The following is a 72,089-nucleotide window of genomic DNA, read 5'->3' on the forward strand; positions in this document are numbered from 1 at the left end:
AAAAATTCTCTTCATTTCTCATGAGAGGAGGTATTTTGAATTCTAGAATTTGCTTGTTGCCTAGGTCAGCCACCATTCTGTCTGTCAGAGTTGACTGTTCTCCCAAACAAGGAGGACAGCGCTTACAACTTGTTTCCCATGGAGCTTGTGAGTGCTGCTGAGAAGCTGTCTAGATACCAGGATTCAGCCACCTTCAGGGTCCTTGAGCTCCTCCAATGCCTCATGCCACATCCAAGCACTGATTTTACAATACATACTGCTTATAGTATTATATATTATTATGCAAATCTGTTAGCCCAGATGAGGCTGGTGTACTTGTCAGCATATGCATAAGGATGGCTGTATAATCCTTTGTGAAACTTTTCCTTTATCACATTAAAATAAGGATAAAACGCTCCTCTTAACATCAGGATTGCACAGCCATCCTGATGTGAATTTTCAGAGTACGTACATCAGCCCCATCTGGTCCGAGATCTGATTAATAGTATTTTTACAGTTTGCTTTGTGAAACCTGGTCATATAACTGCTTGAACGTGTGAGTGCTGTTCTGTAAGAGGACGGACACCGAGACAGCTTGAGATACTGCGGAGGAGCCTTCCAGCAGGTGGTGTAAAGTTTGGAAAGTGGAAGCCCAGCGTAAATGTTTTTGCCAGTCATCTATCTGTGGTGAAGCTGTTCCCCTATTTAAGAGTATTTGTAGTTATGAAGCATGTTGGCGTCTCGGAGACTCTGTGACCAGTAAGCTTGTTGCCTCTTTTCAGTAACATTATCCTAAACTGTCACCAGTATGTGCCTGAATTACTTCTGCCGTCCTTTAGTGGTGACACCAGATACCAGTCTGCCACCAATGTCATTGTATCCTAAAGAAATGTCCTAAAGCATTCCCACCCCATAATCACACTGTGCCTTACAGGCATTTAGTGTTCATAGAGAAGGTCGTCTACTCTGGAGCAATGGACATCATGAAGCTTCACTAGAAGAGCATCTATCCCTTCTGTAGTAAGCCCAATTATTCTATGCATTACAGCTATTTAGTTACACAGCAAATATGTAATTCTACATTGAAAGCTCAGGCCAGAAGTGGCATGCTGGGTCATTTAATAAGGGTCTGTGTTATTGAAGCAAATTGTTTCCATTAAAATTGTACTAAGTATTATTTTTAAGTCAAAGTAAAATGTATAATACAAAAGCGTCAACATGATCTTTATCAAACATTCACTGTGAAAAATAATAATGTGACATAAGAAAAAAATATGAAGAACTTCCAATATACATCTAAGACAAAATGTATAATCTAGAATATAGTGAATAAGCGAATACTATTGAGAAGCGAATATCAAGTATAAGCAAATAATCCTCATTAGGGTTTAGCAAAAAGTTACAAAAACATGCTAATATGCCGAGACACTAGCAATGACTAATCTAGAATTCAGCAGAAAGAACAATCTGTGTGCACCAAATATGGAATTAAATTACAAATAACTCCAGTCCATATATTGATAATACAATTTATCACAGGAAAATAGTTATATGTGAAAAAAGTATGTAGTATAGTGTAAAAAATATAACCCACCAATATTATTACTATTGGCAAATAAAATCCTTGTGTCCGGTCTAGGAGGGCTGTATTTCCCTATTTACACTAATAAAAAGCGCGATCATTGCCTTGTCATTTCCTATAGTATTAACACCAGAATGAGTATCCACAGCGGCATCTCAAGTTCAGACTTACACTATTTTTGATGGACTAGAAGCCAAGGGCATGTTCACATGTTGCATTTTTGCCGTATTTTCAAAAGTTATTTCCGCACGTTCTTTGCATGAAAAAACGCAGTGTTTTAATGTACTAGCAAAGTCAATGAGATTTATGGAATCTCATGTACATTCTGCTTATTTTTTCCTTGCAGATTTGAAGAAGTTTCATATCTTCTGCATGTCAATTCTTGAAGCGTTTTTGCACATATTTTAGGCAGCATTTTACCCGCCAACACTCTAGTATTTCTTTTCCTCTACAAATAATAACCGTGTGCACATCCCCTAAATGCTGCAAAACAGCGTCAGAAGGAAAATGGTGGCAAAGAGCGTTCTGCAAAACAGCAAACTCACACATGTGGGTTTTCTAAGAAGCCATTATAGTAACTAGAAATTATTCTTTAGAAACCTATAGTTGTCATTACGTGTAAATATTACTATCGAGATTGCTGCAAAGTATATTCAAGTCTTAACCTGAAAATGTGAAAAAGATCTGGATATTTGAGTCTTTCTATAGGAAAAAAGGCAGCAGAAAAGCTAAAATAAACCTCTATCTGTGAGCTTGGCCTAATACTATGTGATATGATGAGAATAAAATAGAAAAACACCAATATCTGATAACTCATATATATGACTGCTTATGGTCAATTCCTATCACATGACCAGTGAGCACATTGGAATGTTGCCGGTTGGCAGTTGGAGAGTTGCGGTTGGCTTGCATGCGGATGAGGAGGAGCTGCCTTCAGCAAAGCGACATTATGGAGATTAAAGAGGAGGACTTTAGGATGAGAGGGAAGAAAAGGAGAAGAAATGTTTTGGACTCATCGGATGATGAGAAGCCGTCCATCAAGAAGAGCCATAGGAGAGGAGAGAAGAGAAATGGCTCAGAGTTGGAGATCGTCTCTCAGAAGATTGATCACCAAGGCCAGAAAGAAGAACAGGAATGTCATCAGGAGGTCCTAGCTAGAAGAAGTGGAGCCAAGAGGAGAAGACAAATCTTTGGCTCATCACATGAAAGCTCTTCAATCAAGAAAGAAGAAGAAGGGCAGAAGACCACCAAGGGCACAGGTAATACTATACATCAGCTTACCACAGGGAGCACCATGACATGTAGCTTCTCATGCCCACACTTACAGATCAGGGCAATGTTGTCACTTTACACAAGTTACACATCTTTTAAATCTGACAGGTGGAGGATGTGATACATGAGCAAGATCTGAAGCTGGAGGGTTGTAGAACTGTTCCCCAGTCCATTTATATATATGTATATATTCAGTACTTTGTTAAACCCCTACATGATCAGGCCATTTTTCCCCATTCTTGCCAAGGCACATTTTTTTCTTATTTTCATACATATGGTTTAAAAAACTGTAAAAAATTGTAATGTTTGGATATTTAAATATTTTTTTGTGAAACATCGAGTCTAAATTTTACAATATTTTAATATTATTTTATTTTTTTTCTGGTAATATCTGTAGTAAATAAAGGATTTCTGTGCTTGTGTTATTTTTATATATTAGTTACATGGTTTTTTGTTAGGGATGGGGCTTGTAAATGCAATTTGGATAGTCATTGTTTTTTTATTTATTTTTTCCTGGTTTTTTTGCTCTTTATTTCAATGATTTTACACAGGTGTTGTCTTAACTTTTGAAACATTTGATTTTTTTCTTGCTTGAATGGATAAAAAAAATTGCAATATGGTTTCATTAAAATAAAATTGAGTCGTTTGCCTCCTATAGTCTTTGTGTTGCGCTGTCTATTGCTGGCTGCAGAATTAGTTAATGAGGTTGACCATTTTATCTTTACTTTAACAGATGTGTTGGGGACATGATTTTGTGGCATTTACTATGATATACTGTAGGTATGTCAGATTCTCCTCCTGCTCTTGTTACTGCAGCTTTCCTTACAGACTGCCCAGCTCTCTAGTCTATAATATGGCTGCTGGTGGAGGAGCAGTGACCAGACCTGTCCGTCAGTCTACTTCACTATAAAAGCATCTTTCTCATGGGAGGTTCTCAATAGGACAAGGCTGATGGAGTGGTCTGGTTACATGCTCCTCCATCAGTGACCATTGTATGGACTGGAGAGCTGTGCAGTATGTGAGGAAAGCTGAACTAACAAGTGCAGGAGGAGAACCTGCCATACTTATATAATAGTAATTGTTAATAAACCTGTGTCCCAAACACATCTGCTGGTATATTGATCCTAGTTACAGGGGACATTCAACCTACTGCCTATATAGCAGGGTTGACTGGGTCTCCTAGGACCCAGAAGCTCTTGCTCTGGAGCAGGAAGCGCTATCTGCGCTTACCATACTGAATACACAGCACTTGTTCAGAGCTGTGTACACAGTAATTGAAAAGGCAGAGACGGTAATAAATCCTCTCTACCTTCTCTATAGGGAGTATCCAAAAAGAAAAGAGTCGGCCCCTATAAATGCTCTTCCATAACTATATAACCCAAAAAGAGAAAAATGGAAACAGGAACAAATCCAATAAAAGTTACATTTTTATTGCAAAAATGTAAGTAAAATCAGACATAATCAAAAGAGATAAAAAATCCAAGGGAAAGAGGTGACAACAAAGTGCCACGGAACCACAGGAATAAACCAATGTAAGGCAAGAGACAATATATCTACTGTATATATATGTATATATATATATATGTATATATACAGTGCTGGCCAAAAGTATTGGCACCCCTGCAATTCTGTCAGATAATACTCAGTTTCTTCCTGAAAATGATTGCAATCACAAATTCTTTGGTATTATTCTCTTCATTTAATTTGCTTGCAAGGAAAAACACAAAAGAGAATGAAGCAAAAATCAAATCATTGATCATTTTACACAAAACTCCAAAAAAGGGCCGGACAAAAGTATTGGCACCCTCAGCCTAATACTTGGTTGCACAACCTTTAGCCAAAATAACTGCGAACAACCGCTTCTGGTAACCATCAATGAGTTTCTTACAATGCTCTGCTGGAATTGTAGACCATTCTTCTTTGGCAAACTGCTCCAGGTCCCTAATATTTGAAGGGTGTCTTCTCCAAACTGCCATTTTGAGATCTCTCCACAGGTGTTCTATGGGATTCAGGTCTGGACTCATTGCTGGCCACCATAGAAGTCTCCAGTGTTTTCTCTCAAACCATTTTATAGTGCTTTTGGAAGTGTGTTTTGGGTCACTGTCCTGCTGGAAGACACATGACCTCTGAGGGAGACCCAGCTTTCTCACACTGGGCCCTACATTATGCTGCAAAATTTGTTGGTAGTCTTCAGACTTCATAATGCCATGCACACGGTCAAGCAGTCCAGTGCCAGAGGCAGCAAAGCGACCCCAAAACATCAGGGAACCTCCGCCATGTTTGACTGTAGGGACAGTGTTCTTTTCTTTGAATGCCTCTTTTTTTTTCCTGTACACTCTATGTTGATGGTTTTTCCCAAAAAGCTCTACTTTTGTCTCATCTGACCAGAGAACATTCTTCCAAAACGTTTTAGGCTTTCTCAGGTAAGTTTTGGCAAACTCCAGCCTGGCTTTTTTATGTCTCGGGGTAAGAAGCGGGGTCTTCCTGGGTATCCTACCATACAGTCCTTTTTCATTCAGATGTCGACGGATAGTACGGGTTGACACTGTTGCACCCTCGGACTGTAGGGCAGCTTGAACTTGTTTGGATGTTAGTCGAGGTTCTTTATCCACCATCCGCACAATCTTGCGTTGAAATCTCTCGTCAATTTTTCTTTTCCGTCCACATCTAGGGAAGTTAGCCACAGTGCCATGGGTTTTAAACTTCTTGATGACACTATGCACGGAAGACACAGGAACATTCAGGTCTTTGGAGATGGACTTGTAGCCTTGAGATTGCTCATGCTTCCTCACAATTTGGTTTCTCAAGTCCTCAGACAGTTCTTTGGTCTTCTTTCTTTTCTCCATGCTCAATGTGGTACACACAAGGACACAGGACAGAGGTTGAGTCAACTTTAATCCATGTTAACTGGCTGCAAGTGTGATTTAGTTATTGCCAACACCTGTTAGGTGCCACAGGTAAGTTACAGGTGCTGTTAATTACACGAATTAGAGAAGCATCACATGATTTTTCAAAGGGTGCCAATACTTTTGTCCACCCCCTTTTTTAGGTTTGGTGTGGAATTATATACAATTTGGCTTTAGGACAATTCTTTTTGTGTTTTTTTCATTGAAGACAAATTAAATGAAGAGAATAATACCAAAGAATTTGTGATTGCAATCATTTTCAGGAAGAAACTGAGTATTATCTGACAGAATTGCAGGGGTGCCAATACTTTTGGCCAGCACTGTATATATATATATATATATATATATATATATATATATATATATATATATAGGGTGGGCCATTTATATGGATACACCTAAGTGATATCAACTTCCTGTTTGTGGCCCATTAGTATATGGGAGGGGGAAAACTTTTCCAGATGGGTGGTGACCATAGCGGCCATTTAGAAGTCGGCCATTTTGGGTCCAACTTTATTTTTTTCAATGGGAAGAGGGTAATGTGAAACATCAAACTTATTGAGAACTTCATAAGAAAAACAATAGTGTGCTTGGTTTTAACGTAACTTTATTCTTTCATGAGTTTTTTACAAGTTTATGATCACTTATAAAATGTGTTCAAAGTGCTGCCCATTGTGTTGGATTGTCAATGCAACCCTTTTCTCCCACTCTTGACACACTGACAGCAATGCCGCAGAAGAAATGCTAGCACAGGCTTCCAGTATCCATTGTTTCAGTTGCTGCACATCTCGTATCTTTATGGTATGGTGTGGTATATGGAGTACAAAGATAGTGGGGCCATTCTTCATCAATGGAAACCTCAATGCCACTGGATATCTGAAACTGCTACATGTTGATCTGTTGCCCTCTTTATGCACTGAAGATGGCACGTTCCCTGAGTTTTTCCAACAAGATGGTGCACGATCACATTATGGGTGTCAGGTCCGAGCATTCCTACATGAACTGTTTCCTGGAAAGTGGATTGGTCGTCGTGGGCTAGTTGAATGGCCACCAAGGTCTCCCGATCTGACCCCCTTAGACTTTTATCTTTGGGGTCATCTGAAGGCAATTGTCTATGCTGTGAAGATATGAGATGTGCAACATCTGAAACAACGGATACTGGAAGCCTGTGCTAGCATTTCTTCTGCGTTGTTGCTATCAGTGTGTCAAGAGTTGGAGAAGAGGGTTGCATTGACAATCCAACACAATGGGCAGCACTTTGAACACATTTTATAAGTGGTCATAAACTTGTAAAAAACTCATGAAAGAATAAAGTTACGTTAAAACCAAGCACACCATTGTTTTTCTTATGAAATTGTCAATAAGTTTGATGTGTCACATGACCCTCTTCCCATTGAAAAAAATAAAGTTAGATTCAAAATGGCCGACTTCAAAATGGCCACCATGGTCACCATCCATCTGGAAACGTTTTCCCCCTCCCATATACTAATGTGCCACAAACAGGAAGTTGATGTCACCAACCATTCCCATTTAATTTAGGTGAATCCATATAAATGGCCCACCCTGTGTATACATTTATGTATATATATATATATATATATATATATATATATACAGTATATATATATATATATATATATATATATATATATATATATAGAAAGAAAGAATATCAAGAGGCAGCACTCCAAAAATATTATAGAAAAATGGACTTTAATGAGCCCAAAGGCAACGTTTCGGTTCACAGAACCTTTCTCAAGCAGAGTTCAAGTGCATATAGTGCAATATATATAGTTACAAACAGTGATTCCATAATTATAATTAATTGATACAAAACCATGATTACATAAGAAAAGTGCAGTAGTGCATATCACAAAATATTATTCAGTTACATACATAGTGATAAAATTTTAGACAGATATATTATTATCATCAATTACAGTATCCATAACTCTCATAAAGTGATAAGTGCTTTGATTAGTATTTATCAGTGCCAGGTGTACATTATAAATCATAATATATTTGAGGTTGCGACTCACACTGCAGCAATCATGCATGACCACGTTTCTTACTTCCTCCACGCTGTCCTCGGCGTCTCAAAATCCCATCTGCGCATGTCTCCCAGGAAATCCCCATTATCTCGTCACATGATCGGGGCAAACCTGGTCCGCCCGCTTCGTGACGTCACCGGGCATGCGCATTACACTTCTAATGCTACGATCGCCATCTTTTAAATTGGCAAGCCCCACCAAAAGCTTTTCTTCAAATGTAAACAACGTATGTGCTTTAATGATTTCTCTTATCCCCTATTTATAATAAAAGCGCACTATTTCTCATTATTAGGGACAATATTCTGTTAGCAGTTTCCCAATATATTTGCATTGCAATGACAGTATTCAAATAGTGATTCCTGTGTCCATAAGGCTATGTGCCCACGATGCAGAAATGAAGCAGAAAATTTCTGCAGCATTTCTGCATCTCCCTGGCAGAAAAAACGCATGCAGATTGTACTTGCAGATTGTGCATGCGTTTTTCCTGCAGAATACATGCGGATCCACATGCGGATTCACATGCGTTTCCGCATGCAGATTGACAAGCGCTTTCCAGGCGATTAGCATCACTTGGAAAGTGCTTGACAACTAGGTCACACTGTATAAATCCATGCAAACAGCAAACAGCATGGATTTATATAGTGTGAACCGTAAAAATTAAAACAAATAAAGCTATACTCACCCCCGAGGCCCCGGTGTGGTTGCAGCGCTGCTTCCTGGCTGGTTCCCGGCTGCCAGCATATCGCGAGACAGAGCGGTGAAGGGCCTGCGGTCACATGACTGTGACGTCACCGCAGGTCCTCAAGCGATGCCGGCATTCAGAGAGAAGACGCCGGACAGGTGAATATAACTTTATTTGTTATTTTATTCTTTTTTTACAGGTACAATGGTACCCAGGTCTGGAGGAGAGTCTCCTCTCCTCCAGAACTGGGTACCATCCGCACATAGAGACGCATAGAATCCGCTTGTACAAATGTACAGTCGCGGTTTCTATGCATTTCAATGCAAGTCAATGGCGGGAGTTCCGCTGCGCTTCCGCAAAATTAAATGACATGCTGCGGATTTTTGTACGCAGCATAAACGCTGCGCAAAAATCCGCAGCATGTGCATAGAACATGCGGAATCCCCTTGGGGACCATGGGGGGCGGATTACCTAGCGTTTAACAAGCGTTTATGCTGCGGAAATTCCGCAGCATAAACGCTTGAAAAACGCTACGTGGGCACTCAGCCTCAATGAACTGAGGGATACTATTTATTACATAACCCAAACACCCTTCCATGGAATTCCCTATTCCTAGGTTCATCCATGGAGTGAGATTAATAGGTCAGAGGAGGAACCCTCAACAGGTCTCCACCTCCTTCCCAATCTCAGGTGTTTAATTGGGAATACATTACAATCCAATTCCCTCCATAAGTAGGAATACCATTTCATAATGTAAAAATATATATCTATAACTTTTTATATATATATATATATATATATATATATATATACATACAGTTAAGTGTCTATAAAGAAGGAATAATCAACAAGTGTTATTAAGGCATGATTCGTCCCAAGGGAGGCAGAGAAAAATCAATAAATACGTTCAATTGATTCATTAACATACTTACTGCATCCCATGCACAAAGGTTAATGATACATTAAATTAGGGATAAGACATAGAGCAACTGGAAAAGAATGTATCAGAGTCCAGATCACAAGTAAAGCATATAAAGTACGAGTGCACAGCAGGAACTAGTTATACAGTACAAGTTGCTAATATCCAAATAAGGAGAAGAATCATGCCTATGACACAGATGTCACAACATAAGTATATCTTCTAGTGAGAGTAATACACAGTGACACATATAGAAAGTTATGGTCCCACATAAAATGAGAGTACAGCCTAGTTACAACCTGTAGATGGCATGAAAGCAGCCCTGACGCGCGTTTCAACTCCTGCTTCTCCAGGGGGCGATTGTGTATGGGTGACAGGCAGGGGGTATATATATCCAAAGTATTTTGGCACGTGTAGCGGGGGTACAGCGGCGCTTCCAGTGGCGGAAGCCAGCGCCGGAAGCCAGGGAGTCAGTGTCCAACGCAGCAGGTGCCCGCCTCCCGCTAACACGTCAGTAAGGAGGGCCCGAAGTGCCGCGTCATAGGGACACGTATTCATGGCAACCAGGTGCTTCTTGCCGGCTGGCAGAATGTGCACAATCATCAGGATGCCAAGAGATGCAGACATACTTAGAGGGAGAGAAAGAAATTGCGGAGAACATTACCGGCCCATACCTGGTGTAAGTTAATCATGACTTTCTATGTATATATATATACTAGCTATTGAAGCCGTTCTATGCCCAGGTGGCGAGCATTTTTATTGGTATATGGTCTCCCATGCTGGTATGTGTGGTATGTGCTGCCCCCCTCCTGGTATTTGTGCTGCCCCCATCCTGTCCGCACCATCCTATCCTGGCATGCATGGCACTCCTCATCCCTATCCTGGTATGCATGGCCCCTCATCCGAATCCCGGTATGCGTGGCACCCCTCATCCCCAATCCCGGCATGCGTGGCACCCCTCATTCCCAATCCCGGTATGCGTGGCAACCCTCATCCCCAATCTCGGTATGCGTGGCACCCCTCATCCCCAATCCCGGTATGCGTGACACCCCTCATCCCCAATCCCGGTATGCGTGGCACCCCTCATCCCCAATCCCGGTATGCGTGGCTCCCCTCATCCCCAATCCTGGTATGCGTGATACCCCTCACCCCACAATCCTGGTATATGCATGGTCCCCTCACCCCACAATCCTGATATGTGTGGCCCCCTCATCCATTTCACACTGTACACACATACAAAAAAAAATAAAGAGTTATACTCACCTTTGTTCTCTGTGCTCCAGCGCTGCTGCGTCCTCTTCTGCCGGAGGCCGGGGGAGGAGAGCAGCGCCGGGGCACTGCGCTGTCCGGCGCCATTTTGCTGAAGACACACTGTAAATGTGTCTTCAGTAAAATGGCAAAGGATAGCGCTATGTGCACGCGCCGATCCGACGCCTCACTCCTGCCCCCGGTCTCCGGCCAGAAGAGAGGTGCCGTGGCAACGCTCCTCCCGGTCAGGTAAGTATGCAAGTATGGCGCCGGAGAACGCGGTATGCGTTCAGTGTCTACGCATACCGCGATCTCCGGCGCCATACACCTCCTCTTACCTGTAATGGCTGGATGCATGATTCTGTCTGAAGCCAGACTGTGCGTCGCGCATGCGCAGTCTATCGAGGCTTCAGACAGAGGGATGCATCCCCGGTTATATTATATATATATATATATATATATATATATACAGGGTGGTCCGAAAGTAGGTGGACAGAAAGTGTAATAAGGTTATGAAGGGGGAGATTTATCAAACATGGTGTAAAGTAAAACTGGCTCAGTTGCCCTTAGCAACCTATCAGATTCCACTTTTCATACCTCACAGACTCTTTGAAAAAAAAAGTCTATTTTCAACAAGTTGGGGCCCCTCCACATTATTCAAGAGTAATCCGCGAGTATCCTGATGAAACATTTCCTAATAAATGGATTGGCCGAAGAGGCCCACTTGATTGGCCGGTACGTTCACCAGACTTGACCCCAATGGATTTTTTCTTTTGGGGAGTACTCAAGGACAAAGTTTATAGTCGAAAACCAAAAAGTGTCAGTGACTTGAAAAATGACATAAGAGATGCACTTCAAGAAATTAATACCCAAAGAGACTTGTGCAAAAAAATTTGTTGAAGCGCAAGAGGCGACTTCAAAGCTGTGCAAATTGTAATGGAAAACAGTTTGAGCCCCTGCATTGATAACATTTAAGGGCTTTTGTGTTATTGTTCAGAATAAAATGTAATTGTCAATGTTATGCTTGTGTTAGTAAATATAATTTTATATATAAATCAAAATAAATGTTATTATTTTCTGTCCACCTACTTTTGGACCACTATATATATATATATATATATATATATATATATATATATAAATACACAAAGATACAAAGATGTAGATAAAAGAGGGAAAATAATATATGAAAACACACAATCAGGAAAATATAGACATCATATTGTGAGAATTATGTACAACATATGTGTATAAAGTATAATGTCCACCAAGTAATACCCAAAGTATCATTATTAAATATAAAGGAGTATATATAGAGAGAGTCATGAGACAATATAATATAATATGTACTCAATATGGTACAGAGAATATGGGAATACCATGAGTATCAACAGAACAAAGTTATAAATTGTGCATAAATGTGCAAAACTAATGGTGGTAAAAAAGAGGGGAGGGAAGGGAAAGGGAAAAGGAAGAAAAAATGAAGATGTGACAAGTGAATGAAAACATGGAAACAATAATAAACAGAGAGTGCACGAATTGTGTGAATATTTTTTATTATTATTTCGTGACCAAGCCCATGTGGTGCAGATGTCGGATGCATCCAATGGCAACCAGAATCACAGCAACATGAAAAACCACATATGTTACGTGAAAGTGTTACACTAGTGAGTAGTGATGAGCGAGCACGTTCGTTACTCGAGATTTATGAGCATGCTCGGGTGTTTTCCGAGCATCTTCAGTGTACTTGAATATCATGTTTGAGTCACTGTGTGTGCATGATTTGCGACTGTTTGACAGCTTTAACACATGTGAGGAATGCCTGTTTGTTAGGCTTTCCTCACATGTATTAAAGCTGTCAGTCGCAAATCATGCACACACAATAACTCAAACATAACACCTCAGCACGCTGAAGATACTGGGCGAGCACCCGATCATGCTCGCCGAAAGGGTTAACAAACCACGCTCGCCCATCACTACTAGTGAGACCAATCACAGGTAAAATAAATATAATAAATAACAATAGTATGAAGAGATAGTTAATGTCACAATACAAATGTATGTGTGCCCTTCACATACGAGTGAGCATAGACATGTGTTATATAGTAACATAGCTACTGACATCAGTATAATGGAAAATGTACAATAAAAAAATCAGAAAATTATAAGCCACAATGGGCAAGAGGAATCGAAAAAATAAAATAAAAAATATACAAGTGATAGGAATACTGACGTGTCAGTGTGACACAGGAAGTGCATCTTAAAGTGCCCTTTTTTTGCATCCAAAATCACAGATTTAAAGCAACAATAAACAAAGAGTAAAAGCCGATGAATAACAATAGTGAGTAAAATGTTTTATAAAAAATGCTTATAGCGGATGGAATCAATTAGTGGCACACCGCACAGGAAATAGACAGGTCCGAAAAAGAGAGAGCAGCAGGGCGGGATGCTGCTGAAAGGTGAGTACATATCCATAAAAAGGGAGACGCGTGGAGCGCTGGCCCGCAAGGACGATCAGGCACCCGGTCCCCGAGGGGGGCAGAAAAAGGGAGGGAGGGAAGGGAGAAGAAGATCCTCCAAGTGAGTGGTGGTCCAGCATCTGTCTCACAGTAGAGTGTACAAAAATACTGGATACCCTGCATGTAAATAAAAAAGTGAGAAGTTATAAACAGCATAAAACATAAGTAAAACCTAAACACAATAGCACATTACAAGAAAGGGACAAAACTGAGGACCTCGTTGAGGCCTTTGGGGCATATGCAATCAATTTTCATAATCCACCAACGGTCTTTCTCCAATCCCCCCCCCCCAGTCAATTAATATCCTGTCAATACCCCGAATTTGGAGGAGGCTAGCATCACACCCATGTTTTAACTTGAAATGCCTTGGGATAGGCTTCAATACAGTATCGGCAAGAGATTCTGATGCATTCTTAATATCTTGCACGTGCTCCCTCACACGCACTCTCAGTTGGCGAAAAGTAAGACCCACATAGATGAGGCCACATGGACACAAGGCGTGGTTGATTACGCCTTCTGTATTGCAAGATGTATGCTGTGTGATTTGAAACTCCTTATGACCATCACTTGATGGGAAGGATGTACACCGCACCAGATTTACACAGGCCGCACAGTTCTTGCATGGATAGAAGCCCCATCTGGGGCCTTTTGAGCTGAAGGCTTTCTCTGGTCCCGGATCTTTATGGTAACTATGTACCAGCAAGTCCCTCAGGTTCATCGCCCTTCTATAGGTGGTGGAAGGGACTGGTGTAGTACATTTGGAAAGGACTAGGTCTTGCTTCAAAATGGGCCAATATTTCCCCAATGCATTTCTAACATCTATCACAGTAATTGAAAAGCCAGAGATGGTAATAAATCCTCTCTACCTTCTCTATAGGGAGTCCGACTGTGACTGCCGGTAGGCTCCCGGCTGAGGTAACTGCACAATCTGGTGCAGGTGTTATACAATGTAGTGTTGTTTTAGAACAGACCTGCACAACAAACAGCTCATGTACCGCATGCAGCCCACCAAAGTTTTGCTGCAGCCCATGGAGCCGTCCAGGATATGGAGCTCCCATCTTCTTATATTCAAATGTTTCAGACGCAAACATATTTGAACACTGTCATCGGGACTAGGGTAAAACAGCGCTCGTCAGTCCCAGCCTCGACATGCTGCTGCTCGGCACGCTGCTGACGTCATCACACTATTGTCGGCACCCAAACACCTCAGAGGAGAAGAGATGGCGCAGCCAATAGTAAGTCAAGGAGCCAAAGATTAAATTAATTATATCATTGTGGATGAGGAAGGAAGGGGCTAATGTTACAGTGAGGGCACATAATGAGGGTGACAATTGTCAAAGGGGGCACAATTGTGGTGGGGGGTCCTTCATTCAATCGGGCAATGTACAGGGGAATATTTTGGAGAGGGACAGTATGTGGGCATACAGTGGGTACAGAAAGTATTCAGACCCCTTTAAATTTTTCACTCTTTGTTTCATTGCAGCCATTTGGTAAATTCTAAAAAGTTCATTTTTTTTCTCATTAACGTACACTCTGCATCCCATCTTGACTGAAAAAAAACAGAAATGTAGAAATTTTTGCAAATTTATTAAAAAAAACCCCTGAAATATCACATGGTCATAAGAATTCAGACCCTTGGCTCAGTATTGAGTAGAAGCACCCTTTCTATTTCAAGTGTTTATTTCTGTTAATGTTGATGACTATGGCTTACAGCCAATGAAAACACAAAAGTCATTGTCTCAGTAAATTAGAATAATTAACAAAAAACACCTCCAAAGGCTTCCTAAGCATTTAAAAAGTCCCTTAGTCTGTTTCAGTAGGCTCCACAATCATGGGGAAGACTTCTGACTTGACAGATGTCCAGAAGGCAGTCATTGACACACCCCACAAGGTCCCAGAGTTCCAATTTTCATTTGGAAATCAAGGTCCCAGAGTCTGGAGGAAGAGTGGAGAGGCCACAATCCAAGCTGCTTGAGGTCTAGTGTGAAGTTTCCACAATCAGTGATGGTTTGGGGAGTCATGTCATCTGCTGGTGTAGGTCCATTGTGTTTTTTCCAGGCCAAAGTCAGCGCAGCCGTCTACCAGGAAATTTTAGAGCACTTCATGCTTCCCTCTGCTAACAAGCTTTTTGGAGATGGAAATTTCATTCTCCAGCAGGACTTGGCACCTGTCCACACTGCCAAAAGTACCAATACCTGGTTTAAAACCAACAGTATCACTGTGCTTGATTGGCCAGTAAACTCGCCTGACCTTAACCCCATAGAGAATCTATGGGGTATTGTCAAGAGAAAGATGAGAGACACCAGACCCAACAATGCAGACGAGCTGAAGGCTGCTATCAAAGCAACCTGGGCTTCCATAACACCTCAGCAGTGCCACAGGCTGATCGCCTCCATGCCACATTGCCGCATTGATGCAGTAATTGATGCACGAGGAGCCCGACCAAGTATTGAGTGCATTTACTGAACATACATTTCAGTAGGCCAACATTTCAGATTTTAAAAACATTTTTCAAGCTGTTGTTATAAAGTATTCTAATTTACTGAGATAATGACGCTTGTGTTTTCATTGGCTGTTAGCCATAATCATCTACATTAACAGAAATAAACACTTGAAATAGATCACTCTGCTTGTAATGACTCTATATAATATGTGAGTTTCACTTTTTGTATTGAATAACTGAAATAAATAAACTTTTTGATAATATTCTAATTTAGTGAGATGCATGTGTATGTAGCCTCTATTTCTTTAGTGTGGTAAGTACCATTTTGAGGGTATGTACCATTATTATTCATTGTAGCAAAATGGGAAACAGAAAATCCACTACTGTTGTTGCAGATTCATGGTTTTGCATAGCATTTGCTCTCCTGCACTGATTATGGGGGCAGAAACCTCAGGGTGAAGATCTTTTATCTTGCACCATTTATACTCAAAAAACACATTTCCAACAAATGCATATAAAATTCCCCTCCTTGCTATTTTTTTTTCTTAAAGATTACAAATAGTTTATTAAATAGTAATATGTTGCAATAATCTCATTTATTTTAATGCAGTTATAGTACTTCACATATAACATTTATTTATATTCTCTCATATACAATAAATATCCATACGCTTCAATCATCTGTTTAAGAAAAACAAAATGGAACAAATATTAACCCTTCCATATTATTCCATCATCCCTCCTCCCTTGAATCAAAACAAACCCCACCTGCACCCCCAAACTGAAGGGGAGGATACAAGGAAAACCCTTCACCCCATAACTAGCATTGCTCTACACCTGTCCATTCTTCCCAGATATGCTCATAAACAGTTGTCTGATTTTTATTATCGTAGACCACTTTCTCTTTTTTCGCTTATCAATTAATTTAATTCAGGTTGTTCTTTTACCTTCCATTTCCTCATAACTGCAAACAGAGTTTGAGACAAAATACGTATTAATAAGATCTTATTACTACTTCTTTTAAGACTCAAATATCTACATCTAATAAAGAATTTTTAGGGTCATTTTATAAATGCACTTAAACATTATTTAATACACTATTGAATTACCATACAATATCTTACTATTTGTTTTCTTAAATTCTGTGTCAGTGGCTAATCTAAGGGTTTTTGAGATGTAAATAGAGAGATATTCTCCCTTACAATTGATTATGGAAGATTCATTTATTTAAGGCAGGTTAGTTGGAGGGTGGGTGGATGTCTGGTTGAGGAGTTCTCTAAGAACTCGTTCACACTGCTGTATGACATAGTAGAGTGCTCTCTGATGTTTTATCAGACAGCACTCAGCCCAATATTATACTATGGGGCAGTGCAGATCTGAAATGTTTTTGCTCATGACGATTCGGCATGGGAAAACAATTGCAGCACGCTGAGAGTGGCTCAGCAAATCGGATCACATGCACCCATACAAGTCTATGGGTGCGTGTAAAACCTTGGCCCAGACTTGGATTTCATCCCAGTGCAGTTTGATTTATGCAGACACAGACGATGGAAAAGTTGGAGAAACGAAGTTCTCCATCTTCTCCGCACCTGTAATATGATTGTCTCAAACAAGAGAAACGGATCCCAGTAAACTGACACTCGGCTCAAACTCTGGTCAGAGCTTGAGCCTAGTGTCATTAGCATAAATGATCCAATTCTCTCACATGAGAGAATCAACACTTGTGTGACCCGGCCTAACGTGTAGTTGGGGAGCTAAGAGTGGGAGATTGTTTGAAGGGGTGAAGTGGAAGGTGGAGTGGGGGAGGTATCAGAAGAGGAGGGATATTTTAACTTAATTATTATTTTAATATGGTGAAAGTTATCTAATTTAATGTTAGAAGGGTTTAAGATAAGTTGAAATGGTATTTCTTTGCTTGGATGAGAAGAGATCTGATGTCTCTGATATGTCTTCAAAAGACACATTCAGATAGTGATTCAAGAAAGTAGCTAAAAGTGGGTTGTCAAGTACATGTATATCATGCTGTACATAATATCTACTCACGAGGGTCTTTATCCTTGTTCAAAGGGGTGTAAATATAAGTATGTATTACACAGGGTAGAAGTAAGATATATATATATAAATATATATATATATATATATATATATATATATATATAAACTGTTGAAATGTAAAATTAACAACATAAGGTTAGAAATTGCAAACACCTGTATTCCTCTCCCATATAAATCTGAGCTTCACTATGAAGAAAGTGAAAACTTGCAATATCCGATTTTGATTGTAGGAGATTTTAATACTGTAATTGACTTTACCTGTAATAGAAAATCATGTAGACGTGCGTCAAAGTCTAGTGATACAACATCTTTTCCAATCCTCTGGAAGAATTTTTTGGGGAAGAGGCTTATTAATCCCAAGGATTATCAGGATTCATGTTACTCTAAGACTTAGCAATCCTGATTCCCTATTGATATGGTTTTTGGCAATGGAGAAATTTTGTATAAACTCCTTTAAGGGGGTTGATACTCACTCAGCAGCTTTTACGGGGATCTCCCTGGGCAACCCAGGCTTGCACCGACTTTGGAAGGGAGTGGATGAACCTGTCCATGATGACCTTTTCCACCATCTGTACTGGGGAGGAAGATTGAGGTTACAACCACTTTGAACCAAGTGTAGGAGGTCGAACATTTGGGACCTGGGAGGTTTGTCACTGCAATAGGCCCAGTGGTGCACCCGTTGCACCCTAACAGTCAGAGTCACTCCCAAGCGCGCCAAAATTTCTGTTTTTAATTTGGCGCACTCCTTTGCGTCCTGCAGGGCCAAACAAGTCATAATGGGCTTTCTGAGGCTGGCCCATTAAATATGGCACCAGCACCTCCGCCCACTGCTCTGGAGGCAATCTCTCCCGCTCCGCCACCCTCCCAAAGAACGTTAGGACCTCGACGTCATCACCCGGAGTAATCTTTTGCAATGCTCTTCTTACCGTCTTCCTGACGTGTGAATCATTACCTGGAGTTGAGGGAGGGACGGCCTCTCTGCTGCGAACTTTCCCCGCTAGAAGTTCCATCTGCCGTTGTTGCTGCTGAATCTGCTGCATCAGAAGTTTATTAGTCTCTTGCTGCATCTGTTGCTGCTCCCGGTGCTGCTGTTGCAGGCTCTGCTGGCTCTGCAAGTGCTGCCGGTGCTGCTGTTGTTGGCTTTGCAGCAGGTGTTTGAGTGGCTCTTTCATGGTGCCGGACATCTCTGGCTGGCTGGCGGCCTTTACCCAGGACATCCATCGATCTCTGTGGCAGGTACACGTTTTCCTGGAATCTTGCCCACATTCTCCACTAATTGTAACTGGGTTGGTACTCACTCAGCCACTTTTAAGATAGTCACAGGAGTCAGTTTCTTTAAAAATGTCCAAGGTGGGTTTATTCGGACTTCATAAACTGCACTCTCCAGGTAAATTAAACATTTTCTCGGTAATTATTTTGATTCTAGGCTACATATATACCGGGACACGAGGATATGTACTTTAAATGGCCCTGATGAAGCCACCGTGTGTGGCGACACGCACTGGGCACTGAGGTCCCATTTGCACCTTCCCATTTACAGGCTGATTTGATTGAGTATTTGCTTTCTATGATCATATTGTTTAATTGGCTCTACTATTATTTTTTGCTGGGGCAGCACGGGTGGCCACAATTGAGTGTATGTGATGGAGTGGTTATGGAGTAGTCATCTCCAGTGTGAGGTGAAAGGGTCTATTGGCAATCGCCAGTTTACAATTATACTGTTCTATAGACCTATTACCCTGTATACAGGGACACCATATTGATTTTCACACAGATACCTGTTGTTGCACTTTATATACATATTGTTTTTTGTGTATTCTCTATTTATATAAAATACTTTGGGCTTGTGCAATATTGACCATCATAGATATTCTATACAGCCTGTTAGAGTTCATCTATTTGACTGCACTTTATTGTATTTTCTGTCATTATAATATGGGAAGGTCTCTAAAGTAGTGGGTTCCTCAAGCAGTGGATTCCTCCACTATTTTTAATGGTGTTTTAAAATAATTTTTTTTGTGCGTATTCTTATATATGTGTCAGGAGATACTGTAATAAATTGATGTAATTTATATTCAAATATTCCGTGATTATTTCTTCAGGTGATCACCGCTTAGGTGCATGTCTTCTTTTCTTTTTGAAATTCGTATGATGTTGTATGACATGTGGCAGGTAGATCCCAGTTATTAGATGGTGCCCTCCTAAAGTAGTAGGTGCATGGGGTTATGTCCCAGCTTTTTGTCCTTTTTATGGGCACAAGACATGGATTTCCTAATCCAAGCTGCTCTTTGCCCTACTTATTGACCATATATAAGGCTATGTGCCCACGATGCAGAAATGCTCAGGATTTTTTCCTGAGCGTTTCTGCATCTCCCTGGCAGAAAAAAACGCATGCGGATTGTACATGTGGATTGTACATGCGGATTGTACATGCGGATTGTACATGCGGATTGTACATGCGGATTGTACATGCGGATTGTACATGTGGATTGTACATGCGGATTGTACATGCGGATTGTACATGTGGATTGTACATGCGGATTGTACATGCGGATTGTACATGCGGATTGTACATGCGGATTGTACATGCGGATTGTACATGCGTTTTCCTGCCAGGGACATGCGGAAATGGAGCTTTATTCACTGACATTTCCGCATGCGGATTGACAAGCGCTTTCCAAGCGATTAGCATCACTTGGAAAGTGCTTGTGACAACTAGGTCACACTATATAAATTCATGCAAATTGCATGGATTTATATAGTGTGACCCGAGAGAGTGGTAAAAATAAAAAAATAAATGTATACTTACCCTCCGATGGCCCCCGGTGTCCTGCTTTACACTCCGTTCTCCCTTGCCGGCAACAGTGAATTGAAAGACCTGCCGACGTCAGCATCGCGTGACCCGTCACATGACTCTGACGTCAGCGCAGGTCCTTCAATTCATTGCAAAGTGCCGGGAAGCAAGTAGGAGCGCAGCGCGGGCCGACAGAAGGTAAGTAGACAGTTATTTTTTATTTTATTCTTTTTTTACAGATTTTTTAATGGTACCTGGGTGTGGAGGAGACTCTCCTCTCATCTACACCCGGGTACCATCTGCACATTGGAACGCGTGGATTACGCATCTACATATACAGTGATGCGTAATCCATGTGATCTAAAGCAAGTCAATGGCGGCGAAGACGCAGCACTTCTGCAAAATAATTGGTAGCGCTGCGTTTTTTTCCGCAGCGGAAATTTTCGCAGCATGTGCACAGCACATGCGGATTATCATTGGGGAACATTGCTGCCCTTCTACCATGCGTTTTTAATGCGTTTCAGCAGCTATAAAAACGCTGCGGAAACGCATTAAAAACGCATTGTGGGCACACAGCCTAAGGTTGTAAAGGAATAAGGGGTTCTCAGTTTTGGACTCAGGAGGAAATATTAGCGATGTACACAGGTGATTTGTTATTATTTTAATAAATGTAAAGGAAGATCTAAGGACAGATATTACATTGGTGAATGGATTTGGTATTTTTTCTGGATTGAAGATTAATTGGAATAAGTCAGATATCATTATTGGACAAGAATTTCCAAATTACAGATGGTGATATACTTATTATCCAAGAGGGCAACAGTTTGAAATATTTGGCATTAAATATATCACATAAGATGGTGGACTATATAGAAGTGAATGTCATACCGGTGTTGAGTCGTTTTAGCAGAATGGCAAAAATATGGAGGAACAAGGAAGAATCAATCTGATTAAAATGTATTTGTTTTTTTATGTATATTTAATAAATTCCCCTCTTTGCAACTTAGTGACTGAGTATAGGAAAAAATGTATATTAAAGCAACCTTATACCCTGAGACTGAAAAGTTACTACACTTTGTAAATATACAGTCATCCTTCCTGACGCCCTTCTTTTGCCTCCCGCTACCTCCATTGCTTAGATCTGTGTTCTGTTCCTACTACCTCCAAGATGGCCACCAGTTTGGTAAGTCTAAACCACATCTTCCCTGTCTTTTCTGTGCTGTGGGATGGGAAAGGAAAGGCAGGAGAGGTGAGGTTTAGATTTACCAGTGTACTCCATGCTGCTATGACCGTCATCTTGGAAGCAGGAGGAAAGGAACGCCTATCCCAGCAGAGGAGGCATCGGGGAGCTAATGGAGGGCTTCAGGTAGAGTGCCTATACATGCGAAACGTATACCCACTTCTCAGTCCCAGGGGAAGGGGCCCTTTAACACTGTTGCAGGACAATATTAGCGTTGAGCTGTAATTGTTTTCTAAGGCAGTACACTTAATATAGGACAATCACTGTGCTACCAGTATTATTCCGCACATAAATGATACTAATTCTCCATTTTGTAATAACATAATTAACCCTTTGTGCTAAACTGAATAGTAAATTATAGTCTGTTTTTCAATTAACAGCATAAAGCAATATGTTTACAAAGATGAATACTCCAATGCTGACCAAAACTGAATTCTCTGCTAAGGTTACAAAATAACCAACACTTTATACATGGACAGTAAATTCTTTTTCTAATTTCTCGTCTTATTTCTGTTTGCCATTTTAGGAGACAGTGATGTGCGGCCATCTCTCCCCGGCAGCACAATCTCTGACAACATCAAGAGACTAGATTTTCATCAAGTGCTTGGCCGGGGGAGTTTTGGAAAGGTAAGAACCTATAACATTACGAGCCCAGATTGTATATTGTTTGCTATACAATATAAGATCATGAATGAAGTAGAGAATAACACTGTTAATAACCATCTTAGATCCCCAAATTCAGGTGTTTCTGACAAAGGCAGATGCAGGGCGGTTTCCAAATGTGTTGCTGCCTATATATGTGTAATAGTGTTTTCTGATAGTCTACAGTGGGTTAAAGTATTTTTCTGGTGCCTCTAACTTCTGCACTAGGAAGTTGCAGGTGCTGCTGTTTTCCCCACATGCCTGCACCTTGGAATCTTGGATGGCCAGCAGATAACAACATCTATTTTTCAATACAGGTGCACGATCCTGTTGGCTGTGCAAGTGTGGGCCAGACACCTGTATAGACAACATCATGCAGAAGTGACAGCTGCCGTAGAAACTCTACATGCAAATATGTGACCAGAGCACTTTCATCCACCTTTATCCATGCTAGCTGTGTCACCCACATAGAATGTGGAAGAATGTGCTCTGGTCAGATGAGACCAATAATTTAAATTTTTTGCTAAATGAAAAACACTAAGTGTGGAGGAAAACTAACACTGCAGATCACCCTGAAAACACCATCCCCACCGTCAAACATGGTGGTGGAATCATCATGCTGTGGGGATGCTTTTCTTTAACAGGGACGCTCGTCAGAGTTGATTAGAAGATGGATGGAGCTAAATACAAGACAATCTTGTAGGAAAAACCTGTTAGAGGCTGGAAAAACTTGAAACAGAGATGAAGGTTCACCTTCCCGCAGGACAACGACTCTAAACATACTTCCAGAGCTACAATAAGATGGTTTAAATAAAAACATACTCGTGTGTTTATATAGCCCAGTTAAAGTCCAGACATAAATCTCATTGAGAATTTGTGGCAAGGCTTAAAAATTGTTGTTCACAAACGCTCTCTATCCAATCTCACAGCTAGTTTGCAAAGAAGAGTGGGCAAAAATTTCAACCTATAGTGCAAAGCTGGTAGAAAAATACCTTGCAGCAGTAATTGCAGCAAAAGGTGGTCCTACAAAGTGTTGACTCAGAGGGGCTGAATACAAATGCACGTCACAATTTTCAGATTTACATTTTTAAAATATTCAGAAAAACATGTATCATTTCCTTTACACTTCACAAATACTTGTACTCTGTGTTGGTATATCACATAAAATTCCAATAAAATACATTTAAGTTTTTGCATGTAACTTGAAAAAATGTGGAAAAGTTCACAGGATGTGAATACTTTTTCAAGGCACTACATTGTACATCTGCATGTACGTAGCTACATAAGTATGAGTAAATATATGTGTGTGTACTGAGAATGACATTTATTAAAGATATTGTCCACAGTTAAAAAGTAATAATTCAAAAAATTCCGTGTCAGCAGTGGTGACGTCTCATACATTCTCCTGATTGCTAACCAATGACTCGTCTCAATGGTTTTGTCCAATAAATAGAGACATCCTCAATGAGACCAGTGATTGTCTGCAGCAAGGTAAACAAGTGCAGGTTTGGACTACTGTGCCAGGCTCTGGAATAGCAAAGGATTTATCAGGGTAGTATCGTTTTATTTTTTTAATCATACTACTCCCTGAAGTTAGGACAAAAATCGAATTGAGGACAAGCCTCCTAATACTATTACAGACAACTCTCTGATTTTTTAGGACATTCCTGGGAAAAGGAGAGAGCTCCTTGATTACCAGAGAAGCCAGCAAATATCCCAAAGCATACTCTTCACAATATATTCACCTCTCGTGTTTTCTGCAATTCTTATAAGGCTGGGTGCCCACGTAGCGTTTTTCAAGCGTTTATGATGCGGAATTTCCGCAGCGGAAACGCTTGTGAAACACTAGGTAATCCGCCCCCCATGGTCCCCAAGGGGATTCCGCATGTTCTATGCACATGCTGCGGATTTTTCCGCAGCGTTTATGCTGCGTACAAAAATCTGCAGCATGTCATTTAATTTTGCGGAAGCGCAGCGGAAGCCCCGCTATTGACTTGCATTGAGACGCATAGAATGCGCGTCTGTACATTTCTACAAGTGAATTCTATGCGTCTCTATGTACGGATGGTACCCAGTTCAGGAGGAGAGAAGACTCTCATCCAGACCTGGGTACCATTGTTCCTGTAAAAAAAAGAATAAAATAATAAATAAAGTTAATACTCACCTTTCCGAAGGCTTCTCTGCATGCCGGCATCGCTGAAGGACCTTCGGTGACGTCACAGTCATGTGACCGCAGGCCCTTCACCGCTCTGTCTCACGATATGCCGGCAGCCGGGAACTAGACAGGAAGGAGCGCTGCAGCCACGCCAGGGCATCGGGGGTGAGTATAGCTTTATTTTATTTTATTTTTACGTTTCACACTGTATAAATCCATGCTGTTTGCATGGATTTATACAGTGTGACCTAGTTGTCAAGCACTTTCCAAGTGATGCTATCGCCTGGAAAGCGCTTGTCAATCTGCATGCGGAAACGCATGTGAATCCGCATGTGGATCCGCATGTATTCTGCAGGAAAAAAGCATGCACAATCTGCATGTACAATCTGCATGCGTTTTTTCTGCCAGGGAGATGCAGAAATGCTGCAGAAATTTTCTGCTTCATTTCTGCATCGTGGGCACATAGCCTAACTCCTGGCATCACTGCAACATAAAACCTGACACCAGAGGTGCTGTGGAGTGAAAAGGAGTTTAGGATCAGGACAAAGTGTCTGCAAATGTAGTCTCAGGTCTGTGCTGCAGATTAAGGTGCATTCACACTGCGCAGTTATCGGAAACCAGTAGAAACAGGCTGACGTTCGCCCGACAAACAAGCAAAGTGGTCTTTCATAGGGTAAAATGATCTTTTGTTTTGCTTAAATCTTTATCGATCTTGAAATAACCTATACAAAAAACTATGAGCAATAGCCAAGGTAGCATAAAAGGTATATATTTTATTAGTACAATTTAGACACATGATAAAATCTGATGAAAAAAGAGAAAATCAGATAAGGCTAAAAACACAGGCAAACCCCATGGTGCATAACAAAAGAATATGCAGCAATATTAAGTAATGTATACATAATAGGCTATTAGAAAAAGGTATGTTGGGTGGAAATAATTCCTACACACATATAAAGTGTAATAGACGCCAAATGTGATAAAGTATATATGCTGCACAAAATAACCCTAGTATAGATAGGCATACATTTGCAGCATGGTCTTTGATGCCAGCATCTATGTACAGCTGAGCTCTGCACCCCAACACAGTCTGTTTATATTGATTCTCATCTCAGCTTTTCATGGCTGACACAGGAATAATGCCAACCAGCTCTGGAGTTGTAGTTATTCCTGTCTCAATCATGCATGGCTAAGACTGAAGTAATCCTTTAACCTCCTAGCTTTAATGGGTAATTCTAGTGGGGTTATTTCCTAGTGCCCATGTTTATAGCTATTAGATCTCCTGTATGTAAGCTAGTAAGAAACTGTAGAAATATAAAATAATTATTAAAGAAATAGCAATGGTGTCACTTTCCTGCTCCCCTCCACACTTATTTCAATGAGTTGTTCGGCCTTAGGGTACAAGTCTGCAGTAACTATGTGACTACAGACTTGTGAGTCCTCACAGTGAGCAGTGTGTGTGCTGTTGAGGTTCTCCAGTGCCGGTGCCAGGAATGGGCAGGAGCATAACTGCAGGTATGCAATTTGCATACATGTGGTCATGTGCCGACGAGACATGTGCAGCTGTCCATGTCGCCCTGGCACTTTACAGAAAAATTGTGTGCCAGTTCAAATGTGCTGTTGCGTGTAGGGTGCGTTACACTCACTTGTAGGCCACAGGCCCCAGCTGTCTCCAGGTCTTCAACTTAAGGAGCTGCCGCACATAGATTAGGGAACACTCAGTTCGTTTCAACACACAGAAGTTTACTCGACAGTTCAATTGCATCAGATTGTAATACACAGTATCGGGCACAACATTCTCCATTTCTTATTTCCATAGTACAGAACATTTTCAGCATTTATTTACGTTCTAACTGGACTATCCCTACGTTCACTGATCCTGTCAGCCCCAGGATTTCCCAGTTGAGTTCCACAATACACCCGAGATCTGTTACATTTCCCATACACAATTGCACGTCCATCTTCCTCTGTATGTAAAGGGGTGAGGTGCTTGCCATAGCACCTGAATCGAGCCCTGATCTCCGGACATTGCAGGAATGTCTGCAGTGAATTTTTGTAAGGCCTCATATCACCCAGAACAATATGTACTCACTCTTGATATCAGCCCCAACTGCCCTTGAATTTGATCTTATATCACTCACGAACGCTCTACAAACAGGAAGCAGTCTCCTTTAACTGGCACTTTTCCCTCCCACTATGAGCTAGTCCTAAACATGAACACTTTCTTACACTATTCTCATCCTACCTATGTCAACTCCTAAGTCCTAAACTATGTCTTATCTTGCGCAATCCTATGCTGTACACTATACATTATACATATGACCATATCACACTCTATATTACAATTCACATAATATGACATACTGTAACTATGTAATTACACCATATATACTGAAAACTGCACTACAATACAACACGATTGGTGTCTTCAGGGGTATGAATGCGACGGTCCAGTCAACACCCCCTTACACAGGCTCGCTCAATACAAGGGAATTGAGTGAGGCCGGATAAATGACCATCTGCTCCCATCACTGGAGAATCCTCATGAGTCTACACTCACATAAAGTGTCTGCAGACTTGTACCCCAAGGCCAGACAACACCTTTAATGAAGATCATCAACTAATGACCATTTTTTTCTAGGTGGTGCTGGCGGAAGATAGATATACCCGCCAGCAATTTGCTGTAAAAGTCATCACAAAGAGGAACCTGCTAGCTGAAGGAGAGGAGCGCGCGTTGGTGGAGCGGCGTGTGTTACAACTTGCATCTGGCAGCCCCTTCCTTCTTCATGGCACATTCGCCTTTCAGACCAAGGTAAAATTGTGACCTGTTCATTAATATTGGATAAAGAATAAAGTGCACTCATCTATATGCACAGGATATGTCCACGTTTATATCTGGTGTTTGTTAACATTTCAGCATTGGAAACATTTTCATGTCCTGCTCCTTGTATGTGTAGCTGTCACCTACTGTGGGAACACTGGACAAACCCTGGGAACCAGGCAATGTGCCTAGAAATATGATGCTGACGGTTAACTTTTGGGGTTTCTCTATTGAAGTCTATGGAAAGTCTTGGAGTGGTTCAACTGGCTCCCAATATCTGAAGTCATTTGTCCACCCCTATGGATGTCATTCTTAATGAGTACTTCATAATGGTGAGAAATGCAGAAGGCAACATTACAGTGAAAAGTAATGCTGTACATTTAGCACATCACATTCTACATATGTAGATATATCTTCTATATGTATATACTTAGAATAACTAATAAACACATAGTAAAAGAAGAAAGTATCATTACTGCTATTATTATGCAACTATATCTCCACGAGTAAGTGGAACAGAGATTAATCACAGAAGAAATCGCAGAAGAAATCACTGATTATTGAGTGTTAGTAAATGTATGACTGCTACAATGACTTTATCATACGACTGATTTCTACGTCTTGTCTGACAGGAGCTTGTGCTTCTTGGGATGGAGTATGTCACCTGTGGCGAATTCCACCATCTCCTGATGAGGAAGGGGTGTCTTGACATCCCCAGTGCACGGTACAGTATTCACAGTCTAAGCCATACAGCTATGTATTTTCTAAATGAGACTGACTAGATTGATTCGATTGTTAGCCCTAACGTTCACGTAAATTCATATCTCCCATTCACAGGGATGTTATTAGGGAAACACTTAGAAAAATACAGCTCTAATTTTTATTTCCAAAAATAGCACCGCACCTGTCCACAGGTTGTGTGAGGCATCGCAGTTCATCCTCATTCACATTAGTCATGTGGCGTTATTTTTTAAAGAAAGACACCATGTTTTTCTGATCCTGGATAATCCTTTAACACCATATGAATATACATTGTAATAGTAGCAATTGTGTATCCCTATAGGCAAGAAGGAACTTAAAGAGGTTATCCACTACTTTAACATTGATGTCCTATACTTAGGATGAGCAGGTCCAGGTGCCTTATAATCAATACGATATGTGCGACTGCCCTTCTAGACCATTATAATAATATAAATACTTGTATATAATAACCAGAAATATAAAATCCTGATAAGTCCTGCCTGTCTAGTCTTTTGGGCAATATATATTTCTGAGTTTCTGATTCACTAAAAACTATTTTCTCCTCTTTTCTTTCGGCCAGATTCTACGCCGCAGAACTTGTGTGTGGAATTCAACACCTGCATTCTAAGGGCATCATCCACCGGTAACTAGAAATACATCTAATCCTCCACCACCAGTGATGCCTATAACTATACACAGCAATACTGAGAATTATACAGCGGACACTGATAAGAATCCATTTGTCTTCTTCACAGAGATCTCAAGCCTTCTAACATCTTGGTGGCTGCGACGGGCCATATAAAGATTGCCGACTTCGGTCTGGCACTTGAGAACATCTATGGAGACCGGACAGCCACCGAATACGCTGGGACACCAGGCTTCATGGCTCCTGAGATGCTGGCTGCGGAGGAGTACAATGCTGGGGTAGACTGGTATGCATTTGGCATCATTTTGAACATCATGATTACCAGCAGGTCCAAATACCATCGAGGACTATTCAACGCTTCCAGCAAGGAGGCGAAGAACATCATTAAAAAGGTCAGTACATGATATAAGTTGTATTACTTTTATATTATTGTGTGATTTATTGTGATGTTAGCGGTAATTTACTATTATATTCAGCTCCATTGGTGGGAGTGGAATCTCATGTTAGGTCAAGTGTTTACGTGTTCAATATAACACGTAAACACTTGTAGGGGTGACGTGATGGTATATATTACCTGTCATGTATTATTGAAGATGTCAGAAAAAAACACTAATATTAGGCTTTTTTTTTTCATAAATATATATAATATTTATTTATTTTAGTTAAATTTTATTTATGAAGCTGTTATATAAATATAAACATTTTTTTTTCTTCTTTTGCAGCTCCTCCGGGAAGATCCTGCCAGGCGCCTCGGAGTCCATGGTAACATCAGAGCCCATAGGTTTTTCCAGCGTATTGACTGGGACTCGGTGGAAGCCCTTAGAATGTGTCCCCCACATGTTCCTGTGCCAGTAAGTATCAGAGGAGATGTTTTATACAGACTCATTTATGAATAGTTTCACATAGCTTTAATCACTTTTTCCAAATTCGTCAGATTACTAATAACAGTGAAGGTCGCTGATTTGTCAGTGGTGAGATTGTAAGCCCCCATACATGTTAAATGATCAGCAGATAGTGACAAAATCTGCCGATCATTGGTTGACATATGTAGAGAGCCTCTAGCTTTCCTGAACTTTACTATATACTGTTCTTATGTAATCACCTTCTTGTGTTTTCTTTTTCTCTTATAGCCAAGTAACATCCAGCGCGGCTCCAGACCATTCAATCTTCAAATTCTGGAAGCAGCAGAGGCTAACAACTCAGCCCTCTCAGCAGACCACCAGGCCTTGTTCACGGGGTTTTCATTTACCAACATCAGCTGGAAAACCCCAAACCATCCACCGGCTCTTTAATATCATCAGAGCAAGCTGTCTTCCTAAACCCCAAGAAGAACATCAAAATAAGAAGATCCGGAAGGGCAAGCAGGACCTGGACAAGCAAGAAATAAGCGTGTCAGGACTCAAGCCAGGATCAGGACCCCAGAAGAACACAGAAGATATTCGTGTTCAAAAGGATGGCCATAAAGATGGATGAGGCAAGGGAGGTAAGTGCCCAGTAGGGACTTTTATGTGTGGCATTATGGTGTGCCTGGGAATACCATGCACACTACATGCCCCTGACAATAAGAGCCTTATGATACTATATGTATAGTGTTACGCTATGTATATAGTACATAAGAGAAAAAATATTCTAGTTATATTTACCGGTGACTACCGGTGACTATAATTACAATTTTCCCCTTCCTCCATAACAACTCATTGAGCTGTCCTGGGCGACGGGGAAATAAGGTGTGAGATGGCTGGCTATTAAGGGGTGGAAGGAGGCCAGTTTTTTTTTTTTTATAAATCATAGCATTTAAAGCTATATTGCTTTGCTATGTAAAATAATTATATTTACCGGTGACTACCGGTGACTATAGTTACACTTTTCCCCCTCCTCCATAACAACTCATTGAGCTGTCCTGGGCGACGGGGAAATAAGGTGTGAGATGGCTGGCTATTAAGGGGTGGAAGGAGGCCAGTTTTTTTTTTTTGGTTTGTTTTTTTAAATCATAGCATTGAAAGCTATATTGCTTTGCTATGTAAAATAATTATATTTACCGGTGACTACCGGTGACTATAGTTACACTTTTCCCCCTCCTCCATAACAACTCATTGAGCTGTCCAGGGCGACGGGGAAATAAGGTGTGAGATGGCTGGCTATTAAGGGGTGGAAGGAGGCCAGTTTTTTTTTTTTTTAATCATTGCATTTAAAGCTATATTGCTTTGCTATGTAAAATAATTATATTTACCGGTGACTACCGGTGACTATAATTACACTTTTCCCCTTCCTCCATAACAACTCATTGAGCTGTCCTGGGCGACGGGGAAATAAGGTGTGAGATGGCTGGCTATTAAGGGGTGGAAGGAGGCCAGTTTTTTTTTTTTTTTTAAATCATAGCATTTAAAGCTATATTGCTTTGCTGTGTGAAATAATTATATTTACCGGTGGCTACCGGTGACTATAGTTACACTTTTCCCCCTCCTCTATAACAACTCATTGAGCTGTCCTGGGCGACGGGGAAATAAGGTGTGTGATGGCTGGCTATTAAGGGGTGGAAGGAGGCCAGTTTTTTTTTTTTTTTTAAATCATAGCATTTAAAGCTATATTGCTTTGCTATGTAAAAAAAATTATATTTACCGGTGACTACTGGTGACTATAGTTACACTTTTCCCCCTCCTCTATATCAACTCATTGAGCTGTCCTGGGCGACGGAGAAATAAGGTGTGTGATGGCTGGCTATTAAGGGGTGGAAGAAGGCCAGATTTTTTTTTTTAAATCATAGCATTTAAAGCTGTATTGCTTTGCTATGTAAAATAATTATATTTACCGGTGACTACCGGTGACTATAATTACACTTTTCCCCTTCCTCCATAACAACTCATTGAGCTGTCCTGGGCGACGGGGAAATAAGGTGTGAGATGGCTGGCTATTAAGGGGTGGAAGGAGGCCAGTTTTTTTTTTTTTTTTTTTTAATCATTGCATTTAAAGCTATATTGCTTTGCTATGTAAAATAATTATATTTACCGGTGACTACCGGTGACTATAATTACACTTTTCCCCTTCCTCCATAACAACTCATTGAGCTGTCCTGGGCGACGGGGAAATAAGGTGTGAGATGGCTGGCTATTAAGGGGTGGAAGGAGGCCAGTTTTTTTTTTTTTTTTTAAATCATAGCATTTAAAGCTATATTGCTTTGCTGTGTGAAATAATTATATTTACCGGTGGCTACCGGTGACTATAGTTACACTTTTCCCCCTCCTCTATAACAACTCATTGAGCTGTCCTGGGCGACGGGGAAATAAGGTGTGTGATGGCTGGCTATTAAGGGGTGGAAGGAGGCCAGTTTTTTTTTTTTTTTTTAAATCATAGCATTTAAAGCTATATTGCATTGCTATGTAAAAAAAATTATATTTACCGGTGACTACTGGTGACTATAGTTACACTTTTCCCCCTCCTCTATATCAACTCATTGAGCTGTCCTGGGCGACGGAGAAATAAGGTGTGAGATGGCTGGCTATTAAGGGGTGGAAGGAGGCCAGTTTTTTTTTTTTTTTTTTTAAATCATAGCATTTAAAGCTATATTGCTTTGCTGTGTGAAATAATTATATTTACCGGTGGCTACCGGTGACTATAGTTACACTTTTCCCCCTCCTCTATAACAACTCATTGAGCTGTCCTGGGCGACGGGGAAATAAGGTGTGTGATGGCTGGCTATTAAGGGGTGGAAGGAGGCCAGTTTTTTTTTTTTTTAAATCATAGCATTTAAAGCTATATTGCATTGCTATGTAAAAAAAATTATATTTACCGGTGACTACTGGTGACTATAGTTACACTTTTCCCCCTCCTCTATATCAACTCATTGAGCTGTCCTGGGCGACGGAGAAATAAGGTGTGTGATGGCTGGCTATTAAGGGGTGGAAGAAGGCCAGATTTTTTTTTTTAAATCATAGCATTTAAAGCTGTATTGCTTTGCTATGTAAAATAATTACATTTACCTGTGACTATAGTTACACTTTTCCCCCTCCTCCATAACAACTCATTGAGCTGTACTGGGCGACGGGGGAAATAAGGTGTGTGATGGCTGGCTATTAAGGGGTGGAGGAGGCCAGGTTTTTTTTTTTGTTAAATCATAGCATTATATCTAGCAACACTGCTAGATATAATCATAACAAAAGCATAAGGACATAAACATATGACGGTGTCCGGAGAGCCTGACGAGGCCGCAGTTGGTGAAATGCATGTCGAGGCTCACACACACCATCTGGATGCTCCTGTGCTTCTCGTGAGACATGGTACTGGTGCACATACTTTATGACTGATTATCTTCGGGCTCTCCTGATACCATCATATGTTTATCTCTTTATGCTCTTGTTATGATTATATCTACCAGGGTTAATTGGCTTCATTATTTTCACCTGCACCCCATATTGGGGATTAGCATCTACTGCGGCCATCTCGTCTTTTGACCAACTTCTGATTATTATATAGATATTGCAGGGGTATTATACAGGCAAAGTTTAAAGTTTTGCTTCCTGCTCTCTACTATGTATTTATTTAACTGACTGCAATGCACGCCACTTATAAGACACTAGTGCTGTAGAACATCAGGGTTGCTTCACCTATATTTTGCGTACTGTTAAAACGTATTATAAACATCGAGCCTTTTTTCCGGGTTCTTATTAAAACTACGGCCACTCACAATTGATCAGCTAAACTCTCTGATATTTATACCTTATATAATTGTCAGTTAGCTGTGAGGTTTTAGTATTTAATTTATTTAATTATACCGGATTATATGCTTGCATATTCTACTTGTTAGTATACTTCTTTTGCAGGTATATTCATAATTTTTCCTGTTTTTTATAGACTATTCATCATATTTCTTAGTCTCGCAGTTTGCAGTAATTACTAGCCCGCCCTAATTGTGTTTGCCCCTAGAACTCTAGAGCATTTTTCATCTCACAGGAGCTCCTCATTATCTGGTTCTATCCTTATATTCAGGGATTGTTTCCATCCTCCCTGTTTTTTAATTGCACTTCTCCCCCTTACCTTGTATTGTTGTATTATTGGTATTATATTTATAATTGATGTACAATAAAATGGTTTATATATTTAACAAACCTTTGTTTTCGTTTGGGTCTCCGTCTCCTCCATATTTATTAACATTATATATATTGAGCGGTATTTGACTAGGATTCCCTTCTTTTTGGTTTTGGTATCTTCTTAGGGGTACAACACACTTCTCTTTAGTGATATCTCTTATGTAGGTTTACATGTGTAGATACAGGTCTGGTGACGAATTCTGTGTTGCTCTGTAAGTGTGCTGCAGTAATACAGTGGGTACGGAAAGTATTCAGACCCCTTTACATTTTTCACTCTTTGTTTCATTGCAGCCATTTGGTAAATTCTAAATAGTTCATATTTTACTCATTAAAGTCCACTCTGCACACCATCTTGACTGAAAAAAACAGAAATGTAGACATTTTTGCAAGTTTATTAAAAAAGAAAAACTGAAATATCACATGGTCATAAGTATTCAGAATCTTTGCTCAGTACTGAGTAGAAGCACCCTTTTGAATTAGTACAGCCATGAGTCTTCTTCGGAATGGTGCAACAAGTTTTTCACTCCTGGATTTGGGGATCCTCTGCCATTCTTCCTTGCAGATCCTCTCAAGTTCCGTCAGGTTGGATGCTGAACGTTGGTGGACAGCCATTTTCAGGTCTTTCCAGAGACGCTCAATTGGGTTTAGGTTAGGGCTCTGACTGGGCTAGTCAAGAATGGTCACAGAGTGGTTCTCAAACCCCTCCTTTGTTATCTTAGCTGTGTGCTTAGGGTCATTGTCTTGTTGGAAGGTGAACCTTTGGCCAAGTCTGAGGTCAAGAGCACTCTGGAAGAGGTTTTCATCCAGGATATCTCTGTACTTGGCCACATTCATGTTTCCTTCAATTGCAACCAGTCATCCTGTCCCTGCAGCTGAAAAACACCCCCATAGCAATGCTGCCACCACCATGTTTCACTGTTGGGATTGTATTGGGCAGGTAATGAGCAGTGCCTGGTTTTCTCCACAAATACTGCTTAGAATTATCACCAAAAAGTTCTATCTTCATCTCATCAAACCAGAGAATCTTATTTCTCATAGTATGGGAGTCCTTGACTGGTGGAGGACTGCAGTGATAGTTGACTTTATGGAACTTTCTCCCATCTCCCTACTGCATCTCTGGAGCTCAGCCACAGTGATCTTGGCGTTCTTCTTTACCTCTCTCACCAAGTCTCTTCTCCCATGATTGCTCAGTTTGGCTGGATGGCCAGGTCTAGGAAGACTTCTGGTGGTCCCAAACTTCTTCCATTTAAGGATTATGGAGGCCACTGTGCCCTTAGGAACATTGAGTAATACAGAAATTCTTTTGTAACCTTGGCCAGATCTGTGCCTTGCCACAATTTTGTCTCTGAGCTCCTTGGGCAGTTCCTTTGATTCTCATTTGGTCTGACAAGCACTGTGAGCTGTTAGGTCTTATATAGACAGGGGTGTGCCTTTACAAATCAAGTCTTATCAGTTAATTAAACACAGCTGGACTCCAATGAAGGAGTAGAACCATCTCAAGGAGGATTACAAGGAAATGGACAGCATGTGACTTTAATATGAGTGTCTGAGCAAAGGGTCTGAATACTTATGACCATGTGATATTTAAATTTTTCTTTTTAATAAATTTGCAAAAATTTCTATATTTCTGTTTTTTTTTCAGTCAAGATGGGGTGCAGAGTGTACTCTAATGAGTAAAATATGAACTATTTAGAATTTACCAAATGGCTGCAATGAAACAAAGAGTGAAAAATTTAAAGGGGTCTGAATACTTTCCGTACCCACTGTATACCAGGAATAAACCAGAAGGGAACAGTAAGCACTGCTTATTACATGTTCCTAGCTTTTCTTTTAACCTACTCCTACTCCTTCAACATGCTTACATATGCTCACAGTTTTGGCTCCACTAATCCTCAGTCTCCTTCGCTATCCCCAAACCTCAGCACCCTCTAACCAAATAATTATCTCTCCTTCCCTCTTATCTCCACACCTGTCCTCATCTGCCATACTGCTCTTCAACCTCAGATCTATCCTACTAAAACATGAAAAAACAGTCACTCTCCTTCTCCCACCTGCTCTACCTCTCTCTGCTTCTCCTCACTGCAGGCGACATATCTTCCAATCCTGTTCCCCCCACATCCAGGGCCGGTTTTAGCCAAAGTGGGGCCCTGGGCAAAAGTTTAAAGTGGGGCACCAAACGCTCATATATTGTACCATCACACAGAAACATTTCAGTTGCATTTACATGCACAGAGTTCAGGCCGTTAAGCGAATGCAATTGTCAAGTCGTTCTGTGCTTGATTTTGGCGTCTTTAGACAGGCTGACTAACAATGATGAGCGCATGATGAACAGTGATGAACAATTACTAGTGATGTGCTGCTGAGAATAATGATTTTTGTTCTGCCATAAACAATCCAATCACCCGATGAATGAGCAGCATTTTGCTCATTCATTGGGCAATTGCCAATCTTTACACTTATTAACTTTTGTCTGTGCTGCCGGGATTTATAACTGTGGATGCTACATACACATAGTTCAGTTTTTCTATTATATCAAATACTTATTTCAAGCAATAATATACAAATTAATTATGTAAAAATGTAAAAATCATACAGTCTGATTTTCTAGATTACTTTTTATATTCTGTCTCTCACAGTTGAAGAGTACCCGCGATAAAAATTACAGACCTCTTCATTCTTTGTAGGTGGGAAAACTTGCAAAATCAGCAATGTATCAAATACTTATTTTCCCCACTGTATATATGAGCACATAGATATAGACTTGTGTTTATATATATATATATATATATTTATTAAGCACATATATATACAGTACAGACCAAAAGTTTGGAAACACCTTCTCATTTAAAGATTTTTCTGTATTTTCATGACTATGAAAATTGTACATTCACACTGAAGGCATCAAAACTATGAATTAACACATGTGGAATTATATACTTAACAAAAAGTGTGAAACAACTGAAAATATGTCTTATATTCCAGGTTCTTCAAAGTAGCCACCTTTTGCTTTGATGACTGCTTTACACACTCTTGGCATTCTCTTGATGAGCTTCAAGAGGTTATCACTGGAAATGGTCTTCCAACAATGGTTTTCACTTCACAGGTGTGCCCTGTCAGGTTTAATAAGTGGGATTTCTTGCCTTATGATTGTGGTTGGGACCATCAATTGTGTTGTGCAGAAGTCTGGTGGATACACAGCTGATAATCCTACTGAATAGACTGTTAGAATTTGTATTATGGCAAGAAAAAAGCAGCTAAGTAAAGAAAAACGAGTTGCCATCATTACTTTAAGAAATGAAGGTCAGTCAGTGCGAAAAATTGGGAAAACTTTGAAAGTGTCCCCAAGTGCAGTTGCAAAAACCATCAAGTGCTACAAAGAAACTGGCTCACATGAGGACCGCCCCAGGAAAGGAAGACCAAGAGTCACCTCTGCTTCTGAGGATAAGTTTATCCGAGTCACCAGCCTCAGAAATCGCAGGTTAACAGCAGCTCAGATTAGAGACCAGGTCAGTGCCACACACAGTTCTAGCAGCAGACACATCGTTTCCACAACTATTAAGAGGAGACTTTGTGCAGCAGGCCTTCATGGTAAAATAGCTGCTAGGAAACCACTGCTAAGGACAGGCAACAAGCAGAATAGACTTGTTTGGGCTAAAGAACAGACGAAATGGACATTAGACCAGTGGAAATCTGTGCTTTGCTCTGATGAGTCCAAATTTAAGATCTTTGGTTCCAACCACCGTGTCTTTGTGCGACGCAGAAAAGGTGAACGGATGGACTCTACATGCCTGGTTTCCACCGTGAAGCATGGAGGAGGAGGTGTGATGGTGTGGGGGTGCTTTGCTGATGACACTGTTGGGGATTTATTCAAAATTGAAGGCATACTGAACCAGTATGGCTACCACAGCATCTTGCAGCGGCATGCTATTTCATCCGGTTTGCGTTTAGTTGGACCATCACTTATTTTTCAACAGGACAATGACCCCAAACACACCTCCAGGCTGTGTAAGGGCTATTTGACCAAGATGGAGAGTGATGGGGTGCTGCGCCAGATAACCTAGCCTCCACAGTCACTAGACCTGAACCCAATCGAGATTGTTTGGGGTGAGCTGGACCGCAGAGTGAAGGCAAAAGGGCCAACAAGTGCTAAGCATCTCTGGGAACTCCTTCAAGATTGTTGGAAGACCATTTCCGGTGACTACCTCTTGAAGCTCATCAAGAGAATGCCAAGAGTGTGCAAAGCAGTCATCAAAGCAAAAGGTGGCTGCTTTGAAGAACCTAGAATATAAGACATATTTTCAGTTGTTTCACACTTTTTTGTTAAGTATATAATTCCATATGTGTTAATTCATAGTTTTGATGCCTTCAGTGTGAATGTACAATTTTCATAGTCATGAAAATACAGAAAAATCCAAACTTTTGGTCTGTACTGTATATATGCACAATACTTACCAGTCTGTCTCTTCCTCTTCACTTCTTCTAAACTCCTGCACAGTACAGGACCTGTGATGATATCATGGTTACGACTGTGGTGTCATCAAAGATCCTTAAGCAGTCCCAACAACTGTATTGATAACGCAGAGCTATTATGTAGTTTTTGCGGTAGATGTTTGGTGTCAGTGGTGTAACTTGGGCTGCTCTGTTGCCAGGATGTGACTGTCAACATCATGCTAATTGAGAGACGGCTCCCCGCAATGAGGCAGCGAGGAGCTGGCTGTCAGCATGACATCAGCAGTTACACCCTGGCTACAGAGCGGAAGACAAGCTGTTGCGACAATGTGACGTCAGCGGAAGTCTCAGAATGATCGTCAGGAATGGTCTGTGACCACTCTGTGCTAGGAGAGATCTGCGCTGGGTAGAATAGGCAGGTAGTTAGTAACCACCTGCCTGTCAGCACTTATGCTTTTTTATATTAAAAAATTAATATAATTCTAGATAAACCCTTTGAGAGGGGGTTCCCTAGTAGTTGACAACCCCTTTAAATCCATTACCTGAGGTTGAATATGACACAACAAAATACTAAACTTTTCTTTGTGCACCTTTGAGAAATGCTGCCAATGGCTGGTCTCCTTTCTGCACAGTGGTTCTGCGCTCCTCCCCTCACCCTCTACAGCAACTATTGGTTGCTCAAGTCAAGTCAGCTGGGTATTGTAAAGAGAGCCTGTCACCAGAAAAAAACGCTATTAATCTGCAGATATAGGCTTAATCTGCAGGTTAATAGCGTTACTAACCTGCCCGGTGCCCACACATATCAGAACGCTATGGGGAGAAAATGTCCTTTATTCACTCCAGCAACGTTCAGTTTCAGTCATGGGGGCACAGGATCAGTCACCGATCTGAGTTTACAGTACCGTGCCCCTGGCCTTGACTGACAGCCGGCCCCAATGCAGAGCGACTGTCAGTCAGGGCCGGGGGCGCAGTTACAGCCACTGCTCTGTATTTTCAGACCGGTGACTGAAACCGCGCCGGCACCGCCCCGTGACTGAAACTGGAACACTGCTGGAAGGAATGAAGTTCATTTTCTCCTCGCAGCGTTCAGCTAAGTGCAGGCACCAGGCAGGTTAGTAACGCTATTACCCTGATGATTGACCCCATATCTGCAGGTTAATAGTGCTTTTCTGGTGACAGGTTCCCTTTAAATCTCCCGCCCAGGACTTATCAAATCTTCTTATTGTGTAATAAGCACAGTAAACAGGACCTCTTCAACAAATTTGAACTGCTCCAGATGCTCCCCCTGTCATCACACACTTGATGTGATTCTGCAGGCTGACAACCAGGGTCGGACTGGGGTGGCTAGGGCCCACCAGGGGAACTGACTCTAGGGGCCCACACTACAGCCCACCATAAACGGTTTTATTACTTGTTATGCTTTTCTATAATGTTCTATAATTACATGATTGGCCGCGCTGTGGAGCACCAAGTTGCAGGACTATATTCGAACAGTCATTCCGTACTGCCAGAGTCCCTTTAATGGTAACTTGTCACCTTGAAAAACGCTATTTATCTGCAGATAAAAGGGTAATCTGCAGGTAAATAGGGTGTAAAGCCTGGTTAGACGGCTTATTGGAAAAGCATTGGCTACACAGAGAAAATTACATTTTATTCTCCCTGCCGCCACTCGCTTCCTGTTATTGGGTCGGTGCAAGGAGGGAGACATTACAGTCACCACGAACTACAAAGTGAGGGTGCTGCAATAACGTCCGGCACCTTGATTGTGACATCTTCTATGGAGCCCAACCTCAGGCTGAGCTTCATTGAATGACTAACATGGAAGCAACACCAGGCAACTAGTGCTGAGTGAGTGTGGTCGGATAAGGTGTGATCCCAGCATGTTCAGGTGTTATCTGAGTATCTTGTAGTGCTCTGCTAATATGCTCGAGTCCCCGGGGTAGCATGTTTTGCGGCAGTAGACAGACGCAACACATGCAGGAATTGCCTGTTTGTTAGGTAATCCCTGCATGTGTTGCTTCTGTCTACCGCCGCAAAACATGCTACCCCGGGGACTCGAGCATATTAGCAGAGCACTACAAGATACTCAGATAACACCTGAGCATGCTGGGATCACACCTTATCCAACCACACTCACTCAGCACTAGTTGCCAGGTGTTGCTGCCATGTTAGTCATTCAATAACGCTCAGCCTGAGGTTGGGCTCCATGGAAGTGTCACAATTAAGGTGCCTGACGTTATTGCAGCACTTTGTAGCTCGCGGTGACTGTAATGTCTCTTATCCGACCACGCGCACTCAGCACTACTGGCAACCCATCAGCAACCTGCAACTGCGTCACAGGGGGCTGAAGGGAGCAGGTGACTGCATGCACCGGCCATTGTGCTATCTAAATGCCGCTGTCAGTGATTGACAAGGGCACTTAAATACTCAAAACAGCAGCAATCAAGGCGAGCTCTGATCACTGCTGTTACAGGCAGACGCCGGCTATGTAACACAGCCGACATCTGCCCAGTATGGAGCAGGCTCAGCTCCTGAACCCGTGTCCATACAAGCACATCCCTATGGTGACAGTTTTGTCAGGGTTAGCATATTTCACTTGTCTGTTCCTAAATGTGGAAAGACAAATGGAATTCCCTAACACATGTGAGTGAGTCCTAACAGATTTAGTAAAGGTGCCTCAAGCATATGAATGTTATTACACACCACAATGCACAGTTACATACACGCATCTTACAAAATACATATTATTCCAGATACGCAGACGCGCACAAACACGCAGACGCGCACAAACACATCAGTACACGAATACATCATCTGAACCACCATCAATTGTAATGTCAGGTCAGACCCATATATCTTTGTATCGCATAAACCTACAACTCCCAGTATGTAATTAACAATAGAGATACTGGGAGTTATCAGTCATCATCAGACTGCAGACCATACAGGAACCACATTACTGATGAGACACAGGCAGGATCACAAATGAACATTTACATGCAGGTATCTTACCTGAGACGGCTTCTCTGATTAGAGTCGTTATCTTTCTGTTCTTCCTCTTGTCCAGACTCCATGATGAGTTCCACAGCTCGTCTCTGCAGACTTCCATCTTCTCCGGTCTTCTGCAGCACATCCCCACATGATGCCCTTAAAGATGGCAGTGTCATTATGATGCTCCTGAATAAAAATATCTACACTGAGCCCCTAAATAAACCTAACTCTTACAATGCTCCCTGCACAAAATATGACATACACTCTACCACTCTTATGGTACATGCTCTCCACACTGTCCTCTCCTTACCATACTGGGCCCCCTCTTCACACTGTCCTCTCACACTGTGTCCCCCCTATACTATCCAGTCTCTATACTGTGCCCCTTCATCACACTCCACCTCCTCAGCATACTGTTACCTCCTTTCTGTGCCCTCACACTGTTTCCCCCATACTGCCGCATCTCTATACCTTCCCCCTCACTACCTAGTCTCTGTGCTGTGTCACATCACACTTTTCTCTCTCCATACTGTCTCCTCACACTATTCCCCCACTCTCCATACTGTTTCCTTATACATCCCCCTTCCCCATTCTGTTCCTGCACTCATTCCCACCCCTCCTCTAGTTCACCATATCGTTTCTTCACACATCTCCCCATTTTGTCTCCTAAAATTTCTCTCCCCAAATATAATAAATCATCGGAAGACCACACAGACATGCAGAAGCGCGCTTACACACACGAAAACAAGCGCACACAGACACATACTAAGGGCTCTTTCACACGTCAGTACATGCGGTGACAGTTTCCTCATGTACCACAGACACTGGTACACGTAGACCCATTCAAATGAATGTGCACACGTCAGTGTGTTTCCACTTTCCACAGACCATGTGGTGTCCATGGGCAAAACACGCTGACACGTCTGTTTTTTACCTGCTGCACAGGCCGCAAAACGTCCCGCACACTGATGACAGTTAGTGCTCTTCCCAAGCACTGGGTGCTGAGCGCTGCCCTCATCATAGATCCCTGCTGGCGCTGCGATCAGCAGCAGCAGGGTCAATGATGAGAGTAGTAGTCTACTCCAGCAGTGTCCAACTGTAAAAATAGGAATAAAATAAAAAAAATCCTTATACTCACCTCTCCTAAGAGTCACCCGCTGTAATCCGTGCGAGCACTCACGCCGAGGAGAATGACTCCTGCAGCGAGTGGACCCCGGAGCTGCGCTCAACAAGCGGTGCCCTGTCAATCACTGAGTGCAGCTCCGAGGCCCGCTCGCTGCAGAAGTCATTCTCTTCGGCGTGAGCGCTCGCACAGATTACAGCGGGTGACACTTAGGAGAGGTGAGTACAAGGATTTTTTAATTTTATTCCTATTTTTACAGTTGGACACGGCGGGAGTTGACTACTACTCTCATCATTGACCCTGCTGCTGCTGATCGCAGTGCCGGCAGGGATCCATGATGAGGGCAAGCGCTCAGCACCCGGCTCTTGGGAACAGCGTTAACTGTACACTGATTCCCAAGCACTGGTATGTGTCACACGGATGACACACAGGTGGACACATATCTCCAGTCCCGTAAATATCAGGACATGTGAAAGAGCCCTAATATACACACGCAGATACACATACCCACAGAAATGGGGACACGTACACACGCAGGCAAGCACACACAGAAATGCACACGCAGTCATGCACAGACACACTCAGACAATCACACACAAAAATGCAGACAAGCAGGGAAGCACGCACAAACATGTGAAGACACATATACACGTAGGCATGCAGGCACTCAAATACATACACATGCTGGCATATACACACACACACACGCAGGCATATACACACACACATGCAGGCATATACACACACACACATGCAGGCATACATACACACACACACAAGCAGGCATATACACACACATATGCAGGCATATACACACACACACATGCAGGCATACACAAACACACATACATGCAGGCATATACACACACACACACATGCAGGCATATACACACACACACATGCAGGCATACATACACACACACAAGCAGGCATATACACACACACACACATGCAGGCATACACACACACACATGCAGGCATATACACACACATGCAGGTATATATACACACACACATGCAGGCATATACACACACACTGTACACACATGCAGGCATACACACACACACATGAAGGCAGGCATATACACACACTGTACACACACAGGCATATACACACACAAATGCAGGCATATACACACACACAGGAATATACACACACGCAGGCATATACACATACAGTCATGGCCAAAAGTATTGAGAATGAGACAAATAGTAATTTTTCCAAAGTTTACTGCTTCATTTTTTGTAATGACAATTTGCATATACTCCTGAATGTCAAAGATTGATCAGCTTAACAGCAATTACTGTACTTGCAAAGTCAATATTTGCCCACAAAATGAACTTTAACCCCCAAAACACATTTTAACATCATTGCAGTCCTGCCTTAAAAGGAGCAGCTAACATCATTTTAGTGATTGATCCATTAACTCAGGTGTGGGTGTTGATGAGGACAGGGCTGGCGATCAATCAGTCATGATTAAGTAAGAATGACATCACTGGACACTTTAAAAGGAGGCTGGTTCTTGGTATCATTGTTTCTCTTCAGTTAACCATGGTTATCTCTAAAGAAACATGTGCAGCCATCATTGCAATGCCCAAAAATGGCCTAACAGGGAAGAGTATCGCAGCTACAAAGATTGCACCTCAGTCAACAATCTATCGCATCATCAAGAACTTCAAGGAGAAGCATGTCAAAAAGGCTCCAGGGCACCCAAGAAAGACCAGCAAGCACCAGGACCGTATCTTAAAACTGTTTCAGCTGCGGGATCGGACTACCAGCAGTGCCGAGCTTGCTCAGGAATGGCAGCAGGCTGATGTGAGTGCTTCTGCACGCACTGTGAGGCGGAGACTCTTTGAGCAAGGGCTGGTTCCAAGGAGGGCAGCAAAGAAGCCACTTCTCTCCAAAAAAAACATCAGGGACCGACTGATATTCTGCAAAAGGTACAGGGAGTGGACTGCTGAGGACTGGGGCAAAGTCATTTTCTCTGATGAATCCCCTTTTCGATTGTTTGGGACATCTGGAAAACAGCTTATTCGGAGAAGAAGAGGTGAGCGCTACCACCAGTCTTGTCTCATGCCAACTGTAAAGCATCCTGAAACCATTCATGTGTGGGGTTGCTTCTCAGCCAAGGGAATCGGCTCACTCACAGTCTTGCCTAAAAACACAGCCATGAATAAAGAATGGTACCAGAATGTCCTCCAAGAGCAACTTCTCCCAACCGTCCAAGAGCAGTTTGGCGCCCAAAAATGCCTTTTCCAGCATGATGGAGCACCTTGCCATAAAGCAAAGGTGATAACAAAATGGCTTATGGAACAAAACATAGAGATTTTGGGTCCATGGCCTGGAAACTCCCCAGATCTTAATCCCATTGAGAACTTGTGGTCAATCATCAAGAGACGGGTGGACAAACAAAAACCAACAAATTCTGGCAAAATGCAAGCATTGATTATGCAAGAATGGACTGCTATCAGTCAGGATTTGGTCCAAAAGTTGATTGAGAGCATGCCAGGGAGAATTACAGAGGTCTTGAAGAAGAAGGGGCAACACTGCAAATATTGACTTGCTGCATTAACTCATTCTAACTGTCAATATAACCTATTTGTACTCATAATATGATTGCAATTATATTTCTGTATGTGATATAAACATCAGACAAACACTAATAAAAACCAGAGGCCAGCAGATCATGGGAAAATATAATTTTGGTGTCATTCTCAAAACTTTTGGCCATGACTGTACACACAGGCATATACACATACACAGGGATATATACACACACACACAGGCATATACACACACAGGCAGGCAGCATATACATAAAAATTCATACAAACACACACTATATTACACAATCTGTACAGTACAGAAGCGCTCCTAAGGCGGAAGACTGCAGTGCAGGGCGCGCTGTGACGTCACTTTCAGCAGACGTGTGGCCCTGTCTGCTAAATGTGACGCTGCAGTACAGCCCCTGCTCTGCTCTTCGGCTCTCCTGCTCCCAGGCCACTCCCGCTACTGTTCTGGGCATCGCGGCGGCGGTGAGAGTGTGTGCGCGCGCCCTTAAAGGGCCCGCGACCACTTTTTTTTTCCTTTTTTTTTTTTTAAATTCTCCTCTGCCTTCTCTGCAGGGGGCCGGGGCCCACCGGGAAATTTCCTGGCACCCCGCCAGGCCTGTCCGAGCCTGCTGACAACCCCCCACTCTCCTATCTCCCAGCCTCCCTCATCCCCGCTCCATCAGCTACTAGTTACCAAAGTGTTTTCTGCTTGGTGAGCTCAGCTGACATCAGTCTGACAGTTTCCACTAAGATATATTGCAGAAAAGGCAGCCCACCGCACAGCCTGGAATGCCGGCTGCACTTTTCAGTAAGATATCTTGCTGTTGTCCATAATAGCATGGAACATTAAAAGATAAGCTTCAAGTCACGGACCATGAGCTGGGAGTCAGAGGGAACAGACAGAGGCTGCAGTGCTGGGACGAGGCACAGGTTTTGCCTCACACACTTGTACGTGTCAGCGCCTCACCTGATTCCTTCAGCATCCTGTCACATGCGCAGAAAAAACCCAGCTCAGTCTCAGACCAAAGTCACTGGCAGGGGCTGGAGGGGATGGAGCGCTGCCTGGCCGTTTCTATTGAGAGTGCAGGAACGACGTAGCTCCTGTCTCATTGATAATTGGAAAGGAGCCCCCAACACAGCCCCCAGTGTGACCGCAACCATTATGCCCCCACTGGGGGCCCCTGAGGGAGTGGGGGCCCCAGGCATTTGCTTTGTTTGCCTCCCCATAATGTCAGCCTGCCCACATCTGATACTTCCCATTTATTCCCCCTCTTATCGCTCTCATCCTAATATGAATTACCGCAATCTCTCCTATGTAAAACCTGTGTCCTTGACGACCACCCCTCTGCTCCCTCTCTCTGGAGCACTCTGAAATGCCCACTCTGTCTGTAATAAGCTCCATGTGATTCATGACCTCCTTACCTCTCACAATTTCTCCTTCCTGGGCCTCACCGAAACATGGCTGACACCCTCCAACACTGCCTCCCTTGCTCCGCTGTGTTATGATGGCCTCCACTTTGCCCACACTCTTCTCCTTGGCAACATACATGGCGGAGGAGTGGGTCTTCTTCTTTCTACCAACTGCACCTTTAATCCAATCCCACCTCTAACCTCCCTTATCTTCTCTTTTGAAGTCCACTCTGTCCGCATCTATTCTACCTCCAAGTGGCCGTCATATACCGACCTCCGGGCCCGGCCACTACCTATATTGACTAATTCTCCACCTGGCTTCTTCACTTTCTTTCCGCTAACATTCCCACTATCATAATGGGTGACTTCAGCATCCCTACTGACACCCTCCAGTCAGCAGCCTCCAAACTCCTGTGTCTTACTTTATCTTTTGAACTTACTCAATGTTCCTCCTCAGCCACCCACACAGACGGAAATACATTAGACCTTATCTTCACCCGTCTCTGCTCCCTATCTAACTTCACAACCTCCCCTCTCCCCCTACCTCATCACCATCTACTCACTTTCTGTTAGCAGAGGATTAATCCGCGTGACATCCAGAGTTTAGAACACAGAATGTAGGTTTATTCATATCCAGCATAGGCACAGCATGGAGTCTGGTGTTACTGCAGCATGAGGAAATCAAATCAGATATATAACAACAACACAGGAAGAGAAGGAGGGGGCATCCTGTCTGTGGGAGTTTTTTTTTAACTAAACTTTGTTAACAACCTCACAATATGCACAACATATGAAACAGCACAGTAGTTGTTGCAATACACATACAGATTAATATGTATTATTCCAACACCCCCACTCAACAACTACTTATCCTCTTAGTCCCATTGTGGTTCTCAATTCTTTTAACCTAGCTCGTGGCAATGGCTTTGTCATAATGTCAGCTACCATCTTATCAGTTTCACAATAGACAAAGTGAATTATCCCACGATCTATCAAATCACGTAGATGATGATGTCTGACGTCAATGTGCTTGGTTCTATCACTGATTTTTTCACTGCATGCAAGTTTAATGCATCCTTGGTTGTCCTCATAAATCACCGTCGGCTGAGTTGTCGGTTTGCCAAGATCGTCCATCAATTGTCTTAGCCAAACAACCTCCTGGCTTGCATAGGCTGCGGACACATACTCCGCTTCTGTAGATGACAAGGCAACAGACACTTGTTTCCTACTAGACCAGGAGATTGAACTTTCTCCAACTTTAAACAAGTATCCACTTGTGGATTTATGATCACGCGAATCACCAGCCCTATCCACATCTACATAGCCGGTAAGTTCTAGATCTCCTGCTGCAGATAGTTTTAAATTTACATCTTGCGTTTCTTTCAAATATCGGAGAAGTCTCTTAACAGCATTCCAGTCTCTTTGGCGCGGTTTTTCCACATATCTGCAAAGGATTCCAACTGTTGTTGTGATATCCGGTCGAGTCATAGTTGATATGTATAGAAGTGTCCCCACTGCCTGACGATATTTCTCATTGTTAGGCAACAGGTCATCTTCTCCTTCCAGCTTCAGGTAGGATGGTTCCATTGGGGTTGATATACCTTTGACCTCCGACATTTTAAACTGATTCAGAATCAAATTAATTTTTGCACTTTGGTTTAGAAGAAAACTTCCATCTTCCTCTCTCTGGATTTGGATTCCTAGATAATATGTCACACTTCCAAGGTCTTTTGATTCAAAGTGCTGATTCAGAATTTCAGTCATTTTTCCAATTTCTGCGTCGTCTTGATGAACAACAATCACGTCGTCCACATATAAGAGAATATACATCCACTTTCCATCTGTATATTTTGTCTTCCAACAAGACTTTATTCATCTTGGTGTTCCATGCTCTTGCTGATTGCTTAAGACCATAGAGAGATTTTTGTAGTTTGCAAACAAGATTCTCTTGACCTCTTTTTACATAACCTTCAGGTTGAGTCATGTATAAGTCCTCCTCAATGTCACCATTTAAAAAGGCAGTTTTTATATCCAAATGTCTGACATACATCTTTTGTACAGCAACTACAGCTAACAAAGCTCTGAACGTGGTCTGTTTAGTGACTGGAGCAAATGTAGCATCGTAATCTTCGCCATACTTTTGAGAATATCCTTTTGCGACCAACCTTGCTTTGAATCTGTGGACTTTACCTTCTGAGTCATATTTGGTTTTGAAGACCCACTTGCACTTGATTGCCTTTTTGCCCTGTGGTAGCTTGGTGAGTTTCCAAGTTTGGAGTTGATGAAGCGATTTGATTTCCTCATTAGCGGCATCGATCCACTTTGTTCTTTCATGGACAGGTAGTGCTTGCATTTCATCCCATGACTGCGGCTCTGACTCAGGTAGTGTCTTGACAATGTAGGATAGACGTTTAGCTGGTATACCTTTGCTTGATCTTGACGATCTCCTGATTTCAGATTCACCTGATTTTTCTGTTGTTCCTTCATTAGTTGAAGAATCCAGCCAGACCTCTACATCCTCCTTGTTGCTGTCTTGTAATTGTGACTTCAGCTGGACTACTGGCGTGATGTCACAAAACTTGGGTGATACAAAGTTCTCATCAATCACTACATCTCTACTTATTGTGATCTAGTTTGTTTCTGGGTGTAGAATCAAAATGCAGCAGCAGGGGTTTTAGAAATAACTACACAAAAAAATAAATGTAAACACAAGCAGGTGTAGTGCTATAGAAATGTAAAACTTAACATTTATTACCACTAGATAAAATATGTGCAAAATACAAGGACCTAAAAACACAGATGTACTGTCTGTGATATTAGATAGCCAAAATACTTCCATGTATTGTTGCGTCCAAAGATATAGATATATGTCATATAAGCATATTGTATCTCTGACGCAACCAAGAAAGTGTGGCAAAAAGAAAATGTCGCTCTCACGTGGCGGTGCTGAACCCTGCGGTGCTGCTGAGCCTTTGGGCGTCTGATGGGGCCAGGAGACCTGCAGTCTCCTGCCCTCCGGTTTCTACTGCTGGGCCTTCGGTGCCCCACAGCCTCGGACTCCGGTGTCCGGTTCTTCTGTGCTGGTTCTTCTGGGGTGAGCTGCCGCGCAGCTCCAGTCCCCAGCTCCTCTCTCCTCGATGTCCTGACTTCAACTCCTCACACACTAAGTCTCACTAACCACGCCCCCAGATCCCAGTTGCCAAGGGGAGGGACTCCCCTTGCTGGTCTGGAGCCAGGAAAGTGTTGCATGCTTAGTAAAACCTGATTAGGGGACTCCTGCTTGCTTCCAGGCATGGCATCAACTCTTGTGAGGGAGGCAATGCCACTGTGGCAACCGGACCCCTGGGGTGCCACAACCACATCTCATGCTAAGGGGAGGAAACAAAAGAGTATACAGACATTTCAGCATGGGATCCCAACTGTTTCTTTCTTTGAAGTAAAACATTGTTTAAAAACAGGCAGTGAAATGTTTTACCTCACAGAAAGAATCAGCTGTGATCCCCTGCTGTAATGTCTGTATATTCTTTTTCTTCCTCCCCTGCCCAGGAGATGTGGTATGATCAGACCATGTTCCTGCACGGTCAGACACAGCCATTACACAGTACACAGCAGGGGCACATGTATAAGATTATCTCAGCACAGGAACATTTTATTTAAACACATCCAATTGTGGAAGTTATTATTATTCCAAGGTCTATTGATCACCCTATTTGTCAACTACTCTTGTTCCTTCTACCTGTCCACAGAGGTTGGCATCATCTTGATATGCAATTGGCATATCCTTGTCGACTAGCCCTGGTCGTCCTCGCCACCGCCTCCTCAGCCTCTCGCTGCCGGTCGCAGCCTTCCCTCAGCACCAGCCTCACCCTGCCGGACGCAGCCTCCCCTCAGAAACAGGCCCCCCTCAGCACCAGCAACAGCCTCAACTCAGAACCACCAGCAGCCTCCCCTCAATACCAGCAGCAGCCTCCCCTCACCACCACCAGCAGACTCCCCTCACCACCACTTGCAGCCTCCTCTCACCACCGCCAGCCGCCTCCCCTCATCACCACCAGCCTCCCCTCATCACAACCACCAGCAGCCTCCCCTCATCACCAGCCTCCCCTCATCACCAGCAGCAGCCTCCCCATCAGCCTCCCCTCAGCACCAGCAGTAGCCTCTCCTCGGCACCAGCCACCACTCAGCACCAACCTCCTCTCATCACCAGCAGCAGCCTCCCCTCATCACCAGCAGCAACCTCCCCTCATCACCAGCAGCCTCGCCTCACCACCACCAGTAGTCTCCCCTCACCAACATCAGCAGCCTTCCCTCACCACCTCAGCAGCCTCTCCTCAGCACCAGCAGCTGCCTCCCCTCAGCAGCTGCAGCAGCAGCCTTCCCTCATCACCAGCAGCAACCTCCCCTCTCCACCACCAGCCTTCCCTCACCTCCAGCCTCCTCTCACCACCAGCAACAGCCTCCCCTCAGCACCAGCAGCAGCCTCCCCTCAGCACCAGCATCAGCCTCACCACAAGCCTCCCCTCAGCACCAGCAGCCTCTCCTCTGCACCAGCAGCAGCCTCTCCTCGGTACCAGCAGCAGCCTCCCCTCGACACCAGCACCAGCCTCCCCTCGGCACCAGCACCAGCCTCTCCTCGGCACAAGCAGCAGCCTCCCCTCGGAACCAGCACCAGCCTCCCATCGGCACCAGCACCAGCCTCCTCCCAGCAGCAGTTTCCCCTTGGCACCAGTAGCAGCCTCCCCTCAGCACCAGCAGCAACCTCCACACAAGCCTCCCCTCAGCACCAGCAGCCTCTACTCAGCACCAGCACCAGCCTCCCCTCAGCACAAGCCTCCCCTCAGCACCAGCAGCCTCTCCTTAGCACCAGCAGCAGCCTACCCTTGGCACCAGCACCAGCCTCCCCTCAGCACAAGCCTCCCCTCAGCACCAGCAGCCTCTCCTCAGCACCAGCAGCAGCCTTCCCTTGGCAACAGCACCAGCCTCCCCTCAGCACCAGCAGCAGCTTCTCCTCAGCACCAGCAGCAGCCTCCCCTCAGAACCAGCAGCAGCCTCCCCTCACCACCAGCAGCAGCAGCCTCCCCTTGGCAATAGCACCAGCCTCCCCTCAGCACCAGCCTCCCCTCAGCACCAGCAGCAGCTTCTCCTCAGCACCAGCAGCAGCCTCCCCTCAGAACCAGCAGCAGCCTCCCCTCACCACCAGAAGCAGCAGCCTCCCCTCATCACCATTAGCAGGCCCCCCCACCGTCATCAGCAGGCCCCCCCACCACAATCAGCAGGCCCCCGCATCACCAGCAGCAGGCCGCCCATCACTAGCAGCAGGTCCTGCCATCACCAGGCCCCCCACAACCATCAGCAGGCCCCGCATAACCATCAGCAGGCCCCCTCATCACTATCAGCAGGCCCCTCTGAGCACCACCAGGCCCCACTCACCACCAAACTCAGCAGCAGCTTCCTCCTCCTGCTACTCACACACTAGCCACCGCCTCCGAGACATGCTGCTCTGCTCAGGAATGAAGATGAGCATGCAGTGTGTCAGGAGATTGGAGTCAGGACCATGATGCACCTGGCCGCTGCTTAAAGGTAAAGCACCCATTTCCGTCTGCCGGGTGCATCGGGCATTTAACTGTTACCCCTGAGGCCCGGTAAGAAGAAGCAAAGAGAGGGGCCCCGGGCTGCCAGCGTGCCTGCCCCCCCTTCTTGCTTCTTTTCACCGGGCCCCATACAGTAGTAAGGGTAGTAATGCCCTGATGGCGGCCCTGGGGTCATGGAGCGGCATTGGAAGAAAACACATTCGCAAGATGACTTCTCGGCATTCAAACAAGCAACACTCGCTTTCAAATCAGCCCTTACCTCTGCTAAACAGGCTTACTTCACAACCCTCGTATCTTCCTTATCCAGGGTCACACTGGGGTGTCTGGGGCCCACAGGGGAAATTGACCCTAGGGGCCCACCCTACAGCTATATGCACATACCTGTTAGCCGTTATCCCTGTTATAGTGGAGCGTCGACTGTAAATCACAGGCGGCTCCTGCACATCTACTGTGCGCCACCATAACTGGGATGTACAATTACTGTAGTCTTGACAAAGAACGCATCTTTAGCGTTCGAAACGCGTTGCCCTGGCTACACTATGTGACTATGGAATCTGTTTTTAAAGAGCTTTTGTCACAATAAAGAAACCTATTTTTTGAACTATTCATGAAGCTGGTAATCCTTTCTCCCTATGCATTGCAAACCGCACTGATTGAAAGAATGGGGAACTTTTATCCCTGACAGGACACTTTTATCCCCATTTTAAAATGGAGCGGCATGTGGTATGTCTGACCGTAGCTCCATTCATCCTCTTTGGGGGCTTCCAGAAAAAGCCAAGTGCAGCCCCTTAGGGAATAAATGGATCAGTGGTCGAGTCGTACTTGCCGCTCCATACTAATGGGGATAAAGGTTGCACATTCTCCAGGTCACAGCATTCAATAACTTATTTATCCTTTGGCCACGTTCACACGATCAGCATTTGGTCAGTATTTTACATCAGTATTTGTGAGGAACAATCAGAGGAAAAGTAAAGTAGAAAGATGTCACCACTTCTGCATTTTTCACCCACTCCTGGTTTTGTCTTACAAATACTGATGTAAAATACTGACCATATGCTGAACATGTGAACATGGCCTTAGGAGAGGTGATTACTTGTTTTCACCGTAGAACCCCTGTAAGTGCATATTTGCTACTGTGCAATAGCCACAGGACAGGGAGGCGTTAAACATCCAAGTATTTAATCTCCATTGGAAATCAAGAATCTTCCCCTTATTGATATCAAAGGGAACAAGTGACCTCCATACACAACACAATCCACTATACCAAGACCAATACCACCACATACAAGAGATAAATACCGCCACACCATGACCAGACCACATATTGACCAAATACCACATACAGGCAATTAATACAGTCACACCATGACCAGACCACATATTACCTCCACATAGTGACTGAATAATACTGTCACACCATGACCAGAGCATGTATTACTACCACATAGTGACCGAATAATACCACATACTGTACAAGGAACAAATACCTCCACACCATGACCAGATCATATATTACCACCTCAGTGACCGAATAATACAATACTGATCATTAATAAAAAACACAATACTAATAACATTAATATTACCACTGGTGACATAATACACAGGAGCTCTGTATATAGTGTCGGTGTACAGGTAATACAGTGATCACCAGAGACATTACAGCATATACAGAGTACCTATATATGCTGTAATACAGAAATATACAGGTAATACAGTGACCACCTCCATACAGAATTATGGGCCCCATGTAATGCTGCTCCATAGAGTATACTGGCCCAATGTAATGCTGCTCCATACAGTATATTTTCCCCATATGATGCTGCTCTATACAGTGTATTGGCCCCATGTAATGCTGCTCCATACTGTATATTGGTGCCATATGATGCTGCTCCATACAGCATATTGGCCACATGTCATGCTGCTCCATACAGTATATTGGCGCCATATCATGCTGCTCCATACAGTATATTGGCCCCATATGATGCTGCTCCATACAGTATATTGGCCCCATGTAATGCTGCTCCATACAGTATATTGGCCCCATGTAATGCTGCTCCACACAGTATATTGGCCCCATATGATGCTGCTCCATACAGTGTATTGGCCCCATATGATGCTGCTCCATACAGTATATTGGCCCCATGTCATGCTGCTCCATACAGTATATTGGCCCCATATGATGCTGTTCCATACAGTATATTGGCCCCCTGTCATGCTGCTCCATACAGTATATTGTCTCCATATGATGCTGGTCCATACAGTATATTGGCTCCATGTAATGCTGCTCCATACAGTATATTGTCTCCATATGATGCTGGTCCATACAGTATATTGGCTCCATGTAATGCTGCTCCATACAGTATATTGTCTCCATATGATGCTGGTCCATACAGTATATTGGCTCCATGTAATGCTGCTCCATACAGTATATTGGCCCCATATGATGCTGCTCCATACAGTATATTGACCCCATATAATGCTGCTCCATACAGTATATTGGCCCCATGTAATGCTGCTCCATACAGTATATTGGCCCCATGTAATGCTGCTCCATACAGTATATTGGCCCCATATGATGCTGCTCCATACAGTATATTGGCCCCATGTAATGCTGCTCCATACAGTATATTGACCCCATATAATGCTGCTCCATACAGTATATTGGCCCCATGTAATGCTGCTCCATACAGTATATTGGCCCCATGTAATGCTGCTCCACACAGTATATTGGCCCCATATGATGCTGCTCCATACAGTGTATTGGCCCCATATGATGCTGCTCCATACAGTATATTGGCCCCATGTCATGCTGCTCCATACAGTATATTGGCCCCATATGATGCTGTTCCATACAGTATATTGGCTCCATGTAATGCTGCTCCATACAGTATATTGTCTCCATATGATGCTGGTCCATACAGTATATTGGCCCCATGTCATGCTGCTCCATACAGTATATTGTCTCCATATGATGCTGGTCCATACAGTATATTGGCTCCATGTAATGCTGCTCCATACAGTATATTGGCCCCATATGATGCTGCTCCATACAGTATATTGGCCCCATGTCATGCTGCTCCATACAGTATATTGACCCCATATAATGCTGCTCCATACAGTATATTGGCCCCATGTAATGCTGCTCCATACAGTATATTGGCCCCATGTAATGCTGCTCCATACAGTATATTGGCCCCATATGATGCTGCTCCATACAGTATATTGGCCCCATGTAATGCTGCTCCATACAGTATATTGACCCCATATAATGCTGCTCCATACAGTATATTGGCCCCATGTAATGCTGCTCCATACAGTGTATTGACCCCCATGATGCTGCTCCATACATTGTATCGGCCCACATGATGCTGCTCCATACAGTATGTGGGCCCACATGATGCTGCTCCATACAGTATATGAAGAACAAATAAAGTAGCACACTGTAACACTGAGTATATAGATATGAAATATGAAATATGAATAACATAACTGCTGTAGAAAATAGAAATAAATGAAAAATTTTTTGAAAATTTATTTTTAGCGCATGTAAATATGAAGTATGAAAAATGAATAGCATTACTGCTGTAAGTAAATGAGAAATCTTAGCACATAAATTGGCCAATTCATGTGTCCCTGATAGCCGCGGTAAGGCGTTTCTCGATGTCAGGACCTACCAATGTGAATACCTCTCTAAGAGACCTCTGTCTGATTATGTGTACCTCTTAGAGAGGTATTCACATTGGTAGGTCCTGACATCGAGAAACGCCTTACCGCGGCTGTCGGGTACACATGAATTGGCCAATTTATGTGCTAAGATTTCTCATTTACTTACAGCAGTAATGCTATTCATTTTTCATACTTCATATTTACATGCGCTAAAAAAAAATTTTCAAAATTTTTTTCATTTATTTCTATTTTCTACAGCAGTTATGTTATTCATATTTCATATTTCATATCTATATACTCAGTGTTATTTGTTCATTATATATGGAGGTAGCTGCTCTTAGTAAGCACCTGTTCACACCTATTTTTTGTAGTGGAAGTGCCGTCATTTTCTTTGTTGTCCATACAGTATATGGGCCTCCATGATGCTGCTCCATACAGTATATGGGCCCCCATGATGCTGCTCTATACAATATATTGGACCCCATGATGCTGCTCCATACAGTATTTGGCCCCCATGATGCTGCTCCATACAATATATGGGCCCCCATGATGCTGCTCCTTACATTATATGGGCCCCCATGATGCTGGTACATACAGTATATGGGCCCCCATGATGCTGCTCCATACAGTATATGGGCCTCCATGATGCTGCTCCATACAGTATATGGGCCTCCATGCTGCTGCTTCATACAGTATATGGGCCCCCATGATGCTGGTCCATACAGTATATGGGCCCCCATGATGCTGCTCCATACAGTATATGGGCCTCCATGATGCTGCTCCATACAGTATATGGGCCTCCATGATGCTGCTCCATACAGTATATGGGCCCACATGATGCTGCTCCATACAGTATATGGGCCCCCATGATGCTGCATACATAAAAAAAATCAAATACCTCTCCCGTTCCCTGCAGGTTTGGTGTACTCAGCACGTCGTCTTCTGACTCTGCAGTGCTCAGAGCAGAGTGCGGTAGTGATGTCACCTCGCCCTCTGCCCTGAGACGTCAGAATCAGAAGACGCTAACATCACTGGAGCTGCAGGGAACGAGGAGGATAGGTAAGTATTTGAGGAGGAGAGGTGGGGGCGGGGGCTCTCCCTCCTGAAGGGGGCGCTCCCCCTCTCCGTAGGGGGCTCTCCCTCCCCCGACTCATAGGCCCAGTAGCGTGCCGGTGTCCCTCAACCCCGGGGCCCCAACACTTACTTGGGTGCGCCTAGTGGCGGTGACGCCGGCCATGGTCATCACGGCGGGTCAGGTCTGCATGCGCGTTCTCCTGCCACCCGCACTTTTAAAAGGCCCATGTCCTTACAAAAAAAGTTTTTTTTCCTCTCCTTCTGTGGGGCCCACCTGGCATTTCACCGGCATTCCGCCAGGCCAGTCCGACCCTGTCCTTATTTTTCAAGTCCAAATGGTTATTTAATACTTTTAACTCCTTCCTCTGCCCACCACTGCCCCCTCCAACCCCCTCATCTCTGCCGAGGACAAGACAAATGGGCAAGGCACGTGGCAAGGGACGGGGAACTGGACGTGATGGTGATCGTGCATGCAGAGGCCGAGGACAAGGCCGTGGGCAAGCTGAAATTGTGCCACAACAAACACCCACATCTTCTCGCCCGACCTTACTGTCCCAACTGCTAGGGGACCGCAGCACACCACTATTGAACCCAGAGCAGTGTCAAAAGGTTGTTGGTTGGATAGCGGATAATGCTTCCAGTCAATTAGCCGCCACCACCACCCTGTCTTCCACACGGTCAAGTCTCAGTAGCCGTGAGTCTGGACCGCATATTCCTCACCCTGATCCTCCTTCCTCCCACCATGCCAAGCGCCCAGAGACAACTGATCCCACACATGGACACTCTGAAGAGCTGTTCACTTTTACATTCATAGATTCGGGCCTCTCACCCGGTCCACTTGAAGCGGGGCAAGATGCATACCAGGATGGGGGTTCAGAGGGTGCCATGCATACCAGGATGGGGGCTCAAGGGGTGCCATGCATACCAGGATGGGGGCTCAAGGGTTGCCATGCATACCAGGATGGGGGCTCAAGGGGTGTCATGCATACCAGGATGGTGTATAAAGGGGTGCCATGCATACCAGGATGGGGGATAAAGGGGTGCCATGCATACCAGGATGGGATGGGGGCCACTTATACCAGGAAGGAGAGGCCATACATACCAGGATAGAGGATATTAACAGAATTGAGGGACATTACCCCAATGCCAGTGTCAGCAGCAGACCCCCTCCCCCATAACAGGGCATCAGGACCACATTTTTTGCTTACATTTTTTCTTCCTATTTTTCTCCTTTAAAACCTAGGTGCGTCTTATGGTCCGGTGCGTCTTATAGTCCGAAAAATATGGTAGTTAAAAATGCCATTGCATCTTACTGGAAAAAAACGGATGTACCTATCTTTTCAGTTATTAAAGAAAAAATGGCTCTACATAAATTATATGAATACTGATTTGCAAACTCTAATAATAACCTTAACAAATATTTCAAAAAATGAACAAAGTGGCCTGAAATATATTCCTGATTGTTACTTAAATTATTAATACATATACTTATTAGATTTAATTGGATATCTATTATATTACGACTAAGTTGTTCTATAACCAAATTTTGATTTTCATCTTAATTTACTTGTTGTAATACTATATATTCTACTGTTTATTCAATTTTGAGTTCTCCTTCCCCTTATCCATTTTCCCACACTTATCCATTACTCTCCCGTCCCCCATATATTCCTCTATTCCCTAACCATATCCCTACCCCTTGAACTGTTATAAAATATTAATAAAAATGATTGAAAACAAACATAGTGTCACAGGGACAACTGTAAATCAATGTACAAGGTAAAAAATCCTACGATGTGCCACGTCATATCCTTCACAACCCTGAAGGTTTAAATCATGTGATATCTAGCCTCCGTCAACCATTGGTACAGTGATCACTTAAAAGGTCCAGCGTCCCTCTCCTCTGACACGGCCCTGAGGAAGTGTGGACAAAATGCGCGTCGGGGAAGAGGGATGCAGGACAAACCCTGTCTCACACTCCACTGTGTAAGTGGCACAATGCTATTAGCAATACATTTTACCAGGGGCGTACATAGGATTCATGGGGCCCCATAGCAGAAGTTCAAATTGGGCCCCCCCCCCAAAAAAATGTAAATAATTGTCGGTGTCACAGAAGAGCAGATCACACAACCTTCCAGCCTTTACATAGTAATTTTCCTCCTGCTGACGTCCTAGACCCCTCTTTCATTGTCCCATGAAGTGTGATACCAACAAAAGTGTCCCCCAAACACAGTATGATACCCCCATGGTGAATTCCTCCACATGCGCAGTATAATGACCCTACTGTACCTCACCTCAACTACCAGGGCAAAGTTTGCTGACCCCAACACAGTATGATCCCCCAATTGTGAGCTCTAGAACTAGAGAGGATGGTAGGTAAAAAGGGAGGGTGTTATATATAATAAAAGATGAAACTATATAACTAAGGACGGCGCTATACATAATAAGCGAGTACACTATATACTAAGGGCGTATGCTATACATAATAAGTGATTACACTATGTACTAAGGGACTGTGCTATACATAATACGGCTATATTCCTGCATTTGTGTGCAGTGTCAGTGTGCTACCCTGTTTTACAGACGCATTGAGCATGTCCTATTGTAATCCTCAAAATCGGATCAGAACAGGACATTCTCTGATCCTCACAGATCTCATTCTCAGATCCGTGATCCGTGATCTATAAAACTCTACAAGTCCGTGGACCATCCGATAAAAAAATCTGACATTTTACACAAATGTGAGAATGCAGCCTAAGGGATTTTACTTGTAACATTATCACTCCAAGTCATACAGCGCAGATACAGAATAATATTTACATCCAGGCACTTACCGCTGACGTCTCGCCTGATCAGAGTCGGTTTCTGCTGCTTCTTCTCCATCTGGTCAGACCTTCATGTCGACATCTCCCAGTCACGATTCGTCTTGTCATGATGATCTCCAGCCTAGATAATAACAAGGTCACATATATTGTATATATACATGTGTCTCTCCTGCACTGCGCCCCTGAATACAGGTCTGTTATCCCCCATTAATATACTAGGGGTAGCCACTTAGTAATCAAAATATAAAGTGATAAGCAGCACTGTGCCCCCCATTAACTATAATCTCCACCTGCCAATAATATAAATTATTCAGTCTTTGTGACTCTCCCCAATTAACTGTAAGGCTATGTGCACACGGAAAATATACAAGCGCCCCCATCATTGCTCTGTCCCAGCACCTCCATCATTGCTCTCTCCCAACACCCCCAACATTGCTCTGTCCCAGCACCCCAGTCATTGCTCTCCCAGCACCCTTGTAATTGCTCTCTCCCAGCACCCCCGTCATTGCTCTCTCCCTGCACCCCCGTCATTGCTCTCTCCCTGCACCCCATCATTGTTGTCTCCCAGCATCCCCGTCATTGCGCTCTCCGAGCACCCCCATTATTGCTCTGTCCCAGCACCACTATCATTGCTCTCTCCCAGCACCCCCATCATTGCTCTCTCCCAGCACCCCCGTCATTGCTCTCTCCCAGCACCCCCGTCATTGTTCTCTCCCTGCACCCCGTCATTGCTCTCTCCGAGCACCCCTATCATTGTTCTCTCCCAGCAACCCCCGTCATTACTCTCCCAGCACCTCCATCATTGCTCTCTCCCAGCAACCCATCATTGCTCTCCCCATCCCCGTCATTGGTCTACTAATCCCCATCATTGCTCTCCCCGCCCCATCAGTCCCATCACTGCTCTTCCCAGCCCCACCATTGCTCTCCCCAGACCCATCAGCGCTCTCCCCAGCCCCATCAGCCCCACCATTGCTCTCCCCAGCCCCACCATTGCTCTCCCCAGCCCCATCAGCCCTACCATTGCTCTCACCAGCCCCATCAGCCCCACTTTTGCTCTCTCCAGCCCAGTCATAACCATTATTGCTCTCCCCAGCGTTTCAGTAAAAATAAAAAAAAAAACACTTACCCCTCTGCCCGTTCCCCCGCAAGCTGCATCATCACTGCTCTTCCCAGCCCCACCATTGTTATCCCCAGCCGCACCAGCCCCACCATTGCTCTACCCAGCCCCATCAGCCCCCTTATTGCGCTCTCCAGCTCCATCAGCCCCATTATTGATCTCACCAGCGTTTCAGTAAAAAAAACAAAAAAAAAAACACTTACCTCTCTGCCCCCGCAGGCCGCTGCAATTTCCTCCCTCACACAGGCCCGCGCTGCATGATGATGTCATCAAGGAGCGCGTGCCTGTGTAAGGGAGGAAGCGGCGGGCAGGAAGCAGAGGATGGATCTCTGCAGCTCCGCTGCCATTCTGTCCTGTCAGCAGCGGGGATGCAGGGATCGCTCCCTGCCCGCCACGAGCAGGGAGACGCTGCACCGGCGGGCCCCCCGGCACAGCTGCACCAGCAGCGATATGTCCGCCCCTGGACTGCTATGGGGCCCCCCAGCTCACGGGCCCCATAGCAGTCGTGTGGTCTGCCTCCATTAGTGGTACACCACTGCATTTTACCTATTTTTGATTGCATCTAGCAGGGCTTTTGTACATCAGAGGCAGTCCATGTTTTCCAGGCGTGCGGTATTGCATGTATAGCCATACATGTTGTGAGTTTCTAACAAGCATATAAACTGCTTTTCACCTCGACTCTTTCGCTTCTGTGAACACTAAGTTATATACATGCTCTGTAGTAGCCCTGTCATTTCCAGACATTGGTGTATTATAATTCTGAGCATTATAATTCTCCATACACATGCACTTTAAGGGTTTATTATGTATTTATCTCTTGATTGGTGACTTTGAAGCAGGGTTTATTTTGTTTTTGTTTAACCACTGGACCACCCCAATTAATGAACAATTTCCTTCTTTGACATGCACATGCACTTTGGATAGTTTCAATCCTTGGAATCGTTGGATTATGTAATGGTATAGGTTACTCTGCAGTGACTATCTCTGCTAGGTTGTTCTATGCTATTTTGTGGGGTGCACCAGGAGATAATATTCATGCATACTGGGTTGGCATTTCTTACCATCCCTCAAACAAGAGGCATCTGTTTTTATTTTATGTATGTGTTTGGTAATGTCTATGATATTGTTCAGTAAAATCATTTGTTTCTTATACACACTAACTTGAAGTGCTCACTTTTGTCTACTTGGTCTCCTTGATGTAAGGATTTTTACCTAGTGGTACAGATTGATTTACACATATTCATTATATATCTGCAAACTTTCTCATAAAATTCAAACCTGATAAATGCTTCTTGCACGAGTATTCAAACTCTACAGACTAGTATATGGCAGAGGCACATTCTGTAGCGATTCTAGCTTTATGTTTATTGAAGAAAAATAATTACAGGCACATATAAATCCCCCTATTAATAATCATTTATTACACATAAAAAAATTACAATCAGTAATATGATACCATGGGGACCCCGTGCAAGAAATATTGATAATCAAGATAAAATATAACATACTGTAGAAATGTCAGTGATTCCCATATACAGCACTAGGAATGAATGTGTGAACTGCCGTTACATTAAAGATGGGACAATTGCAGAAATACACTTGCATTTTTTTGTTGGGTGCATTTTAAGGTGTGAAAGTGAAGGCGTTATAGATTTAATTCAGTGCCCATGTTCAAAGCAATATATTGGCAGGACTCTGAGACCTCTTAAATAAGGAGAGGAGAACAGATTAATAAGAATAGAAATTTTTTTTTGTTAAACATGCACTTTCAATCATTTCAAAACATTTCATAACAGCAATTCAAATGGCTATATCTATATACGAGTATAGGAGGAAATAATCTATCACAAATGTCCGGAGCTGAATCTAGAAAGAAATTAGGCTTTAAAACACTAGCGCCGAAAAAAGGGGAGTGGGTATTGCTGGAAGCTGCTGATAGATTAGCGGGTCCTGTGTGAAAACCCGTAAGGAAGAATGGCTACTAGATAAAGGACTGATACTATCACGCTAAACAGCGGCTGAACAGAGCAGGATGAATGAAAGGAATAACAGACATAGAAATAATGTTTCACCAAAATGAGTTGAATGTCCCCCTTTCTTGGTATGTAAATTTGTCTTAAGATTACCGGATAATGATTTGCAGCTATGAAAGTTAATAGATGATTCCCTGGGTTGCGATGATCTATGGATAATTGGTCGGGTGGTACCTAGCTTCTGGTACAGATAGAGGCAGCTAGTGATTGGACGTTTTCCATCTATATATCCTCCTCTTACCATTTTTTTTCACCCTTCCATTGACACGACAACATTATTACTGAACACATAAGCTCTATCCTTTATATATACAGTATATAATTGCAAGGGAAAATGCTTTTTAAAAAAAGGTTTTAAAAAATTAATTATTAATTTAATTTAATCTTTTTTTATTTTTTATATTCTATATATATTTAAATTTTTAATGATTTATTGTACTACAGTGCTGCTCACCATTCTTGTCACGCCTTCATTTTTTCGTAGACTGTACAATATCTTCAGAAATAAATGGAAATGTACCAAAGTTATATCCTCAGGATTTGTGGTCCAAAGTAATACAACAATACAATATTGTTTTTCAATTTCAATGTTGCAATATCAAAGAAAAAACTGAATGTGCCACAATAATGGCACCCCTAATTAATACTTGGTTGCACACCCTTTGTCATTGCTGACAGCCTCCAGACATTTCTTGTAGCCATCTGTAAGCTTCTTGCACTTCTCAGCTGGAATTTTCTCCCACTCTTCCTTTGCAGTTTGTTCAAGCTCTTGAATGTTTGCAGGGTTCTTTTTCCCAATGGCAGATTTCAGCTCACCCCTAAGATTTTCAATGGGATTGAGGTCAGGACTAGTATTGAGGGATACCTTCCGATATCAGGAAATATCGGATCGGATTGGATCGGGCCGATACCCAAAAAGTATCGGATATCGCCGATTCCGATACCGGAAACCAATGCAAATCAATGGGACACAAATATCGGAATGAAAATAAACCCTTTCTTTCCTTGTAGGTTAATTCTACATGAAGGAAAACAACTAACAATAATGTAGAATGTATTGGTGGAGGTGGTTGCCCAAATCGATGGGAACAGTGCTCACAGTGAAACATGAAAAGCCGGCAATTCATCAGTGGCATACACCGGTACCCGACAATTTAGAACAGAAAGAATAGAGCTTCACACATAGATTAGATAGAAACATGTCAGTCACATATATATGAAGTACAGTGACAGTGTTGCTTACTGTACTTGTCATTTAGTGTAAAGGATTTATTTAAAAAAATATTAGTGTTTTAATGCACCGTCTCTTTAAAAAAGCCGGCCGGCAATTCAGCAGCGGTACCCGACAATTTATAACAGAAAGAAAGAGCATCACACATAGATTTGATACATAGAAACATGTCAGTCACATATATAAGAAGTGCAGTGACAGTGTTGCTTACTGTACTTGTCATTTAGTGTAAAGGATTTATTTAAAAAAATCTTAGTGTTTTCATGCACCGTCTCTTTAAAAAAGCCGGCCGGCAATTCAGCAGCGGTACCCGACAATTTACAACAGAAATAATAGAGCATCACACATAGATTAGATAGATAGAAACATGTCAGTCACATATATAATAAGTACAGTGATAGTGTTGGTTACTGTACTTGTCATTTAGTGTTAAAATAAAGGATTTATTAAAAAAAAAATTGGCGTGGGGCTCCCCGTAATTTTAGTCTCTAGCGGAGGTTAAGCAGACAGCTAGGGCAGATGTTTGAAGCCTGGGAAGAGGGTAATACCCACGGAGCTTCCCAGGCTACTAATATCAGCCCCCAGCTGAATACCTAGCCTTTACTAGCTATTAAGATGGGGGACCCCCCCAAAAAAATGACGTGGGGTCCCCCCTATTTTAATAGCTAGCAAAGGCTAGGCAGACAGCTGGGGGCTGATATTAATAGCCCAGGAAGGGTGCCATGAATATTGGCCCCCTCCCAGGCTAGAAACACCAGCCGTCAGCCACCCCAGAAATGGCGCATCCATAGGATGCGCCAATTCTGGCACTTAGCCTCGCTCTTCCCACTGCCCTGTAGCGGTGGCAGTGGGGTAATAGGGTTGGAGTTGATGTCAGCTTATAATGCCAGCTGACATCAAGCCCAGGTTAGTAATGGAGAGGCGTCTATAAGACACCCCCATTACTAACCCCATAGTCAAAGTTAAAAAAAAAACACAAACACCCAGAATAAAGTCCTTTAATTGAAATAAAGACACAATTCTTTATTGTTCTAAATTAAACCTTACTTACCATCACGCCCATTCCAGCTGAAGCCAACGATCTCCTGCAATAAAAGAAAAATAATAAAGCAACATCATCCTTACCTTTCGATGGCTCCCAGGACAGCTCCAGCTTTGCTACATGGAGATGACAGGCTGGATCGCAGCAGAAAGCTGCCATCCAGCATGTCATCCCGCAGACACTGAGAAGCACAGGCATGCTTGCGCTCCTCAGTGTCTGACTGTGACGGCATCCCGATGAGCCAACAATGAACTCAGCTCACCTCATGCACGTCACTGATAGCGTGGGAGAATTCTCCTGCGCATGCGGTGAGCGTGAGAGACTCGGCTCATCGGGATGCCGTCACAGCCTGATACTGAGGAGCGCAAGCATGCCTGCGCTTCTCAGTGTCTGCGGGATGACAGGCTGGATGGCAGCTTTCTCCTGCGGTCCAGCCTGTCATCTCGATGTAGCAGAGCTGGAGCTGTCCTGGGAACCATCGAAAGGTAAGAATGATGTTGCTTTATTATTTTTCTTTTATTGCAGGAGATCGTTGGCTTCAGCTGGAATGGGCGTGATGGTAAGTATGGTTTAATTTAGAACAATAAAGAATTGTGTCTTTATTTCAATTAAAGGACTTTATTCTGGGTGTTTGTGTTTTTTTTTAAATACTTTACTAGAAATTCATGGCGGTCATGTCTAATATTGGCGTGACCCCATGAATTTCGGGCTTAGGGCCAGCTGATAATGCCAAGCTGGCCCTAACCCCTTTATTACCCAGTGAGCCACCGCACCAGGGCCCTGGATGAGTTGGGTACAGCGCCAGAAGATGGCGCTTCTATGAACGCGCCATTTTCCGGGGTGGCTGTGGACTGCAATTTGCAGCGGGTGGGGCCCAGAAAGCTTGGGCCTCCCTGTGCTGCAGATTCCAGTCCCCAGCTGCCTAGTTGTACCTGGCTGGACACAAATATAGTGCGAAGCCCCACGTCAATTTTTTTTTAATTATTTCATGAAATAATTAAAAAAAAAAGGGCTTCCCTATATTGTTGTGTCCGGCCAGGTACAAATAGGCAGCTGGTGGTTGGGGGCAGCCCGTTGCTGCCTGCTGTACCTGACTGGACACAAATATAGTGCGAAACCCCACGTCAATTTTTTTTTAATTATTTCATGAAATAATTTAAAAAAAAAGGGCTTCCCTATATTGTTGTGTCCGGCCAGGTACAAATAGGCAGCTGGAGGTTGGGGTCAGCCCGTTCCTGTCTGCTGTACCTGGCTGGACACAAAAATAGTGCGAAACCCCACATCAATTTTTTTTTAATTATTTCATGAATTTCCTGAAATAATTAAAAAAAAATTGCCTATTTGTACCTGGCTCGACACAAAAATAGGGCGAAGCCCCACGTATTTTTCTTTTTTAAACTTATTTCATGAAATTCATGAAATAATAAAAAAAAAAGGGCTTCCCTATATTGTGTCCGGCCAGGTACAAATAGGCAGCTGGGAGTTGGGGGCAGCCCGTTCCTGGATTCTGTACCTGGCTCGCATACAAAAATATGGCAAAGCCCACGTCAAAATTTTTGGGAAAAATTAATTAAAAAATAAATATTAATTTAGGGACTGCATCTTTATTAACCCCTCAAGTGTCATTTAGTGTTAAAATAAAGGATTTATTAAAAAAATTTGACGTGGGATCCCCCATAATTTTAGTCTCTATCGGAGGTTAAGCAGACAGCTGGGGCAGATGTTTGAAGCCTGGGAAGGGGGTAATACCCATGGAGCTTCCCCGGCTACTAATATCAGCCCCCAGCTGAATACCTAGCCTTTACTAACTATTAAAATGGGAGACCCACCCAAAAAAATGACGTGGGGTCCCCCCTATTTTAATAGCTAGCAAAGGCTGGACAGACAGCTGGGGGCTGATACTAATAGCCCAGGAAGGGTGCCATGAATATTGGCCCCCTCCCAGGCTAGAAACACCAGCCGTCAGCCACCCCAGAAATGGCGCATCCATAGGATGCGCCAATTCTGGCACTTAGCCTCGCTCTTCCATGCTGCCCTGGTGCGGTGGCAGGGGGTAATAGGGTTGGTTTTCATGTCAGCGCCAGCTGCCATGAAGCCCAGGTTAGTAATGATGGGCGTCTATAAGACACCCCCATTACTAACCTGAAACATTTAAGTGTGACAAAGATGCAAAAGAATAAGAAATCAGGAAGGGGGCAAACACTTTTTCACACCACTGTATGTGTGAAGTGTAAAGTAAATTCTACAAGGTTTTCTATATATTGAGAAAATATAAATCTGATAACTGTGACTTGCATTTGTATTTATCCCTCCGGAGTAAATAGTCTGTAGGACCACCTTTCGCTGCAATTACTGCTGCAAGTCTTTTCAGGTATGTCTCTACCAGCTTTGCATCTAGAGGTGACATTTTCTCCCATTCTTCTTTGTAAATGCTCTATCTCAGTGAGATTGGATGGAGACGTCTGTGAACAGCAATTTCAAGTCTTGCCACAGATCCTCAATGGGATTTCGGTCTGGCCTTTGGGCCATTCACACTCATGAATCTGCGGTGAGGGGTTCAGCATGAGGCTGCGGTATGTGCATTGCATTACACACATCTATTGCCTGGTACATTCTCATACTTACCACAATGCTCTTCAATTCTAGAAAATGTCAATCTGACATTTACAGAGTCACTTTTATCCCAAGTTTCAGAGCTACAACTAGAAGATGATTCCAAAAGTATAGTATCCAGAATATTAGTAATATACAGTGATCAGAAAAATAAGATTATCCCAAGATAATAGGACAAAACGCCAACATAAAGTGTCATGCAGTGCTCCATCATTAGTGGCAAATGCTGCCCATGTCAGTAATGTCATACAGAGCCCATAAGAATATATTCACCACCAATATTATAAACCCAGGTATGACAATAGTCATTATGGCACATTATACCGATACATGTGTAGGCTCCGCATGGTGCTGGAATTCAGAAGTTCAAAGTGCACATTTCTTATAGCTCCTATATTGTACATATGGCAACTATATGGCACAGTTGAATGGCATTACCCATATGGGCAGTTCATGGCACTAGTTATATTCACAGTATATGGTAACAGAATTGTATCCACCTGTATCTTATATTTAATGTGCTGTCTATAAAAGAATAGTTTTTTACATCAGTCAGATTAATTACATTATTAAAAGGCTATACGCAATTTCTTAATTGGGTAAAATTGCAAAGTGCTTGTAAAAATAGGGAACTTTGCAAATAACCCCTTTTTAAAAATTCTCTTCATTTCTCATGAGAGGAGGTATTTTGAATTCTAGAATTTGCTTGTTGCCTAGGTCAGCCACCATTCTGTCTGTCAGAGTTGACTGTTCTCCTAAACAAGGAGGACAGCGCTTACAACTTGTTTCCCATGGAGCTTGTGAGTGCTGCTGAGAAGCTGTCTAGATACCAGGATTCAGCCACCTTCAGGGTCCTTGAGCTCCTCCAATGCCTCATGCCACATCCAAGCACTGATTTTACAATACATACTGCTTATAGTATTATATATTATTATGCAAATCTGTTAGCCCAGATGAGGCTGGTGTACTTGTCAGCATATGCATAAGGATGGCTGTATAATCCTTTGTGAAACTTTTCCTTTATCACATTAAAATAAGGATAAAACGCTCCTCTTAACATCAGGATTGCACAGCCATCCTGATGTGAATTTTCAGAGTACGTACATCAGCCCCATCTGGTCCGAGATCTGATTAATAGTATTTTTACAGTTTGCTTTGTGAAACCTGGTCATATAACTGCTTGAACGTGTGAGTGCTGTTCTGTAAGAGGACGGACACCGAGACAGCTTGAGATACTGCGGAGGAGCCTTCCAGCAGGTGGTGTAAAGTTTGGAAAGTGGAAGCCCAGCGTAAATGTTTTTGCCAGTCATCTATCTGTGGTGAAGCTGTTCCCCTATTTAAGAGTATTTGTAGTTATGAAGCATGTTGGCGTCTCGGAGACTCTGTGACCAGTAAGCTTGTTGCCTCTTTTCAGTAACATTATCCTAAACTGTCACCAGTATGTGCCTGAATTACTTCTGCCGTCCTTTAGTGGTGACACCAGATACCAGTCTGCCACCAATGTCATTGTATCCTAAAGAAATGTCCTAAAGCATTCCCACCCCATAATCACACTGTGCCTTACAGGCATTTAGTGTTCATAGAGAAGGTCGTCTACTCTGGAGCAATGGACATCATGAAGCTTCACTAGAAGAGCATCTATCCCTTCTGTAGTAAGCCCAATTATTCTATGCATTACAGCTATTTAGTTACACAGCAAATATGTAATTCTACATTGAAAGCTCAGGCCAGAAGTGGCATGCTGGGTCATTTAATAAGGGTCTGTGTTATTGAAGCAAATTGTTTCCATTAAAATTGTACTAAGTATTATTTTTAAGTCAAAGTAAAATGTATAATACAAAAGCGTCAACATGATCTTTATCAAACATTCACTGTGAAAAATAATAATGTGACATAAGAAAAAAATATGAAGAACTTCCAATATACATCTAAGACAAAATGTATAATCTAGAATATAGTGAATAAGCGAATACTATTGAGAAGCGAATATCAAGTATAAGCAAATAATCCTCATTAGGGTTTAGCAAAAAATTACAAAAACATGCTAATATGCCGAGACACTAGCAATGACTAATCTAGAATTCAGCAGAAAGAACAATCTGTGTGCACCAAATATGGAATTAAATTACAAATAACTCCAGTCCATATATTGATAATACAATTTATCACAGGAAAATAGTTATATGTGAAAAAAGTATGTAGTATAGTGTAAAAAATATAACCCACCAATATTATTACTATTGGCAAATAAAATCCTTGTGTCCGGTCTAGGAGGGCTGTATTTCCCTATTTACACTAATAAAAAGCACGATCATTGCCTTGTCATTTCCTATAGTATTAACACCAGAATGAGTATCCACAGCGGCATCTCAAGTTCAGACTTACACTATTTTTGATGGACTAGAAGCCAAGGGCATGTTCACATGTTGCATTTTTGCCGTATTTTCAAAAGTTATTTCCGCACGTTCTTTGCATGAAAAAACGCAGTGTTTTAATGTACTAGCAAAGTCAATGAGATTTATGGAATCTCATGTACATTCTGCTTATTTTTTCCTTGCAGATTTGAAGAAGTTTCATATCTTCTGCATGTCAATTCTTGAAGCGTTTTTGCACATATTTTAGGCAGCATTTTACCCGCCAACACTCTAGTATTTCTTTTCCTCTACAAATAATAACCGTGTGCACATCCCCTAAATGCTGCAAAACAGCGTCAGAAGGAAAATGGTGGCAAAGAGCGTTCTGCAAAACAGCAAACTCACACATGTGGGTTTTCTAAGAAGCCATTATAGTAACTAGAAATTATTCTTTAGAAACCTATAGTTGTCATTACGTGTAAATATTACTATCGAGATTGCTGCAAAGTATATTCAAGTCTTAACCTGAAAATGTGAAAAAGATCTGGATATTTGAGTCTTTCTATAGGAAAAAAGGCAGCAGAAAAGCTAAAATAAACCTCTATCTGTGAGCTTGGCCTAATACTATGTGATATGATGAGAATAAAATAGAAAAACACCAATATCTGATAACTCATATATATGACTGCTTATGGTCAATTCCTATCACATGACCAGTGAGCACATTGGAATGTTGCCGGTTGGCAGTTGGAGAGTTGCGGTTGGCTTGCATGCGGATGAGGAGGAGCTGCCTTCAGCAAAGCGACATTATGGAGATTAAAGAGGAGGACTTTAGGATGAGAGGGAAGAAAAGGAGAAGAAATGTTTTGGACTCATCGGATGATGAGAAGCCGTCCATCAAGAAGAGCCATAGGAGAGGAGAGAAGAGAAATGGCTCAGAGTTGGAGATCGTCTCTCAGAAGATTGATCACCAAGGCCAGAAAGAAGAACAGGAATGTCATCAGGAGGTCCTAGCTAGAAGAAGTGGAGCCAAGAGGAGAAGACAAATCTTTGGCTCATCACATGAAAGCTCTTCAATCAAGAAAGAAGAAGAAGGGCAGAAGACCACCAAGGGCACAGGTAATACTATACATCAGCTTACCACAGGGAGCACCATGACATGTAGCTTCTCATGCCCACACTTACAGATCAGGGCAATGTTGTCACTTTACACAAGTTACACATCTTTTAAATCTGACAGGTGGAGGATGTGATACATGAGCAAGATCTGAAGCTGGAGGGTTGTAGAACTGTTCCCCAGTCCATTTATATATATGTATATATTCAGTACTTTGTTAAACCCCTACATGATCAGGCCATTTTTCCCCATTCTTGCCAAGGCACATTTTTTTCTTATTTTCATACATATGGTTTAAAAAACTGTAAAAAATTGTAATGTTTGGATATTTAAATATTTTTTTGTGAAACATCGAGTCTAAATTTTACAATATTTTAATATTATTTTATTTTTTTTCTGGTAATATCTGTAGTAAATAAAGGATTTCTGTGCTTGTGTTATTTTTATATATTAGTTACATGGTTTTTTGTTAGGGATGGGGCTTGTAAATGCAATTTGGATAGTCATTGTTTTTTTATTTATTTTTTCCTGTTTTTTTTGCTCTTTATTTCAATGATTTTACACAGGGGTTGTCTTAACTTTTGAAACATTTGATTTTTTTCTTGCTTGAATGGATAAAAAAAATTGCAATATGGTTTCATTAAAATAAAATTGAGTCGTTTGCCTCCTATAGTCTTTGTGTTGCGCTGTCTATTGCTGGCTGCAGAATTAGTTAATGAGGTTGACCATTTTATCTTTACTTTAACAGATGTGTTGGGGACATGATTTTGTGGCATTTACTATGATATACTGTAGGTATGTCAGATTCTCCTCCTGCTCTTGTTACTGCAGCTTTCCTTACAGACTGCCCAGCTCTCTAGTCTATAATATGGCTGCTGGTGGAGGAGCAGTGACCAGACCTGTCCGTCAATCTACTTCACTATAAAAGCATCTTTCTCATGGGAGGTTCTCCATTTTGAGATCTCTCCACAGGTGTTCTATGGGATTCAGGTCTGGACTCATTGCTGGCCACCATAGAAGTCTCCAGTGTTTTCTCTCAAACCATTTTATAGTGCTTTTGGAAGTGTGTTTTGGGTCATTGTCCTGCTGGAAGACCCATGACCTCTGAGGGAGACCCA

The sequence above is a fragment of the Phyllobates terribilis genome, unplaced genomic scaffold (genome assembly GCF_046119375.1).
Source record: "Phyllobates terribilis strain yellow unplaced genomic scaffold, ASM4611937v1 Scaffold_61__1_contigs__length_8056638, whole genome shotgun sequence".
In the NCBI taxonomy this organism is placed as follows: Eukaryota; Metazoa; Chordata; class Amphibia; order Anura; family Dendrobatidae; genus Phyllobates; species Phyllobates terribilis.